Raw genomic sequence first — 72089 nt, 5'->3', positions numbered from 1 at the left:
ATTTCTGCCACAAATGCCTTTAAATTGCCTTTTCTCTGAATCATTTAGAGTGTATAGAGTAGTAGAAAATCAGAAACAAAATGATCATTAGATGTTTCTGCCCTGGGTCATTTTGACATGACACAAAGTAGTACAAATAGTGCAAACACATGTGTGGCAGACGGACGTCCTTCCAACCAGTCCTACTTAATTTCTTTTGAGGAAAGATGTGTATCAGTAAGGGTGTTAACAATTGAAGTGGAAAGAAACGGGCAGAATCCACAGTCATATAAAGAAATCTGCCTTTGATATAATGGACCCTCAACTCCTCTTTAACAGGACAGAAAGAAGGAAAACCCATGAAATGGCCACCTGATAGGGGTGAGTGAACTCAACTCATGTAAGTTTAAGAAAGAATTGGTAAGTGAATTTAGGATGGAAAGATCGGATAAAAGTTAATATTAGATAGAAATTATTTTTGTGAAATGAGAAAATGGCCCAGGAAGTCTAAGAGCCAAGCTGAGATGGGAGACCAGAAATATATGATACTAAAATGTGGGTGGTCAATGCTGACATTAAGAAACTGAAGATGAAGGCAGAATTAGGGGGATGTGACAAAATGGATCTGGATGAATCCCTGGGTAAGAGAATGCTGAAAATCAGTAAAGGTTACAAATAGGTCCACTCTTTAAGAACTTGAGGTTTGAATTTATACTTTAATCCAGACTTCTTAAGTCTAAGAAAATGACATCAGTGTGCTTCAAGGAACACTCCCCCTAACACTGTCAAATGTGTGTAATTGTTAATATGGATTTAGATGGTATTTTTCCATAGTGTTAGTGCATAGTTTTGAGGGCAGTGTTATTTGTGCAGCTTCTCACCAGAAGTTAGAAATAGAGGTCCTCACACACCAGGAAATGCCTGCAGGCCTGAAGACTGCAGCCTTCAAACTGGAGAGAAAACTTGGAAAAACAGTTGTATTGAGATTTGGACACCCAAAAAAAAAAACAAGACTGACGATATCCTACGAAAGGTGTTAATTGAGGCTGAATCTGAAAAATTTAGAAATTCTAGGGTTTTTATTGCTGTTTCCTAGTGTAGTTTAATTATCTTTCTAACAAGTGAAAAATGAGGCCATACCATTATATCTGGGATGATATTATCTTGAATTGAATAAGTGGACTTTACCAGCATAAACCATTTTAGGAGCAAGATTCTAAGTTAAGGAAGGAGGCTTGATTTAAGTTTTCATCTAAGATGACATGGGAAGGACTGGATTTATCCTCCTTTCTTAAACAATTGAAAAAAAAACTATGAAACAATAGTTCTCAAAACAATGGACATCAGGCAAAAAAAGAACACCTAAGACAAGGGAAAACTATATGACCCTATGAATCTCCCAAATTATTGCCTAGAGAGAGTTTCTAAGTTGCAGAACAGATACAGGAGGTAGGGTGGAGACCCCTTGCCTCACCACTGAGAATGGAGAGGAAGTACAGGTTGAGGCTGAGGTTGAAGCAGTTGGTCTCTGCAAGGGAGAGTACTAGAGAAGAAAGTGCTGCACAGAAAGTGTTCCAAAGATGTAAGAGGGCCCTTCTCAAGTCTTCAGCTGAGAACTGCTCAGAGTATGCATGTGATGAAAGAACCCATGGTCACACTAAAAACATAGAGAGGACAATACCCAGAACTTCTTAAGGGCACACGATAGTCCCTCCTCCTAAGGACCAGAGTGGGGAGCTTCATGGATCATGGTATAGTGAATAGAATATGCTATAGAATTTTGTCTCTGTGTTGGAGAAGCATTAGCTATACAGTGTTGTAAACCCACATAACAAGATTAAAAGAACTCCAAAAAGTCAAACTCTTTCCAAGTGTCTTAAATGTAAATAAGAACAAATCTCAAGAATATTTTCAGAAATACAAAAATACCCAGTAACCAGAATCATAAACATCACAATTCCAGGCATCCCATAAATATTGCCAGGATATAAACTGCAAAATGCAACCCCAAATGAAGAAAAAAATACTCAATTGAAACTGATCCAGAAGTAATGTAAGATGATAGAAATAGTAAGCAACAACATCGAAAGAGTTTTTTTAATGGTATTTCATATGTTCAAGTAGCTAGAAGAAAGAATGAGCATATGAAGATATAAAAGATGTAAGTTGAATTTTTAAATATAAAAACTGTCAAGTCTAATATGAAAAATATACTGATAGGATGAAGAGCAGATTAGACATAACCAAAAAGAGAGAATCAATGAACTTGAAGACATAGCAATAGAAACTATACAAACTGAAGTGAAACACAGAAAAAAGACTGAAATAAATGAACATAATATCAGTAAACTGTGCAGCAATTTCAAGTGACTTAATATACATGTAATTGGCGTCACCAAAGGAAGTGGGGGAGAGAAAATATCTGAAGAAATAATTGTTTGATTATTTTTAAATTTAGAATAGTTCTATGGATCCAAGAATTTCACTGAGTCTTAAGGACAAGAAACATGAATAAGAGCACTCCAAAGTACATAATAATAAAATTGCTTAAAACTGGTGAAAAATAGAATTTCTTACACAGCCAGAGAGAAAAAAAAACACTATATAGAAAGACCACAGATAAGCAGACTTATCATAGAAAACCTTGGAAGCTAAACTACAGTAGAACAAGATCTCTAACATAATGAAAGAAAAATATCTGCAAACCTATAAATGTATACACAGTAAAAAAAATATCCTTGAAAAACAAAGGTGAATTAAAGATTTGGGGGAATACACAAAAGCAAGAGGAATCCATCACTAACAAGAGGACATTTACTTAACCAATTTTCAGAGATATTTTAAAGCTACAGTAGTCAAGTCAATTTAGTATAAATGTAGATCTATAACAATGGTACACAACAGAGAATCCAGAAATATATGGTCAATTCATTTCAACTGTATGTATGTAAAGGCAATTCAGTAGAATAATACCACATGGGTAGGTGGCTCATCTTTGCAAGAACTTGAAGATAAATATGTAGCGTATACCTATTATTTTGGTGTACTTCCTCTCATTGTTCTTAAATAAGAACAATAAAAGTCTTACTAAAAAGTTTTAAGTTTGACCTTGCTGTGCTCTGATAAATCACTAGGAAAGCCCTATCTAGAATTTGAGCCTAATTTTCCATGGGTAGAGTAAGAGGCCCTCTCCCACATGTGTGTCAACCGTGAGCTCCAGCAGAGGACATCTGTGCCCAAAGGAGTAACAATTTCTCAAGAAGTAACAGTAGCACAGGTAGCATCCTCTTAGGACAACAGGGAAGCAAATATGATGGATTATGAAACAATTTCAAGGATAGAAGTGAGAAAGCCTTCTAGGAAAGTGGTAGAAATATATATGATGGGATATCATGACAGTGAAATGATTTTTCTTTTTTTTTTTTTAACCATCAGGCTGGTAGAAACTTTGCTATAACAATGTAGTGTATAAAAAGAAAGATAACATTGTTTTGCAGTCACAGCATGGAAAGCAAAGAAGAATGAATTAGCAACAGGAGTAATGCCAACCAGGTGCTCAGTTCCTCAATGAATATGGTTATGTTGGAGTTCAAAATATGACAGTGATGATTCACAGTGAAACACACAGATGGCATGAGACTTGCAGGGGCCAGCAAAATCTCCTTCCATATTTTCACTAAGGCCAAGTGGCAACAGATAAATAAGCTGAATGCTTCCAAAATGAAACAAGGGGAATGAGTAACTTATATTCAAAGAAGCCACAAAGAATTAGTCTCTTCAAGAAAATTCCACTTCCCGGTTAAAGCAAACATTTGAGAACTGAATGGGTACATGTTTGTAGTGGGACTGGAACCATGAAGAGCATATTTATGTTATTATTTATTTTTTAATGATTGTAAATTGATTACTGGTCCAGACATAGTAGGAATTGTTAAAAGAGAAAACAGAAGTAACATGATGGTCTGTGCTAGCAAACATACCAATATTGTGAGTACAAAAGAGACACAGGAATCAAAGAAAGTAAAGGAGTCTACATTTTGCATGATGTCTGAGAAAAATAGAGAGGAGTGGTGAAATTACCTATTTTGTGACTCCCTGAAGGTACTGGCTATGGTAGCTGGTATTGCCAGAGACCTAAAATCATGGGACAGAAATTATTAGCTCTTCACCAAAACCTGTTCTCTTCTTCTTCCATAGTTATAGGGTCATGCACATGCATTTTGTAAATTCCTCTTGCATTTGACCAGGTGGCTTAAATTTTGCCCAGTGGAATGTGAACAGAAATCATGGGTGTGCCATATGGGCCAGGACTTTTAGGAGAGGAGTGTTTCCTCCACACTTTCTTCTTTCTTCCAGCTTGTTCCCTTCACCAATCGAACTGGACAAAAATGTTACGTTCTAAAATTGGACATGTTCAAAAATGACATGTTCTAAAATCTTCAAGATGAAAAGAGCTTGGATCTCTGCATGATCACATAGAGGAGAGTCACCTTACTTAGTTGAACACCTAATGCAAACTGTTGCATGAGCAAGAAATTAACTGATGATGTAAATTAATACATTTAATGTATTTACTACAACACCTTGTGACGATGAATGGTGCTCAAAGAATACTGTTAAGGTCTTATGAACTTGAATAGATTTTTTTTCTTCAAACACTAAGGAGTGAATATCAATGACCTCTACAGACACTTTCTTGCCTGAGCCAACAGTTTTCTGAAATATTTTGAGAGCTCAGTCTGACTGAACCAGAAGCAGCTTCTGTTAACTTGAAGAAACCACCTCCCAAAAAAATCTTTCAGGAGTTGACAATAAGAAAATAATTTACTTCAACAATTTTTCACCTTTTGTTCTGCAGCAAAAGATTTAGCTGTTTTCTCCCTGTGAGGTAGGAATATGAGAAAATATCTTTCCCATCCTTAATCTGGTAATGTTTTTGTTGGTAAGGAATAAAATGTTCATTTTTAAATAGCAGATAAGACCCTAGAGAACTAATATGAATTCACTTATTTATTCAGCAATAACTCTATGTGCTGAGCACTGTACTACATACAAACAGAACACAGATTTCAGCATGGATGAGGGCACATGAACAGATAATTGTAGTGCAGTCTGAAAAGAACTCAGATGGAAAGAACAGAAGCTGAGGGAGCACATAGTTGGGGCACCTCACCTGGATCTGAAGATTCCAAAAGAACTTCTTGGAGGAAGTTTCATTCAAGCTGAGAACAGAAAGACAAGTAGCAATGAGCGGCTTGAAGTCAAGGGAGGAAAAGAATGTTCCAAGAAAAGGGAAGAAGTGCCAAGACTTGAAAGCATAAAAAAATGAGAAAAATCACTGAATCCGAAAAATGATCAGAAAGGATGTCAGGTATTTATTTTAACAAGTGATATATGGAAACATTTTTTGCTAGGAAAATTATATTGAAGTTGTTTTCCTTACTTGAATCTTTTTCTTTAAGTAGGCACACCATATCACTATTAATAAGGAAGAAATGTTATAAAAAATGAAATCCAAACCCCATATTAAATGGATGCATGAAGAAATAAGAGGGGATGTAATGTTAAATAGCTTGGAGGGGAGAGAGGCAGAATCAAGTGGGATTTATGATAGATTTGACTGGATCTTGGAGATTCTGTTTGAAGAATTTTTCTTCTATTGTGCTGTGTATGCCTCTAAGAGCTTCCAAGGAATGAGAGTGATGACTTTGAGATAATCTCAAATTCACACTGCATGGTTCTTGCAAAGGCCAATAGGAAACTAGCAATTTACCTGGGGATGATGGGTGTTGGGGCAGACCCAAAATGGCTATATTTAGGCTCCCTTGAGGGAGATTTGGGCAAGCTATGAATCCAGTATGTTATGGTTAGTGTGTAGTCAAGGTCATAAACACTGATTCAGCATATGTACTCAAAGTCATAAACATTTGCTTGTGACCACGTGCCCACTGATGTAATCTGTTGGCAATGTGCCTTCTTTGTCTGGCCTGCAAATAAAAAAGGCCTATGGAAAGGATACAGGGAGCCAAATGGAACTGACTGGGGACTAAATGGAACAGGCTCAGGGCTGAAACTGAAGCTGAAGGCTGGAGGTTGCTGTCACCTCTGAATAAAGCTTGTCTAACTTCCTAACCGCATCTTGCATCTTCTTCCACCTGATGAGTCCCAAACCTTGTTTTCTGGGTCTGAGCTCCCTGCCTGACAGTGAGGCTCTTGAAGAGTCCACTTCACAACACATATTTATATTCAGTTTAAATTCTCTGGTGATATGATCCTTTAAAACTGCATGCATCACCATCCCTACAGGGTTGACAGAAGTAGCAAGTAAAGACATCTAGTTATATTGCATTTCAGATAAACAGTGAATAATGTGAATAACTTTTAGTATAATTTTGTCTTCAATATCTGGAAGTTCCACCCACTAGGTTTGAGAAATGTCCTGGCAGTGAGTCTGGAAAGTTTCCATAAATTAAGATTTTTGCCCAGTGCTTGATATGTCATGCTTATACTACATTTCATGGTTGTCATGGAAAACACATTCCTTGTTCCTGTATGTTATAGAAATGTCCCAGACAGAGGCAGCTGGGGCTTGGTTCATAAGTTCCAGCTTGTGATTCTGCAACCTGTACACTCAGAATTATGAGAAATTATACCCCATTTGATTCAAATGTATGATATGTCAAGATCATTGTACTGTCATGTGTAACTAATTAAAAAAATAAAATAATAATAATAAAGCCTTATCAAGAGGGAAAGACTGGGCATTCTGATTCACATTTAATTCCTCAGGAGAAAGGAGAGGCACGAAGCTACTTAAAGATGGCTTGCCATGCAAAACTCTCTCTTCATCTTTTGTGGTTTCTTACATGGAAGTCAGTGTGCTAAAGTAATGCTCACAGGACTGTATGTGGGGGGGGGGGTGTTTTCTCTTCCTTTCAGGAGCAAAGCACTGGAACATTTCAACTTGCAGCAAAAACAATGTGAATAATAGTAGCGGTTGTACTGCTTTCACTGTGGGCATGGCCTTACTCTAGACTTAAACACCCATATTAAGTTACTAGGTCTTTACAATCCACAAATGGGAAACCAGATGAGGAAACTAATCACAGAGGCAAACAAGGACCCAATTCACACACTCTTAGTGGCAGGACCAGGTTGAGGACCTAGACCATTTGGCTCCTGTGCCTGTGTTAATTGCACCAGGCCACCTCTGAACCCAAAAGTTCATTTTGGAAGTCGCTCAAATGGACAGAAACTTGTGGAGCTGGAGGAGCCACTTTTGCAGTAGGGGTGGGGACTTGGAAGTATTTAGGACATTCCTGTAATATTTCAGTGATGACAAAATACCAGGATTACTTTCCCGATCACAAAATCAGGAAATCCTAAACATTTGTCATATTACAAGTGACATTTGATACTTTACATACATTATGCATTTAATTCTCATGATCTATCAGAATCACATATCTCTCTTTTAAACGTGAAATTAAGTATTAGAAAAGTTTAAATGAATCATCACGTACTAAGTAAAAACTAGCAATAGAAATCTTAGACTCAATTCGGGACCCACTGCCTCTGGAAAATTGTTCTACAAATATAAGTCATAATTGCATTTACTTGTAGATTTCTTTTAGAACATTTTGTTGCTTAAAAGAGCTATAGATTTTTGAGATTTTACATTCAGTTACTGTACATATTGTGAATCCCTATTTTTGGACATTTGACCCCCAAAATTGAAGAGTCATTTCCTTCTCTAATTAAAGCAGGTGTGCAGTTTGAAAATGAGACTATTTTCTCTGTGATATATTATTTTAGTCATGTCTGACACTTTATTGACTTTGCATAAAGTAGCTTAATTTAATGAGATGAGCACAATTTAAAAGTAACATACATAGATTACCCTTGTTTATTTACATTGCAGTGCACTATGTAACACATAGATTTTCCTAAGTTTTGTTTTAAAAATTTTTTAAAAACTGAATTCTGGTTATCACAAGCATATGCATGTATATACACACATATATAAAATTATATATATAGAACCTGACTGCTCACTCTGCTTAATACTATAAATGTATTCTTAAGAAATCCCAACTCAATAAAAGTCCTCCTATCTAATAATCCTTATAATTTAAAGCTGAGCCAAATGTGAAGGGAAGAAGTTGGAGACTAGGAATGTCAGACTTGCAGAACAAAATTATTTTTTCTACAAGAATTGAACAATATTAGGGAAATTTTTTCAATAAAATGAACACATCTTAAAATCTCCTCACAATATAGACAAAAATAAAATAAACTAAATGTATGTCAATCTCCCTTCTCTCCTTCCCTTGTTCTTCCCTTTTCCAGCTATTACTCTGTCAAGTATCTGGTGTACATTCTTCTAAATATTTTTCCAGGCATCTATATACATAGGCACATTTATCTGATGATCTAACTATTCCATCCCTCAGTATTTATTCAAGAGAAATTAGAATGTGTGGATACAAATACTTAACCACAAATATTTATAGCTATTTTAAAAGTAATAGTCAAAAATTTTTGAAATAACCTAAATTTCCATTAGAAGTTGTTAGATTAAAAAATTGTAGAGTATTTATACTCTGAAACACATCTCAGCAGTAACAAGGAATAAATTGCTGATATACATGACAGTCTATTGAATCTCAAAACAATTACTTGAGCAAAAGAAAACAAAACAAAAAATAGCTACAATATGATCCCATTTATATAAAACTCTAGAAAGTGCAAGCTAATCTAGAGTGTCAGAAGGTAGCAATGCTTGCCTGGAAAAAGGTAAGACATGCCATACAATGTGCATAGGGAGCTGATGTGTATGTATTTTTATATTTTCAAGTAAACAAAATGATTTTATTTAATATTTTGGTCAGACAAGTAAATACAGGCAGCAAAATCAATGAGGAATTTAAAATGAAACAAAGTTTCTTTTTGTTGTCCTTGTATTCAAAGCAGAATGAAGGTTCAACCATGACTTCTGGCATATAAATTCCTAATTTCTTTTAGTTCCCAAACTTTTTGTCATTTATCTATTTAACAACCAAAGCACAACACTTGGACTGATAAGGTTGAGCCTTGGACTCTAGTGTAGCAGAGATCACGGTGGCCTGTGGACAGCTTTTACCATCTGGGTAGAATTTTAACAGAACCTTCATGAAGAAATAGGATTTGGTTAAGATTTGGACATCAGAAAAGTCATATGGTTAGGTTAACTATTATTTCCTTTCTGAATTAAAAGTCAAATTGCCTTCAAGGTGAGGATGGAATGCTTTTTTTTGTTGTTGTTGTTGTTGTTGTTGTTGTTTTATTTTTCACAAATTAGTAGCTAAACTGGTACTGTACAATTCTGGTTCTAACCCATTTTTCCAGCCCAATTCTTAATGATCTACAAAAAAAAAAAAAAAAAAAAAAAAAACCCTACTCTCCAGCTAGATGCATTGTTTTCTACAAATGTCTCACACTTGTTTTAGAAAAAGATTTGAAAATCCTAACATAATTTAAATCACAGCTCAATATTAAAGGGCTCTCATCTGCATTAAACTATACATAGTTTAAAACAATAAAAAAATGAGAAATTGGGCTGGGGATGTGGCTCAAGCGGTAGTGTGCACGCATGGCATGCACAGGGCGCTGGGTTCAATCCTCAGCCCCACATAAAAATAAAATAAAGATGTTGTGTCCACCGAAAACTAAAAAAAAAAATTCATTCGCTCTCTCTCTCTCTCTCTCAAAAAAAAAAATGAGGAATTTTGCAGTTGACATTTCAGAAGGAGAATAATAGGTTAGTTTGACAGAAATACAAAAATATAGATGAGAAATGAGAAGGACAGGGCCCTCTGATACCCCAATGTAATCCAATTGATTACATGACAACATCTGGCCAGTCTCACTTGTTACAGTGTTTAGTTAATAAGAGCTTTCCATCTTTATTCTATATAACATAAACATTTTGTTGTAGTATATGATATTATTTGATCACAATTATTTGTTCTCTTGCCAATTTACTTCTCAGGCCCTAAGGTTAGGGACTTATCAGGAGACAGACTTGCCCATTAAGATGTGAGTGAAAAATTTAAAAAAAGATGTGAGTGGAGTGAATATATCTGTCACATCTGGGTAGAAGCTGCAAATACAACTTCATCATTTGGCTTGGTTATCTTGATTCTCTGCCCTCTGACAAGAAAAAGAACTGTCTCTGATAGAAAGTGCTCCTTCCATCTGGATCCCAGAATGAAAATATTTTGGAGCATAGCCAAACCTGAACTATACAGCTATAACTTAATCCAGCTCAGTGAAACCCATAGTTAACCTAAGCCCTCATGTTATGTGAACAAACCATGAGGTATTGGCTTTGTGTTATTGCAGTTGACACTGACAGTTAAATTTATATTTTGTATTATTTTTGCATTATTTTTTATGGGAAAAAAACTGAGAATGGCTAGATGTTGCTAAAACATAAAAACAAAATAGACGTTTTTACATTTTTTATAGTGAAAAATATTCGAGAGGCATTTGTTCTCATTTAACATTAAAATGATCAATTGAAATTTTTAATTTCTCTTCATTTATTTTATATCATATGCTCATAATTTCTAACAGTCACTGTCTATATATATAATACATATATATGTATATATATACACTTTTTAAAACTAGATTGTGATATGTATATATATATATATATATATACATATATATATACACACACAACACACACAGTTTTTCAAACTAGATTGTGATATATATATATATATATATATAGATAGATATAGATATAGATATAGATATAGATATAGATATAGATATAGATATATTACAATGTTCTTTCTGTTAGTATGCCTCATGTCTGCCCTTTGAGGAACACACTATGCCTTTCTTGCAAAGCTACTTGCTAGACAAACATCCTTGAAAGGAGAGTGTGGGAAAAAAAAGTGTGGTTACTGCCTCTGATGCTACAAAATATGCTTTGGATATTTTTAAGTAGCAAATATAAGAAAAATATATATATGAAATTTTATATAATCTAGTTTGGAAAACTGTGATTTGCTATATTAATGTGTGGAGTTCTAAATGTGAGCAATTTTTCTTTATCTATAAATGTCTGATCCATAATCTACAAAATTAGTATTTTGTTCTTTTGGTTCATTTTTCCAAAAATATTAATTTAGCTATCCTTATTAAGTCTGACCTGTTGCTTAGCTAAGAAAATTTAAGTGGCAATAGGTCCCAAAACTGTGGAACCATATTTTATTAACAAATTCTTTATAAATGCAATCAAATGGATCTCAAAATACTCATTAATTTTTAAAGACCCAACTATTGAACAATAGTCCTTTAATATTTTTCTACAATACTAATATTAATTGACATATTAATAATATAATAATATTAATTGACATTGTATAGAAAGTGCATATTATGTGCTTTCACCACAAAAATTACAATGTGACATAATGAGTATGTTAATTAGCCAGTTTTCTACAATGTATGTATACTTCAAAATATTACATTGTACACAATATAAAACAAGGTATTACCTTCATTATTTTAAGAAGACATTTACACTATCATAAGATTAAAGATACAAATATGCTTTGGATATTTTTTAAGTATATGTAGCAAATATAAGAAAATAATATTGACTTCTTAATATACTTTATCAACTGTTATTTAAAATTAAATATTATCCTTTGTTTGCTGTAGTTTCCTGGATGCTATATTAAAGATAAAGGACTTCATACTCACAGCCCACCAAGGTTTGCGAGCCCTCAAATACTTAGCATCTGCTTCCCTTGCCCTCAAGTACCATATGTAAATAGGCCCACTGGTGTTTGCACACATCATGTTTTGCAATATAGAGGAACCCTGAGATACTCTAGATGTTTTACAATGTTAGTATGCCTCATGCCTGGCCTTTGAGGAACATATCGTGGCTTTCTTGCAAAGCTATTTGCTAGACAAACATCCTTGAAAGGAGAGTGTGGCAAAAACAAGTGTGGTTACTGCCTCTGATGCTAAATGTGCAGAATTATTATGAAGACCCTTTTCTATTTCATGGGATAATTTGAGGAGGATTGGTACTAGTTCTGCTTTGAGGGTCTGGTAGAACTCAACCAAGAATCCATCTAGTCCTGGGCTATTCTTTGTTGGGAGGATTTTGATGGCTGATTCAATTTTATTATTTGATATTGATCTGCTTAAGTTTTCTATATTCTCAGGTTCAATTGGGTAGGTCAGATGTCTCTAGGAATATGTCGATATCTTCAAGGTTTTCTAGTTTATTGGAGTATGAATTTTCAAAATAGTTTCTGATAATCCTCTCAATTTCAGTAGAGTCTGTGGTTATATTTCCTTTTTCATCTCTATTTTTTTTTAATACAAGTCTTCTCTCTCTTTTGGTTACTTTGGCTAAGGGTTTGTCAATCTTGTTTGCCCTTTCAAAGAACCAACTCTTTGTTTTGTTATCTTTTGTATTGTGTTTTATTCTCAATTCCATTGCTGTTGGCTCTGACTTTAATTATTTCCTGTCTTCTACTAATTTGGGGTGTAAGTTTGTTCTTTTTCTAGGCCTTAAGATATAACATTAGATTATTTATTTGTTATCTTTCTATTTTTTAAATATATGAACTCAGTGCTATAAACTTTCCTTTTAGAACTGCCTACCTACTGTCCCAGAGATTTTTATATGTTGTACCATTATTCTCATTTCTTTCTAGGAATGATTTTTGTTTCTCCCTAATTTCTTCTGCTATTCATTCATCATTCGAATGTATTACTTAGTTTCCAGATGTTAGAGTGGTGTCTGTTTTTTATCTTGTCATTGATTTCTAATTTCATTTCATTATGATTGATAGCTTATGAAAGGAATTATCTCTATTTTTTGTGCTTGCTAAGATTTGCTTTGTGACCTAAAAATATAATCTATTTTAGAAAATGTTTCATGCCTGCTGAGAAAAAAGTGAATACAGTCATTGATGAATGACATTCTCTAGATGTCTGTTAGGACCATTTGAATAATACTGTTTTTTAGCTCTGAAGAATCTTAGTTTATGTCGGGATGATTTATCTAATGGTGATCAAGGTGTGTTAAAGTCATTCAATATTATTGTATTTTCTATTTGATTATTAATATTGACGTTTTGCTTTATATGTATACATGCACCATATTTAGGGTATTTACTAATATTATCTCTCCAAACATTCTCAAGTAAATCTAAATAGACTCAAATTAATATGAAGTATCACTGAAAAAAAAAATTCAAAATCAATTTTTTCAAAGTATAAGATTATCTGTTAACTTGGAAGAACTTTTGAAGATGATAAATTTTTTTTCTAAATCACAGCAGAAAGAGTGATGGACTAAACTCCATAAAATTTTAGTATCAGTTGATGCTCATATGTGTACAAAGACAAATAAGAGATTGGGAAAATATTTGCAATGAATACGATAATAAATGATTAATACCTTTGTTATATAAAGAGATCTATTTTTAAAAGTCTCCCTGTACTTAATAATGACCAGAGATGTCACAAAAGAAGTTCAAATTAACTATTAAAATAATTAATTTTCAATAATAATCAAAGAAAGCAATGTTGTTAATCAACAATGAGAGGCTATTGCTTGCCTATCAAATTAATAAGTGCTTTTAAATGACATCATGAAATAAGAATATTCAGACCCTGCTGATGAAAGGTTCAAATGTTATAAATTTTCTAAATATCAGAAGCTTTGTGTATAACTTTTTAAAAATATATATAGCCCATGATTTACTATTTCCTTCTTCTGGAATCCATTTCATAGAAGTTACCAACTGCACAAATGATTTTCCTTTTTTAAGGAAGTTATTATAGAATTATTTCTAAGGGTGGAAAACGGGAATCAATCAAAATTTCTAAAATAGAGAAAGAGCTGAACAAATTCTGTTAAATCTATTAGGAAGAATGGATACACATTATTTGTAATGGCCCAAAATCTTTGAGTCTTTATCAAAATTAAAGTATTTTTTCAGAAATCTCAAGAAAAATGAAAAATTCTAGTATGAGGACTTTAAAGAATACAAATCAAAGTTTTGTGCATTCATTTTTATTTAGGTACATAAGAGAAAAATACATCTCACATAAACAAAAAATCTAAAATAAATTATTCTTATTCTTTGTCTTCTAAATATGTTTATTAAAAATATGAAAACATTTTTCTAATACTGAAAAGTTCAATGCTTTCATGAATTAATGGTATAAATAATTAAAATTGTGAATGCTAATGCAAGCTCTACTTCATAAAACATTTGTTAAGAAAATTGTTGGTTAAAAATTGTGTATAGTAAGATTGATTTTATTTACCAATTTAGTGATAATTAACATGACCACACTTCTTTAGTTACATTAACCTAACCAGTATCAAAAAATTTTCAGTATTAAAAATAAGAATATATCTAAAAGTTTTCCTCCTTGTAAAAATAATAAAATGTGATTTCGAATTAGTAAAACAATTCAGAATTTCACTTTTATGATAAAACCAAATACTTTTGAGTTCTTAATGGCACACCAGAAGTTCCATGATGTAATAACTGAAAAACATAGAATTAAAAAATACGAAGTGTAGCAGCAGATGTTTTGAAAAACATAACTGAAATAATATCAAAAAGGAACACCAAACAGTGTTATCAATAATTTTTAGTATGACCTCATGTTAAAGGAAATGCTTGTTTCCTTGTACATATCTATGATCTTAATTATAAAGAAAAGAAATTTATTTCTCACAGTTCTGGAGACCGGAAAGTCCAGTACCAAGGTGCTGACGGATGTGACATCTGTGAAGCCTTGCTTTCTACTTCCAGCATGGTACCATGTTGCCGTGTCCTCTGGAGGGGGTGAACACTGTGTCTTTACACAGTAAAAGGACAGATGGAGCAGAAGGCGCTCTAAAGTCTTTTTTATGAAGTTATTAATCCCAAATGTGAGTGGAGAGCCCTTGTGACTTAATTATGTCCCCCAAGGCCAACTCTTAATATCACCACAATGGGGATTAAGTTCCAATATGAATTTGGAGGACAGGGGCACAAACATTCAAATTATATCTATCTTTTCAGAATGTTCTACAATAGACAAAATATTATTACTGGGAAATTCTAAAAATTCAAAATGTACCAGCTTCAAATTTTCTATTCTATGCAAAGTATGTTAATAAAGAATCACAGATTGAGAATTGAGAACCACTCTCCACTCCCCACCCCTGCTCAATTTCCTTTCCTGAAAGATTTTATGATGCCTAAATTTTTTCCATTGTTGTTTCTTCAAAATATATAAATACCTATTCAAACATATAATATCTTTAGTTTTATTTAATCAATTAAACTGAGTCATGACAACACACTAGTAATCTCTCTGAAATTTTATTGCAATGAGTAGAATGTAGAGCAGAAGATTCAAATGAAGGAGACAGCACTAGTGCTGAAAGACCCCCAACGATGTGATGATGGACATCAATAGTGAGTATTGCTTCTTCCCAATTTTAACTACAACCATCTCTGACATGCCACTCAATCATATTAAACTCCAGGATAATGAAATAAATGCTTTAGTTGCTATGCCTGCAATCATCTATTCAAAAAGATCTTATAAAAAATTCTCTAAGTCTACATCTATATTAATTACATTAAAAAGCCAAATCATATTTCTTATTCTTTATTTTTATATGATTTATTATACTAACTAAATGCATACTAGTTATCAACTTCTTCAAATGTAGATTTGTTTAATTATATATAGGCATTATTTTTTTTCCTCTTGTGGCTGTAACAAATCATCACAAATTTGGTGGCTTAAAACAACAGAATTTATTATCTTATGTGTCTGGAGATTAGAAGCCAAATTAAGGTCAAAGTGTCCTAAGATTCTAATAAGGTTTTTCCTGAAGCTCTTGGGAAGAATCTGTTCCTTGCCTCTTACAGCTCATGGCCACATCACTACAGCCTCTGCCCCTGTCACAAGGTGATCTTGTCTAAATTTGACCTCTTGTCTTCCTCCTGAAGCACCCTAATAATTACATCTACTCAGATTATACAGGTTTGTCTCCTCATCTCAATATCCTTAATTTAATCACACCTGAAAAGTCCTTTTTTGTTATTTAAGATTAACTGGTTAAAGCATGGGCATCCTTGGGGACCATGAGTATAAATACAACAGTGAAGTATAAGTATTAACAAATCACTTGATAGTATTTTATTTATTAAAAACTGATTATAGCCAGGCACAGTGACACATGCCTATAATTCCAGCAGCTTGGGAGACTGCGGCAGGAGGATCACAAGTTCAAAGCCCCAGCTTCAGCAATTTAGTGAGTCCCTAAGCAACTTAGCAAAACCCTGACTCCAAATAAAATATAAAAGGGCTGAGGATGTGGCTCAGTGGTTGAGCACTCCTAGGTTCAATCTCCATACAAATAATAATAATAATAACAATAATAATAACTATAGATATATAAACAAGATTATAACTTTATAACTGTACTGGCGATTAAGTAAAATCTCATATTCCTTTTCACTAGGTCATTAATCATCAATATTTTTAAATGGCATAAAATTATCATTTGGAAAGATATCCAAACGTTTCTTTAATGAGTTTTTTCCAAATGTGTAAGGGAGTTTTTTCCTTTTTTTTTTTTTAATTGACACATAAAGATTCTACATATTAATGGTTTACCTTTGTGTGTGGGTTTTGTTCCATGTGTGGTTTTGATGTGCATTTACATTGTATAATTTTAATCACGTTAGGCATATCTATCTCCTCAAGTTTTTATCATTCCTTTGCAATGAAAACTGAAAATCTCATCTTCTAGCTTTTTGAAATGTGTAGTCCATTACTGTGGTCTGTAGTCATCCTACTGTTCAATGAGCGTCAGAGCTCCTTGCTCCTATGGAATTGTTACTTAGCACGCATGGCTTTCTTCAGACTTTTTCCTTCTGAGTTTTTAAAAGACAATTTGAAGACTAAATGTCTATGGGTTTCAGTAATTTATTCAGTGAAGGATGTCATTTAATTAAATTGTAACTATTATAGTTGTTGTAACTCTGCCTTCAGGACCCTTTAAAAATAAGAAAAGAATCAAATTGTTTCTTCTGATTAGAAGTAAGGGAATTGCTGGAAGAGAGTGGAAAGTAAGAGAGAAGAAAATAAAGAACTCTGCAAAATTTCTAATGTGCATCTGATTTTTGTTCCTCCTGTTAGTGTCAAGCAGCCTGGGTAACAGAGAGGCCTGGATTAGAAGTTTAAGCTAAATAAAAAGCAGTATGCATACACCCAAACTTTACAATTACCAGAAAACCCAGTGAAATTCAGGCACTGCAGAATGAACATCTCCTTCTATCACTTCTAACAGACATAGGTCAGAAAAAAAGTGAGAACATGTGGTATTTGTCTCTCTGTGCCTGACTTATTTCACTTAACATAGCTTCTTCCAATTCTATCCATGTTGTTGCAAATGACAGAATTTTACTTTTATTATTAGTATTCCATTTTGTATGTGTACTACATGTTCTTTATCCATGCATTAGTTCATGGAAGTTAGGTTGTTTCCATTTTTTGCTATTGTAAATAGTGCTGCATTGAACTTGAGAGTGCAAATGTCTTTTCGACAGGCTGGTTTCATTTCCTTTGGATGTATATCCAGGAGTGGTACTGCTAGATCATATGGTACTTCTATTTCTAGTTTTTTGAGGAACTTCCATACTGTTTTCCATAATTGCTATACTAATTTACATTCCCACCAGCAGTGTGTTGAAGTTTCTCTTTCTCTGCATCCTCTTGCTATTTCATCTAAAAATATTTTACAGCCTGTAATTAGGATATAGTTAGTCAGAAATGCTTCCATTACCCTTATTATATTTATTTTAATTGTTTTGTAGGGTTTGTATAGAGTGGGTTCTCATCTTTCCATGATCTAGGTACTGTGAACATGAGGGAAATAAATAATAACTTATGCCGAAGACTTTAGGACAAAATCTGAGACATTCTCCAAAGCATCTGGAACTTGCACTAGAAACTTAGCAGGTGCATATATATTAAGATATGACATTAAAAAATAAACACATCAGATGAAATACCTGAAGAGAAATAGCAACAGATTTTTCGAACTGTATTCCACACCAGTACTATTAATAACAAACCCTGTCAACACAAGGATTTAGATTTTCTGCTTATGAAAAAGGAATGAACTAATAAGTCTTTTAGAGTACATGGTAACATTGACATGATATTGTCCATATTAGATATGAGAAAATGTTTACAGCTTTCAGTTGGGTTGAGAACTCAAGATCTTGGTTGAGTTTTTGATGGCCACAAAATCTCCTATTGTGCAAACAAGATCACTTCAAAGGATATTATATATATATATATATATATATATATATATATATATATATATTTAATTATATATGTATATTCAATTATATATATATACAATTTTACATATATATATATATATATATTTAATTTAGGATCTGAGTTGGTGGAATAAGATGTAGGGTAAAGAAGAAAACATTACAGCTGAATTTTGAAGGTCCAAAGATCTAGAAAGTTAGAGATATGGATAAAAAATGAAAGTTCAGGTGAAAGGAATACCAAGAGAAGAGGGGCAATGGTGAGAAATACCAAGTGAAAATGGAAATCACAGGGAGTTAGTTTGTTGGGTTATGGCGTATTGAAGGGCAGAGCAGATTGAAAACTGGGGAATGTTGTTCTATAGGCAGCAGTGAGCCACAATTCTTTTTGTACAAATGCTAACAGTATCTGATCTATACTTCAGAAAGATTCATCTGTGGGTAGGCAGAATTAATATCTATGTTATTAATGAAATAATAAACACCAAGAAAAATACTGTGCATATGAGATGTCACCACACAAACATGAAACTCATAGATGCTTAATTTGGTATCCAAGATCTAAAGCAAAAAGCCTTCTACAGAGCTTGGACAGAGATTACCAAGTTACCTCCCCTATGAAGAATGACCAGATATGTGCAGCCCTGGGAGACCCCTACTGGCAACTAGGCTCTTAGATTATTCCTTATTCTACCTAAAACAATGTATGGAGAACTCACCCAATGAAAAGACCTGATTCTTCCAGCCTGGAAGAATCTGTCATTTCACTAATTATAGGAGTCCAATTTGCAGAAACTATTCTTTTTGCATGAACAATAGAAGGCATATTAAACTCTCACCTAACAGCTGCTGTTCAGATATTGAGAAGAATGCCTGGCACCCAGTATATCCTAACATGTCATTGCTCTCGCCCAGTCTCTTAAAAATAGCAGAGAGTCATGAGAAAATGAATCACTGATCTAAACTAAATTTTCTAAAAGTTCTAATTAAATACAGACTACTTACAATAAGCTCCTCCCCATCAACATTATGATGTTATACATTGTAAATTCCCTTCATTATAGAGGTCTACTTGAAGCCTTATTTCCTTTTCTATCTTGGAAACCAATTAATTTCTAGCATTCATTTTGTAGCACTGATTGATACTTGAAGTTGGAAACTCTCACACCATAACCTCCAGCTCATACATGAATTTGACCTCTTCTGTCTTTCTCCCACTAACCATACTCACCTAGAGAACAGATGGCGATGTGTTTCATATGTTTCACATCCCTATTACCAAAGAGGCACTTTGGTCTTTCTCTGCTAATTGTTCTTCTTGTGCTTTTCAATGTCCATTGGTAGTTATCAATGGTGCTTTAAAAATTTGTCACTAATTGTAAATTGCTTATAAAAGGAAAATGTTTTATGAGTCACTTGCAGATCTTGAGAGTATTCTATGGTGGGAGTTATACTAACAAAGCTAGAAATTCTAACTTCCTTGTCCTTTTACTCTAAACTAGACCACAAGGATAGCAGATTAGATGATTTTTCTATCAGCAGACCAAGTGCTGTTTTAATTCTTTTTGCCATTTATAATCATAGGCTTTACAAATGAAGTAAAAGGAATACAGCCAGATTGCTGTTCATATGGACTATTCAGAAGCCTGAATATATTAAAATTGATGTATTGTGTTAAGTAGACATGTTATTTAATAAATTTCTGAGTCAAGTTTTACTTATTATGTTTCCCTATAATTTGAGAAACTTACAGGGGTTTGGAAAAGAGAAAGGAAAATGCAACATAATGAAGCCAAAATCGATCATTGGGGCTATTTTTGCATATCTAAAATGGAGAAATAATAATTCTGTGGATGATGATTATAATACTGCTGATAATTGCAAAGCTTTTTGGATGATTAGCTAGAAGATACTAATGATTTCTAAAAGAAATATTTCAAAATAAAATTTCATTTTTGAGACCATCTACATTTTAAAAGCAATATAATGAGACTAAAATAAAAAAAAAACAACCTTGAAATTTTTGTTTTTCTTAATAGATTGCAATTAAGCTTTATGATTGTTCCAGGCTTGATATGCTTCTGCTTAATTATCCTTCTCTCCTTGTCATCTGCTCTACATGTATTACCACTAAGAAAAAAATTTATATGTACAGTATAAAAATAATGGCAGCCTCTTACTCAATGCCTTCTACATGAAGACTACACAAGGCACCTTACACGTGTCATTTCATAATAACCTTACAAAGCTGTTGCTCTTGGACCCATTTCATCTTAACTAAAAACAAGTTTGTTGAGGTTGCATGATGGTAAGTGGCAACTCCAGGATGCAAATCCAGCTCCAATGGGATTATTAGATTAATTTCTATATACGTAAAAAGATAGATTTATTACTAAATAGTATTAAATTAACACAACCTGTTTCTCATCTTTTCCTACATCTCCTAGTCTTTCTCCCCTTGGGAAGGTGTTTTCCAGCATAACTTCTACTTCTACTTCCCTACACTCTTCTTTCCCCCCTCATCAGCTATGAATAGTACTGTCAGCTGAAGTTCCTGTGGAGCTCTATGGACATTAGCCAGCAGAATTTAACTTAGTAATTATCAGAGCAGTCCTGTTTCTCAATATCTGGCTGCATAACAGATCACTGAAAAGTTATTTTACTAATTGCATGCTTTGGGGAGCCCACCCTCAAGTAATTCTGTTTAGTTAAGCCAAAAAGAGGCCTAAGATTCTGTCTCTGACAGAATTCTCATTTGCAGCAAGTTTGGAAACCACAGGCTAAACCAAAAGCAGACTTAAGAGTCAATATTCCCTAAGGCCAAGACTAGGAATGACTCAGCTGCACACTAGAATCACCTTTTGAGATGTTTTAAATTCTGATACTCAAGACTTTTCCAGATTAATCACATCCAGATGTGTGTGGATGGGACCTGAGATTCAGCATTTTTTAAAGCTCCCCAGGTAACTACAAGGTAGAATCAAGTAGAGACCCACTGCATTAAGGAGTGAAAATACTCAATCTGGCTTTGTTGTTTTGCTTATCTGCTGGTTCACTCTTTATTTTCCCTTGATCCACTCTTGGGAGTCAGTTGTCACCCTGAATGTGATGACATATTTATATAGTCTATAGCTCAAATGTTGCTACAGCAGTAATCAGAGAACTGGGTCTTCTGTCTCTGAGTGGCCTGTCTTCCACTGAACCAAAATATTCAAGTGTCCAAAATTGAAATGTGTAAGAAAAATATTTTTTTAATTTCATTCATTTATCCAACAGATTTTAAGCTGATTATAAGCACTTTCAGTCATTCAAAGAAATGTAGATAATTTCCTATTTCTAATTTACTTACATACATCCACACACAAACTCAGAGATATACATGCACAGAGAGTTGGGTGCCATGGCGCATACCTGTAATCTCAGGCAACTTGAGAAGCTGAAGAGGGAGGATCACCACTTCAGAGCCAACCCCCAAAACTTGGAAAGGCCCTAAGCAACTTAGTAAGACCCTGTCTCAAAATAAAAAAAATAAAAAGGGGGCTGGGGATATAGCTCAGTTGGTAGAGTGCTTACCTTGCATACATAAGATAAACAAATAAATAAAAATAAAAAGGGCTAGGGATGTGGCTCATTGGTAAAGGGTCCCTGGGTTCAATCCCCAGTACCAAAAACAAAAGTGTTTAAAATTTTTTCTTCTTATGCATTTTAGGACTGTGATGAAAAGAAGGCAGAATTGTTAGGAGCGCTAGACACCAAATAACTTTTCCCATTTAGTCTATGTGAGATTAGACATACAGAAGAGAAAATTAAAATCTCAAATATGATTAAAAGTCCACAGTGTTTTTACTGCGTTTTCTTCTTTCCTGATTCCCAAAAGGCAGTAGAGGGTAAAAGCTTTAGGTTGAGTTGGGGGATAACTCAGACTCCTGAGAGAAGACATGAAACCACCACTGACGGTGACAGTGACCCTACAGGGTCAGGCAACCAAATCTGATGAGGTGACAAAGAAATGAAGGACTATGAGCCATCCTAATCCTGCTGGTGTTTTGTGTAACAGTTTTGAATATACTTTTTACCTAAAATGTACCCCTCACTTCTGGTTCCCCCACTTAATGTATCTGAATCTGGTTCAAGGTGCTGTAAAATCATCTCAAGAGTTGGAGAGTCTTTCCTCGGTTTCTGTCATAAGAACATAAAACAGGACAGCAAAAGTGTGACTGGTGATTGGGAAATAGAGAAAAATTGAAAATTATCTCCAGTTTATGTCTAAGTCAATTTAAATCAGGGGATGGGCCCAAACTCAACCAGGACAAGCTCACAGTTTTATGATCCAATTCAAAATGAGTTTTAAAACAAATTTAGAACCTAAGAGGCAATTTAATTCAAAATTCCTCTAGGCAGAAAACCAATGGGACTTTAAAACACAGAAAAATGCAAATAAAAGGGCAGATTCAAGGGTAAAAATATTTTACAAGTTCCAGTGACAGGACAAAAATTCTATTTAAATATAGGAGACTAAGAAACTGACATTGTACAGCATTTTTAAAAAGAAGTACTAAATTGAGAATTAGCAGATCCTTAGAGAGATTTGGCTCTGCCAATAACTAACAGCCTTGGGCAAGTCAGAGAAAAGTTTCTGGGCCTATGCTTTTTCATCCTTAAAAGAAAGGTAAGGAATAATTCGCATCTTTTACATCACCCAAATATTTGGTCCTGTGTCTACTCAGAAAACACATTTTGAATGGTCTGAAAGTCCTAAGCATTTGATTATCATATAGGCTAAACTGCTTTAAAATCAAATTTGATACTTATAATTCCTGCTCTCTTTAATAGACTAAAACCCAACCTGAATTCACCCTATTTAAACAGAAATTTAATAGTGCTCTGCTGAAAAGCAGGAAGTATCCAGACTTGGGAAAATGTTTTAAGGTTGAAAAAATATTTCAAAATTGTTTCTCCTTAATGCCACATGTCTCCCCAAAATCTTTTCATTAAAAAGGACCATGGAACCAAATAACTATCCCTGGAAAGAAGGAATTTTACTCATTGATGAATGGCTTCCTTTGAAGTTTAATGAGCATTCCATCCTCTTTCCTCTTGCAACTTCCTCATTCTCTCTGAATCCCTTTTCCCACCTTCATTTTGCCTCCCAACAACAGAAAGTCTTCTCTTAACCCTCAGTTTCTTCCTAAGTCTGTAGCTCATGAAATTGTTTTTTTCCATTCCTGTAAGCGTGGACTCTTTCCTCTAATTGACTACCCTATTTAATATCATAGAGGCTACGACTTTGCTCTACTAATGAGAAACTCATTAGCTATCTTGAGGCTTATCAGAAATTGTATGCTTATGACTTATTGTCTAATGTTATAATAACTATCCAGTTTTCAAATGAATAAAGACTCCTGATTTACCGTGCAACTCATAGAAGCTGAAAGGTGAATCCTACTGCGAATCTCCATTGATTTAGAATAAAGCGCTGAGAAGCTTACCATGTAATTCTATTGTAAAATACTATTGATTTACTCTATGATATATAGAAGCTCATGGTGTAACTTTATTGTGAGTCTCTTAATCACCATACAATAGCATGAAACTAACTGAGTCACTTTATGGTGAAACTTTCTGATTTAGTATGGATCCCAGAGGATTTTGTTGTCTCTCTCTATGGTAACAAAACTTTGAATTTTACTAATCTCATGTATAACTAATTAAAACAAATTTTTAAAAAAAATTTTAAAGTATTAATCCACTTCGAATTTTATTTAGAAGCCCTTCTGTAACCTGAGCTGTGGCGTTAACTAAACATGGACAGTAGCGAGCACCACTGTTTCTACATGGAAGTCATGAAGAAGGAACCTCAGTAGGGCATCTTCCAGTTTCAGATGTGTGCTACAAATCTTGTTTTTGCAAAAAAGAATGACATATTTCATCCTTATCAAAAATAATTAGTGCCAAAGTACACAGTATAAATATGCCAAATCTGAGAGGGCAAATACCAGTGTGTTTTAGAAATAAATGGAGATTGAGTGTAGATTTGATTAGCCCATATTTTATTTTCTATTTTTAAAGTCTATCATTATTCAAACTATAAAAACTACATAGTACAAAATAAAGTAAATTATTATTCTTGGGATGATTTTTTTTTGCTTTTGGTAAAATAGTACATTATCTTTGGTAAGATTTTCAAATTTCAAAATTACATAAAAATCTGTAACTTATATAAGTTGTATAAGAAGAAGCTATAACTTACCTGTTTCTTGGCATAAATATCATACTAATTTATAATTTTTTCTAAATTTAATCATAGATATTCTTTAGGAAAGAATTTTTGTTTACAAGGTTATCATAAATCTGTTACTCTTAGAATAAGCTTGCTTTCCTTGAAATCTAATAAAATGAGCTCTTTTCAGAAAAAAACCTCAGTGTCAAACATCATTTTTTGTATATGTTAGGTTTTTGTCCTTTGTATAAATTATTAAAATCTGCCTTTCTTTTAACCCTGCATATTTCTCTTATATCTTATCACAAAAAAATGTATTTAGTAGTAATAAAATGAGTGAATAGACCTGCATATCAGTATTTTCTATTGTTCAAGATATTTGTCGTGATATAGTGTGTTAGCAAGATTCCTTTCAACTTTACAGGCAGATGAAAGTCCTGGTATTCCTGGGATTCCTCCAGAAAGTTCCATTTGTGAATGCTGACATCTTTTTACATGTGTATAGAATATAACTGTGAACAATGATATTTACGGACTGCTTGAATCAGATACACCATTATATTTTCTGTCAGTCAAAGATTAAATTCCTTTGAAATCTATTGCAAATAGTAAATTTTTAAAAATCACATTCACTCAAAAAGTCTTCCTTATCCTGTTTAGAGCAATGAAAAATACTGAGAATGCGGAGGAAAACAAATCTAAAATCCAGAAGACACAGAGATAGAATGGCTACACCTAGACCCACTTTTGTTTCTCTATGTACTTCCCACCATAACTGTCCCTAAAAAATTATTCTTTTAAGTTGTAATTCCCAACTGGGAAGGTCTCTAACTGTATAGACAAAAGTAAAGAGAAATTCATGTTGTCTCCATTGTCACAGATATTAATAATTTTTTAGTTCACCCACACATATTGAATGTATGCTTAATGAAAGCCGGGTACTATTTTAGTGGCTTTTCATGCATTTGATAATTTAATCCTCACATTAATAAGTTTTCTGATTTTTGACTGAGAGAGAAGCTAAGCACAGACATTCTTAAAAACCTTCTCAAGGACTCAGTGAGTTGTAGAAGTAGAACATCAACTGAGGCCATCAAATTCCAGAGACTGTTCTATCTGACCCTACAACTAGCCATCTTCAATAGGCGTAATAACCAAGTGCTTCTGCAAACTATAGCCCTGGATTCAATCACAGCATCACACAAAAAAAAAAAAAACAAACAAAAACAAAATAAATTGTACTTTTTGCTTTTATGAGGAGGGTTACATCTATTATGGAAATACACTTTTGCCTGTCTCTCATTTGTGTGTGTGTGTGTGTGTGTGTGTGTGTGAGAGAGAGAGAGAGAGAGAGAGAGAGAGAGAGAGAGAGAGAGAGAGAGAATATCTAAAATTAATAAAGTATTTCAGAATCCTTTACAGGAATGTGGACAAAGGCAATGTGTAAATTATGTTTTCCTGTTATGAGTACATATTCAGACATGGCTGTTTCTGTCTTATGAAAAAACTGAGCTTATTATTAAAGAGAAGCAAGAGGCATTGCCTAACTCTACCCAGTACCAAACAAAAATCACAGAAGCTCTTGATCATGCAAGAATTTTCCCTCCTGGGACAATCAGATAGTGCAATAAGGGTAAATGTACTGCTGACATTCTATTCTTAACAATAACTCAAGCCAAATAAGGTGGAAGGCATTCAATCAGAGACCATTTTTTATAGTCTCTCCCCTTCCTAAAAGGAGTAAGTGATGAAGTGAAGTGAGATCATTCACATGTCAAGAAGCTTTTAACTGTCTTCGCTGCAAACTTGATTAATAGTCATCACAGTACACCTAATAGCGCTGCAGATAACATACTTTTTTGAAGCATGTAAAAGCCTTCCTTGGGTATTAAGAAGATATCCTAGGTGTGAGAACATCTGTTTGGCTTCTGTTGCAGTTTAGAATAACAAACGTTAGCCCCCAGGGGCACAAGAAAGGAGAAGCATGGAAGTCACATCTTGAAAGCAGCAGAAGCCTTTGAGATTTTTTTCCCCCCTTAGATTCCAGGCTTATGAAAATCTCTGTGAACCACTGGATGGGTCTTGATCCTGCAGGACAGTGCTTCTCAAACTTAAGCATGCAGAGAAAATGCCTGGAGCACTAGTGGAATTGCACATTTCTGGGCCTGAGGATTTGCATTTCTACAAATCTCAAAGCTCAGGTGATGCTTCAGTTGCTGCAGGACTTCTCTCTGAGCCACTTTGAACAGGGATGATCTAGGGCATTCTTGCAAACAGTGATTCCTGACATTACCTCACTTTCTCACTATTTTCTCTCACACCAACAAGACAAAGAAAGAAGAGCTCTGGTAAACATGAAAAGTGCAGTAGCAATGATTAACTCCTGATCAAAATGAAACAAGACCATTAGGTCACCGAATAACAGAAAACATCCCAGACTGAATACCTGTGTATCCCTGAATGGAGGATCCATTTTATCCCACCATTTCCATAGATCCCAATGATAACAGGTGAACTTACCAATTAAATCTTTGTTGTCTCATACTATTAAGAGAAGCAAAGAGGAGTTGAAGTAGAGTACACAAGGCATCCAAATCAAATGCTCATGCTTTCTGCAGATTTCAGTCAAGAAATTTCTTTAATCTCCACTTGATTTTATTTAGGCTTCTGTTATTCCAACTTACAGCAAAGTTTTCAGTCAAAGTTTTAATCGAATGATTAAATTATACACTCGTTTAGTGTCACATTTTTAAAGGAATGTCCAAAAGAACTTAACACAATACATTTGTGAAGCTTCTTAGCAACATGATCTAACTTTATGTGTAGTTTTCTTAAATTAAAAAAAAAAAAGAGCCAGGCATTGTGGTGCCTGTAATCCCAGTGGCTTAGAAGGCTGAGGCAGGAGGATCGCAAGTTTAAAGCCACCCTTAGCAATTTAGTGAGGTCCTAAGCAATTTAGCAAGACCCTGTCTCAAAATAAAAACATAAAAAGGGCTGAGGATGTGTCTCAATGATTAAACACTCTGGGTTCAATCCCTTGCATAAAAAAAAAGAAAGAAAGAAAGAAAAGAAGAAAAGAAAAAAGAAAGAAAATAATTATTTTAACAAATTTGCTGCTGTGAATAAGGAAGTCACCCTCATTTAATACATGGGTAAATTGTGGTTCAAAAAAAATAGGTTATTTGTTCAAGATCACATGCCAAGAGCATACAGAGATAGCAGGCCTGCTGTGAGCCTTAATGTGTGGGGCGAAGGCAAGACATAGCTAAAGCTGCCAGTGGGCCACTGAGGCCCTTCCCTAGATAGAGGATATGGCAGAGACTGAGAGGCTTTATGGTGCCAGAAAGAGCCAAAGTGGCACTGGTTCACAGGAGGAGGGATCTAAGGGAGGCCCTGATTATATGACGAGAATAGACCGCATATCCCACCAGCTCTCCTAGGCTGAAACCATTGATAGCTGCAGATGACCTGTGACCAGGCATGAGAAGGAATTTCTCCTAAAGGGAAATCAGTGAAAATTCAAAAAATAGTAGAGGACCAGCAGTAGAGTTTTAGTTCAAAATGCTAAGGAAGAGATTATGAGTTGGACAACTGGATGAGTTGAGATCAAGGTGCCTCTAGAACATTCAAGTGTAAGTGCATTTTGAGAAATTGATTCAGCAGTCATGTGCATGTAGATAAAAATTTAAGGTGTGGGACTTGCCACTGGTGCCCACTGGTTTTTCTTAACATTCCACAAGAATTCCCTCTACCTGGCCCATCCTTATTTTAATGGCCACCAAGTTTGTACAATGTGACTCCTCCCTTCCAGGTGACAGTTAACTGCATAAGGAATAACAAAGCCATCCAAATTGAACGAAGGAATTTGGAGTTAAGACTAAGAGTATCTCAGTTCAGATAGATTTCTTGTTGAACATAAAGGATGCACATTTGGGCTGCTGTTTCATTTTCCACCATGCCAAGAAATAAAGCAAGCCAGTCTACAGCAAGGAAGAAAGCATGATACTAGCATAAACAGAAACACAGAGATAAGAACGAGGAGGAACTATGTTTTGGATTACTTCCAGTTCTTCAGTCCCTAGTCAGAGCCATTCCTAAAACCTGTATCTAAGATGCCAGGGTCCAGAAAACATCCTTTTATCTCTACCAAAAAAAAAAGAAAGAAAGAAAGAAAGAAAGAAAGACTCCTTCTGTTTAATCAAGTTCATTTTGAGTTCTATTACTTCTAACTCAGAGTCTTAAAAAATGAACCATAGGATTCACAATGTATATGATGGTATGAGGACACATTTTAGAACAGGAGGATCAAGCATGGAAGGATCCTGAAAAATGGTCAACAATAAATTCCAGGCAGAAAAGCGTTCACAGGAGATTGTAAGCAATCTGAGAAAGAAGAAAACCTAGAGCCTATAGCATCTTCATTTCAAGAGAAAACCATTCCTACAAAGAGGCAGAAGTGAATGGTGTCAAATCCTGCCTGTCGACTGGTCGTGAAACATAAAGAATGAGACATGGCCCCTGGATTTAACAGGAGGCCGTTTCCTGTTAACCTTGGTGAGAGCAATTGGAGTGTATTAGTGGAGGAAGAAACTAGAATGTTTAAGGCAGAGGTGAGAAGCTGTGAGGAGTAAATAGTAAGAAGTCTGATGAGGATACATAACACAACAATGAATCTGATTTTTAAAAGGAGAGAAGTGAGAAAGGCACATGAGATTAATATTTTTTCTCTTGGTGTGTGTGTGTGTGTTATGGATCTGTGTCTGTGTGTGCTACACACATTAGATATGTCATCATGTTTAACTTCTGATGGAAAAGAAACATACTAGAGATACAGTAGAAAAGAGGTACCTGAAAAGGCCACAGGGCTGAGCTCTTGAGAGTACTGAGGACTCCTCTTGCATTGCAAGCGGAAGAAAAGAAGAAAAGCGATGAAGCTGAAGTAAGATGCCCTTTCGCTGACGGAGAATTAAGGAAGCAGGACTGCCTGACACAGGCTGTTAGTGTTAGCTTTCTTTTCTTCTTCTTAGCCACGCTTTTTTTCCTTTTCCAAGTCCTGGAGGCATGGGATCTGATGACTCCCATTATCTGGGGGGAATGTAGTTAGAGCTGAAGAACTCTGTGGTTCAGCCAAGGCCTTGGTATTATTTGATCATGTCACCTCCCTCTATGCTGTTTTGTTCTTCTCCTCAACACACAGATTCTGTGTTATATTCACAAACACTTACAAATATGAGCTGGAAGCTCATCATGGGAGGCAAACATGTTGTCTAGTTTTGCATCCATTTACCTCCTCAATAATTTACACAAGAATGGCTCCTAAAAATAATTATTTAATAGCTAGAATAGAAATGCTACTTGTTATCTAACTGAAAAACAATTCAGTACCGATAGTTCTTTTTCATTTCAGACATTGTCATAATTTATATCAACATTTTATAAAAAGTGGGCTGATGTATGTTTTTGGTGATCAGAGGAAGAACCTAGCACTTCATATAATTCGTTCAACTTGGAAATGTTTCAGAGGTTTGTTTTAATAATCTGATTCACTTAAATGACCTGCAAACAAGTAGCATAATATATATTCTTCCAGCATTCTTTTCACAGGTTAAAATTTAAAATTAACCACTTTATATTTAAACAACCATTTTGGTAGGGTAAAATTTAAAAAGACCTTTTTTAGATTTCTTCAGACCTGTTTATTCCAAATCCAATGTAAAGCCATCCAGAATTTAGGAACCCTGGACTCATTTCAGGCATCACATAAAGCAGCTGATGTTTCCACGGTTTCACATTCCTAATGTCTCCTGAACACACCCTTCAATGTCAGTCATATTATATCTTTCTTATGGTCTGTCTCCTCTCCTCTCTGATATTAAGCCTGTATTTAATATCTGTTAACCTAAATATACTCACATACAAGTCATATGATTGGAAATGTCTGTATGATGTTAGTCTTCCTAATACATCTTCTCAATTTTCATTCATTTACGATCTGGTTATTTTCATGTTTAATAGTAGACTTTGTGATGAACATTGAGCCACCATGTGATAACTGTTCAATGGTGCACTGCTGCCCTCTAGCTTACAATTCAAAGGTTCTCTAAAGTCTGAGAATTTATTCAGAAAATCTTTTGTACATGCATGATAAATTGATGGTCATTACTTTTATGTGAATCTTAAGTTAGCAGTGCTATGAAAATTATATTTATAGAGTTATTAATTTCTTCCCTTTCTAGGTGAAATTAATATGGTCAACTGAACAATATAAATTTAGAAAAAAAAATCCTGTTTCAGCTCTTCTCATGTTACCTGTAATTACAGGTTTACATGACATTTCCTAATAAGGATATGAGTTCCAAGAATAAAGGTCACAGGTCTTACTTATGTTTGCATTTATAATTCTTATTCTTTGCAGGTGTTCCAGAATTCAGAAAATGTCAGTCAGTCAATGCATATGGTATGAGCATAATTCAGTGCTATGTTTCTACAATATAATACACACACATTCATATACCTGGACACAGTGAGAGATAGAGATGAATACTCAATCAATGATTTATGGTTTTTATTGACCCTCAAATTTCTGCTTTTAAATGAACTTCTTTAAATTTTCTGCTTCTAGAAACCCTTGACGAAACACAATTTGTTAAGCTTGATGAGAATCATAGAAAACAGAAAAGAGGAAAATAAAGGGAATCGGGGGGGACAGAGAGGGGTGGGCGGGCAGGGAAATGGAAGGTAATGGGGAAGGAAATTGACCAAATTATGTTATGCACATGTATGAATATGTCACAATGAACCTCTCTCTTATTTATTATGATAATGTATCAATAACATTTATCAAATCAAAAAGGAAAAAAAAGCAGAAGACAGGGTAGAATAGTATAATTTTAATTATGTAGAACCTTTCAACAATTTTCTTATGCTTATGGAATTCCTCCCCCCTTTGGACTCTTGTCCCAAAAGTAGAAATTAGAGCCTCACCTTTCTAGTTTCTCTTACACCCAGGTGTAAAGCCTCTGCTAATTAGATGCAGTCATTAAACCATGTGGGCTCCACTCTGGTCAATAACACTCCAAGGTCACAGTGTTGGCCTCCTGGGAAGGTGTGTTAGGACTGTCCTAGTAGTGCTGTTGTCCATCAGCAATGGCTGAAGATCTCTCAGGAGAAGTCAAGCATAGTTTTAAAAACTGAATTTCTAGCCTTACCAGTTTCTGTGAAATATGTATTTTTAATAAATTTCTTTCTGCTTAAAGTAGCTAAAATTTGCAAAAGCTAACTGAAAAATACTACATAAAAGGATGTGCAAAGAAAAAGAACTCTTTCAAAAGGAGAAGGGAGAAAGGCAAAGAATGCCCCTAATCAAATTACTAGGAACAATTTAATGCTTATATTAGGTTTAGATTAAACAAAGGTTTATTAAGCTCCTTGAATATAGCATACATCTTGTGAGGAGAGCTTTCTCATTTATTGCATTATTTGATGTTCTCTATAATTTTCTGAGAAAGCTATGTGTGTTTTATGAAAAGAGATTTAAGACTCGGAGAAGCAAAGTGTTGAAAGAATTGGAATCAAACACAGGTTGACACTCTTTCAGTATTACGGTCTCTGTGCTGTTCAAAATGCCATCACTACAGAGCCCCAGCAGTTTATTACATACTTAAAATCATGATCCATCCACCCTGATTTCTGAGGTTTTCTTTTTTCCTTTTTTTTTTTTTACTTCACTAAAGTGGATTCTTTGTAATATATTCATATAGGCACTTAAAATCATGATCAGTCCACCCTGATTTCTGAGGTTTTCTTTTTTTCCATTTTTTTTTACTTCACTAAAGTGGGATTCTTTGTAATATATTCATATAGGCACACAGTATAATTTGGTCAATTTCCTTCCCCAATACTTTCCATTTCCCTCCATCCTTTCCCATCCCCTGTTGCCCTGCCTTTTCCCTCTTTCTGTTTTCCATGACCCTGACCAAACTTATCAAATTGTGTTTCCTCAAGAGTTTGAAGAAACAGAGAACCTTTAGGATCAATAAAAACTACAAACCATTGTCATGCTATGTTTATCTCTGTCTCTCAGTATCTCTGGTATATGAATGTGTGTGTGTGTGTGTGTGTGTGTGTGTGTGTGTGTGTGTTATACTCTAGAAGCACAGCAGTGAATTATGCTTACACCATTTGCATTGATTGATTGGTTTTTCCCGATTTCTAAAACACCTGCAAAAAATAAGAGGTATCAACACAAATATAAGTAAGACTTGTGACCTTTATTCTTGGAACTCACATCCTTATGAGGAAATGTCATGTAAACTTGTAATTATAGGTAACAAGAGAAGAGCACTAACAGAAAGTTATTATACACATAGGTAAAATCTGGAGATAAAAGTTCTAATACCTATAATAGGAAACCCAAGACTAAAGGTATTGTCCAATAATACCTATATCATAAACATTTTGGTAAATCAGCTTTGTTAACAGCTGAATGGAGATATGTCAATAGACTGCTCTGTTTTGCTGATAAGTGCAGGCTTTACCACATGGTTTTGATTTTTATTCATATTAAAATTTTTTAGATCTCTCATTGCCTTCAAAATCATCATTCAGCTTTTATTGTTATTCAGACACTATAAAATGAAATTTTATATTATAAAATGTCCTTGAAAACAGCAACTTCTTACTATGACACTAATGTTTTAGTTTCTAGTCTTAAAACATTATCGTTTTTAATTTACATTTCTTATGTATACTCATTTAATAAACAACTTTAAATTCAGTAATCACATTTTCCCCTAAGCTTTGATTAGAACAATTATGGTAAATGAAAATAAGAAAGTAATTTCTGTAAAGAGATTCGAAAAGCATCCTTTTCAAGCCATAAAGCAGCGTTTCAAATAGTTTGTTCAGTATTAGGCCTACAAAAATATACATTTTGTTCTGTGTAAGAAACACAGATCTAAAACTTTTTCTTGTCTGCTTATTGTCTTTGTTTTGGTCTCCCCTAGGATTGTAGCCAAGGATTAGCATACAAAAGGTGCTCAATAAATGCTATTGAATGAATGTTCCTTAGACCTCAATGACAGGCAGCTTGTGAACAGATAAGAGAAATAGAAAACCAGTTAACTGAACTTTTACGTCTACCTAACCCACTTTTTCTTTGACCCTAACCTCTCTTATGACAATCCTTACTTTTGGCTTGCTTTAGAGAACAAGAACATACATCAACACACACCTACCTGAAATCAATGAAGACAGCCACACCCACTTTTTCTATAAACTGATTTGTAATATATAACTGAACATTTTCTACTCACTACCAAACACTCAATAGAGATGTAGTATTCCCAATTATGTGATTTCCTCACACTGGCATCCTGAGTAATTGTGTTTTCAGAGTTATACTAATAATGTATAAGGAAAGGGAAATAAAGGCTACAAATGCTGTAATTAACAGAGTTTTTTATAGCATCTTTTATTCATGGAGGCAAAAACAAGCCAAAGCACTAGACAGGTTTCTTAAAGGCCTATAAACTATGAAGCAGTCTATATAGCTCTATTATGGTGAGAGATAATAAAATATTTTTGCATGAGTGGATCCCTCTGATTAACTCAAATTCTCCTCTCCAGGAGTAGAAAGATTGTAGAAACAATCTTTCATGGTTCTTATATCTTTATTCTTTCATCTCCAAATCCCTCAAATATGCTATGCATACACATGTACACACTCATTCACACAAGCAAGAAAAAGGCATTTACTTTCAAGGAACAAAAAACCAACAATTAAAAAGATAAATAAATCAATAAATCCACAATTCCAGTCAAAAGAAGAAGAGGAAGAGAAAGAAGGAGGAGGAGGAGGAGAAGAAGATAAAGAAGAAGAAAGGAAGAGGAAGGAAGAAAGAAGAAGGGAAAAGAAGAAGAGGAAGAAAGGAGAAGAAACAAAAGAGGAAGAGGAAGAAAAAGAAGAAGAGGAGCAGGAGAAGGAGGAAGGAGAAAGGGAAGGGAAAGGGGAAGGGAAGGAGGAGGAATCACTGCATCTTAAAGGAGATAGAATTTTGTTCCTCTTTCAGGTAAAAATCAGGTAAGTCAAACTCAGCTCCAGCAAGCAGAGCTTCCACCTCATTACTCCACCTTCTGGAGGGAATCACTCAGTCACACCATCTGCAGGCAAATCAATGAAAAGGGTAAAGACAAAGAAGGAAAGGCAAGGTACACCACATCTGTCCTTCAAGGACATTTCCTGGAGCTTCCAAACAACACTTCCACCTACATCTCTGGCTTAAACCTGATAATATGACCACATTCAGCCTCAGTAAAAGCTCAAAAACATCATTTTATTTTCATAATGTCTTCCCAACTGACATACTGAAGTTTTATTGAGAACAGAAGGAAAATGAAAATTGACTGACAACGAGGAAGCTGCCATGAGGTATCTCCTTAAACCTCCCAAGAAGAATTGTGTGCAATTTCATGCTCAGAGATTTCAGGACCGATGCCTTTTCTTCTGCACACAACCTACATTACCTTTCTCACTACTTCATCCATCCATGAACTTTATTCTTGTATTTCCAAATATTCTTGTGCCTCAAAGGAAAAGAGAGGTGAGCAATTAGTGAAGGACAGACCCAACTTTCACTATTTAAGCTACTAAGAATTTTAATAGGAGGAACTGAGCCAAATTCTAGTGCTCTGCTTGTGTGTTTCCCATCTAAATTGAGACCACAGTCAGCTTTAATTGAACATAAAAATCTCCTGTTTAATCCAAAGCAGTGAAGAGTGTTTTCATTTGGTAGTAAATAAATTTTGGACTTTTTCCCAAAAGATGCTAAACTTTAGTGATAGTTGCAAAACCATCACATTCAAAGGCCTGGAACATTTAATATTCTCTGGAGAAATATCAGTCACTATGGAAAACAGAATTGGTAATTTAAATATAAACTTAAGCTGCAAACATAGCCCTGGTTAGCTAGGCAGTTGTTCTCACACTCCATAGAGCACAAGAAGTTTCAGAGAATTATAGAGTTTCCAAAAATGAAGCAGGGCTAGAGATGTAGCTCAGCAGCTAAGCATGTCCAGCATGTATGAGGCCCTGGGTTCAATCTGAGCACTAAAGAAAAAAAAAAAAAAAAAGAAGAAACAAAGCAGGCAGATCATAAACACACACACACACACACACACACACACAATCTTTTATGGATTGGGCTTCTTTATGAGACATTGTTTAAAGAAAGGCTTTGGTCATTTTTAAAATCTGACCTCATGATTCCCAGCCCTAATTCTATTTCTTCTGGATTTGATTCCTGGGATCATCATAACCTTGAGATCTCTAAACCTTTCAAGACCTAGTGGATCAAGTTGAAAAGAAAAGAGACATGTAAAAACTTCTACTGACTTGTCATCATGACATATTTTGCCATATTTATTTAATGTATTTAGAAAACATATAATGATGCTTACAACTATATCCTTAATATGTCTTGATTAGTAAGATTATATTAACATATTTTTCTCCCTGGCAGTCACAACCCAAGTGTAGAATTGAAATTATTCCCTTATTTTTTTAGTCATTTAAATTGTTTCCTATTGTTTACGTCTTTTTTTTTTCAACGTGTAAATGTATTTATTGTCCCCAAACTGAATATGCCTTTGTAGGTCAGCATAACACAGAGGAAATGATGACTAACTGACAAGAGCTGGTTCAATTTGCATCTTGGAGTTTCACTGCAACTTTATTGCTTCTATGTTATCAGAATCCTCTCAGCAGTATCATCTATCAAATATTCCATGGGGACAAAAAAGAGTGAATGCATTTGTAGTCTTGTTAATTACAAAAGCTCAATCTTTTCTTCTAGATAGATCAACTACTTAAGTCATGATATCATCTCTAAAGCTCAATAGTTCTATTCTAAATAAAATACTCTAAGAATTTATTTCTCTCAGCATCTGTTTCTTCATTTTCCAACTCGTATTTCTTCATGGCAACAAAATAGCGAATAAAAGTTTCCCCTAGAGCTTCTCTCAGACATTGATCTTCCTCCAGTGCCACAAGGGCATCTTCCAGTTTCAAAGGGATCTCTGAAGGTTTTAACTGAGAAAGGTCTGTGCCCTCATCTGGACCAACCAAAGCGCCATCACTGTTCTGCAGTCCATCCAAGCCTGCAGCTATCGTCGCAGCCAGCACCAGGTAAGGGTTTGCTGTTGCTGAGCCTAGTTTATTTTCTATCCGGGTGCCTTTCTCGCCATGGCACTTGATATTAAAGGCACAGCTGTTATCGTTGTAGCCCCATGTCGCAGGCACACTCTCCTTCGGGTCTTTACTCTCCTTGGAATAACGCTTTCGGCAGCTAACAGCAGGCGCCATCAGGCAGCTGAGAGCAGCAGAATGCTTCAGAAGACCTGCCAACCATTTTTTCCCAGTGACCGTGAGCTGTTCAGTTCCAGAATTGTTGCAGAACATGTTTTTCTTCCCATCAATGTCCCAGACACTATGAGACAAGATTCCCGAATTGCAGAATCCAGTCTCAATGAAAAAGCTGGCGATGTAATTATACTTCCTTGCCACTTCTTTGACACCTGTTCTGAGGGTAAATGCATTATCAGCTGAACTAATGCCAAATTCTGGCAGAAAACAGATTTCCATGTGACCAGGTCTAGTAGAAGAGGAAAAGCTCTCAACATTGGCCCCAGTATGATATAAGCCATCCACGAGTTCCTGCATGAAGGGCTGGTCATGATTATTTAGAAATGTTGAAGCAGGGAAAGATATGGTCTTTGAATTGATAACTTCGGGCACACCAAAAATGCAAAAATCATAGATGAAGGCAGAGAGCAGGGAAAAACCGGAGTCCTGCAGCTGCTGCAGCTGCCTCTTTGCGATATACCTTGGAGAGGTCAGCAGAGGTTCCCCAGTCACAGTGAAGGTGTCACATATCACTCGCGCAGTTCTTTCTGCCCATGGCAAAACTCGAAAGGTTGATAACTCCGGCATCAGGACTATGTCACTATTAAAACAGGTGGCTCTTATGTGATTCACTTCATTGTCCTTCAGATTCGGCATCAATTCAAGATAACCTCGGGGCATGAAAACACCATGGGTCACTTTTTCCTAAAAAAGGAAGAGGATAAATTAACTCGGTTTTGAAACTAGAACACAAACAAAAAGTCTGAGAAAGAGCTATGCTAATGATAAATATGCACATATATTTACCATATTTATATATAGTATACACACACATATATGTTTAACATCTGCTTACACTAACTCAATATCATCAGATACATTTTAAATATTTCAGAATACATCCCCCAAAGGCACTTTTATAAGTAATTCTTAATATTTTAAGACTTGAAGGTTTTATATGCTTGCTCATGGATGGGAAAACAGTGGTTATAAATGCTATAAACATTTATAAATAAATGGTGTTATGATAAAGAAAATCTCTTTATAGGAAAAGACAAAGATAAAAGCCTATGGAAATATTTTAAATTATCATAATCAAAAGTACTCTGTAAAGAACTTTTTATTTTATAGTACAGTTTGCTAAAACCTCAGAAAAGGCTTTATTTTGATTTATTTATTCTATATATTAATTTATATATAATTTAATTTAGATAAAATTTAATATAATTATATAATATATAATATATTATAATTTAATTTATATATAATTAATTAATGTTTTAATTGGATATACTTAGGGTATACAGTGTGATAACTCCACATATGTGTAAATGTGTCCTAATAAAACTAGGGTAATTAATGTTTCTATCTCCTTAGCATTACTTTATGTTTGGAACCTTCAAGCATGTCTCTTCTAATTATTCACAAAACATAAAAGGTTATTATGAACTATAATCACCTTACTATGCTGTACAACTATAAAACTTTTGATTCCTGTCTGTTTTGTTATCCATTATCCAACCTCTATCCGCACTCCCTCCACTTTTCCCAGTCTGTAGTAAACATTATTCTAGGGAGTGCAGATATAGAACAACTTTTTTTCAGTATCCACATATAGAGAGAACATGTGGTATTTGTCTTTTTTGTTTGTTTGTTTGACTTACTTCACTTAATATAATGTCCTCCAGTTCCATCCATTTTGCAGCAAATGACAGGATAGAATTCGTTTTATGGCTGAATAGTACTCCATTGGTATCTATATTACTTTTATTTATCCATTCATCAATTTTGTGGAATCTAGGTTAATTCCATATCTTAGCTATTATGAATTATGCAACAATAAATAGGTCAACCACATAATCCAGCTATCTCACTTCAGCATATATATCCAAAGAAAATATTCTCACATCGAAGAGATACCTGCATTGCCATGTTTATGGCTTATTCTATTATAATCCCCTGAGTTAACTATTCTCAAAATTCTACAGTAAAGGTCCTCAACCTTTGTCATAGAACTGAACATAGTCAGACCTACAGCACACAGGACAGTTGTCTAATACAGAGGAGCCAAATCATCTGACAGTTTCACTCCTCTCTTTATTCATTTTTACAACCCACTTAAGAATTAACTACCTCACTGTCTCAGAGAATCCCAGAAACCCTATCAGTTACTATGAACCTATATCTCCAAAGTTATAGTTGCCAAAATGTTGTAGCCTTCTAATCAGTATGAACTAGGTGTCAGCAGATCTGGCCTCTGGCCATAGCTTTTTTATTAATTACTGATGTGAAACTAGGTAACTTAGTGGACTATGTGCTTCAGCTTCCCTGTCTATAAAACATAAGTGTTCAACTGGATGATTGCTAAGGCACTTCTAGCCATATATCTCTGGGATTCAGTGGTTTTCACCATTTAACTTTTGCTCTGTGCCAGTCAACATGGAAGTGGTGAGGTTATAAAGTTGAACAGACATATAAAACAATTTCTGGAAATTGTGTAGAAATTCCAACAATTCTTCATGTGCTGATAATTACATCAATGGGTAGAGAATAGTTCCTGGCTATAAAATATGATTTTCATGAAATAATGAGCATCACGAGGTTATTAAAACATGCTACTATTCTGCAAGGGAGACCATTTCCTTATGTTATTCCCAAATCTCAAAAAGCATGCCTACCAAGGAGGGCTGGTGCTAGCAGCAGTAATCTACTGGTCCACTTTTATCCCAGTACCAAGCACATGGCAAATTCTCCAAAAAATACGGCACCATTTTATCCTAGGTTCCCCTTTTGGCCTTTTAAAAACTATTTAACAGTGTTTTTTCTTTATTTTTAAGAGATGATTTGTTTTTCTAAAAAAAAATCAATATTTTTATTTAATAAAAAAAGTAGTGAGTTCAAATGAAGAATAAAAGGATATTTTAAAGCTGAGCTGGAGGCAGTAGGTGCATGGGGAAAAAAGAACTGAGCTGGAAGTGCAGACTCACATACTGTGACCCTGAGCCACTGCCTCCTTCACCCTCCACTGTCTCTGCACATACTTTCAAATGCCAACTGACTTGGCTGATCCAAATGTGCTTTTATCAGCAATGAAGTTGAGTGAACTAAGCATCTTTGGTGCCTATTTAACTTTGCAAATTACTCAAGAACATATACACATTAATATTGTGTGCACATGCGCACACCCCCGCCCACACACACACATATGCACACAAACATTATGGAATCTTAGAACGCTCCCATATGGACTCCTCAATTTAAATTTGCACTGCAAGAAATAATGTTATTTCCCTGCTTGTCTACTTTTTTAGTTTGAACATCTTATATTAGTTCTGTGTATCTAAAATGAGGGATAATGAATTTTATTCATGAAACTTCTAAGATTTGTTGCAATTTAAATTTGTGTTTGTACTCATTTCACTGTGAACAGTGGAGAAAAGTTGATTACCACTTCATTCCAACAGTCCTTCACAAACATGTGGAACAGTAAAAAGTCACATATTCTTCAGGCTATTTAATCTGTATTTTTCTGAACACTCTTCTAGCACTCTCATTTTTTTATTCTTTTTTGAATATGCTGAATTTAAATTCTTTCCCATCTTTTCTGGGAAATATGTAAATACACATGAATGTATCTTGTTCATGATAATAAATTATCTTAAGTTTTGTTTAGAGATATAAAAAAGATTTTTTATAAAGCATGGGGACAACTTCACAGTTCAATATAGATCACTCTGAACTCAAAAAAAAATTCTTGTAGAATAATTCAAAACCCTGTGGCAATCAAAATTTGGACCACAATGAAGGTCACCCATTGAAATAAACCAAGAATTAGTTCTAGGGCAGTATGTTCTATTTTGATTAGATCAAAGATAGAACGAACCACCATAATTTTAATTAAAAAAAAAAAACAAAGATAGTATGAACTGGTTGTAAGGTTAAAATGTGCTTATGCTTGTAAAACAGTTATCCCAGTACCAAGCACATGGCAAATTCTCCAAAAAATATAGACACCATTTTATCCTTGATTCCCCTTTTGACCTTTTAAAAACTATTTAACAGTTTGGGGTTTTTTCCTTCATTCTTACGAGATGATTTGTTTTTCTCAAAAAAATCAATATTTTTATTTAATAAAAAAATACTGAGCTCAAATGAAGAATAAAAGGACATTTTAAAGCTGAGCTGGAGGCAGTAGATGCATGGGGAAAAAAAGAATTGAGCTGGAAGTGCAGACTCACATACTAACATCCTCACTCTTTTGCTGCCTGTCTGCCTAATTTTTAGAAAGATTTTCTTAACTTTTCTGGGCCTCATTTTCTTCGTCTATACATAAAAAATGGATTATATTATCTTTCTACACTTTCCTAGTCTAATAATTTTCAAATTGATATTTTTTTTGTCCACAAATAGGAAAGATGTTTTAAAATTACTTTTCTAAAGAGCTAAATTACTTTTTACTAAGCCCTGAGCAGACTCAAATTATTGACACCACACTTGATCTAATCAGTTTCCCATGCATAATTGTGTGGGAAATATTGTTTAGATCAGCTTGCATAAATGAATCTGTTTCTAATGTCTATTCCTTAATAAATTTTCCAAAACAAATTATCTTAAATTACAAATATTCATGATATAAATATTCATTATGATTTATATCTTTGAAAGTTCCAAAATGAATGTCAGATGTTTTCTAAAAAATGTGTGTATACTCTGATTGTTAAGTGAGAATAAAATAATAAAAACTAGATAATGAAATAAGAAAGTGAATTATTAGGAAATGAAGAAAAAATCTATTAATTGAGAAGCTGTATTATGAGTTATACCAAAATTCCCATGACAAACAGACTTTTTCCTAGCTGAACTCCATTAAAAAAGTGATTGTGATATGTGGACATAGAACAAAAAATTGGAAATATTTTCCATAGTAGTTTGAAAAACAAGAGGTCAATTTATTTTTATGTCCAGCACATCAGTCTTCAGCAAATGTAAACAGCATGTTGAGTTATATTGTGTAAATGTGTTCCATTGAAAAACTGAAGTAATATTCTAAATATGTAGCTTGTCATTAATTGAATAAATGATTAGAATTTGACCCCCCAAAAAAAGCTGAATAGCAAACAGTTTTATACTGAGGTCTGGCAAGTGGCTGAAGTACCAGTTTCAGTTTCTTATTGATTGAAAGAGATTCATATGCATCATCTTCTGGACCTGCCTATGGCAAATTTCACATTTTGTTATCAAAATTAACTAGCAGGTGTCCTTAACTGAATAAAGAAGAAAAAATATTTGCAGTCAAATAAGTACAAAGAATTTCTTGAGAAACAAATGTTTTGTTTGTTTGTTTGCAATATATGGATAGAACACAGGGGTTCTCTACCACTCAGTTACCTCCCCAACCCTTTTTATTTTTTGAGACAGGGTCTTGCTAACTTGCTGAAGCTGGCTTCAAACTTGTAATCCTCCTGCCTCAGCCTTCAGAGTTGGTGGTATTGTAGGCTTGCTCTGATGGGTTCTTAAGAAACAATTTTGAGCCTGTTGGAATCTTTCAAACTGGATTTTTAAGATATACCAATTTTCTTAACATAAGCAAAATATGAAAAATCATAATTTAATATTAAAATAATAAAAATATGACATACTTAAAATACTTAAACTTGGAGAATACTTAACTCTATACTTTCTTAAATACTATTGAATGATACCCCTTCCTAAGAAACATAATGAAATATTACAACAAATCAATCATTAAAATAGACATATGAGCCAGGCACAGTGGCACCTCTCTGTGATCAGCAACAGGAAGATAGTAAATTTGAAGCCTGTCTGAACATCTTAGTTAGACTCTGTCTCAAAAAAAAAAATTAAATGGCTGAGAATGTGGCTCAGCAGTAGAGTACCCCTGGGTTCACTCCCCAGTACAGAAAAAAAAAATTTTTTTTTTAAAATCTAGGGATGAAGTTCAGTGTGAAAGCATCCCTGGGTTCAATCCCCAGAACAGAAAAATAAATAAACCAACAAGCATATGGAATAAACTAACCATTAAAAAAACTTAGAAAGTTTCGAAATATATCCCCAAATGCAATGTTTCTTGATATCACTATTTTCAAGAACTTAATATACATTAAGTCATCCAATAACAATGGGGTATTTTCTTATCAGAGTTAGAGCTAAAAGGGATATTCCTTTTATCTAGCAAATTCTTTCTATTTAATCATTTTTCCCTTTCATATTTGCTCTTGGGTCTTCTGTTGCAATTTTCTCATGTCAAATAAAATATAATCTTTATAATTGCAGTAAGAAGAGAAAAGATAATTCTGTGGAGGGAAATTATTCCAGGCAGAAGGACTAAAATTGCCAGTCTTAATTAGTTTTGTGCTTCTATTGGATAAAAGGAATTGTTGTTCGAAAGCTGAGAGTATATGTTCAGCTCCTTGGGGGACAATAACGTGTTTGGATAGAGATAAGGAAAAGCAAAATAAATTATTGGTTTTCAGCTTGAATTGCTGTGTGGGTTACAAGAAAATAAAGACAAGTAATAAGGACCATTTGCTTGTTAATGGTCATGAAATTACATTTAATCCTAATTTTGTGTAAAACTCACTTGGAAAAAGTGTGCAGGGATACTCTTAGATCTGGACACACCATGCAGGTCTGTTGCTTCAAATCTCACAAACTGGAGGTGATTTTTGGCCATCTCTTGTTTAATGTGTTTGATTCTAGAAGAAAGCTGAGGTGTAGTCAAAATTTGAGTGTTGTCCCTGTTGCGATCTGTAAAAATAAAGAAGGCTCTAAGTCATTCCATCATGATAAACTGAGAAGCTAACTAGAGACAAAAGAACAAGGAACTAGTTATTATGAGGGTTAGCAAAATGTAACCATCATGTGAGTCCTGTCTTAACCTTTCTTACCCTGCCTTTTGCCATGCTCCCAAGAACCTTGTGTCTAAACAGCATTTTAAAAATGATTTACCAGTTAGGACTAGGTTAAGTGAACATAAAGTCTGCATAAGGATATAGCATTATCATATGTAGGTACTTACTGAAAATTTCTTTGCTTATGGAAATTAGAACATATTTGCATAACTGGATAGCATTGGCACCATAAAAGTCTGTATATCATTGAACAATGTGGGGTCTTCCAGAGTTACCTGATATTACCTAAATTAAAAGTTCCTGTATGATCTAAGATAAAATTATTGTTTGTTTAAATTTATTTCCTGTGGCTTTGTTTGTTTGGTCAGTTTTTTTGTTTTGTCTGTATTGTTTTTTTTCACCTGAATTCATATCTCTGTCAAGTCTAAAATTTGTTTAAATAAGCAACAAAAGCTTTTTAAGAATGAGAGTATAAATGAAAAATCTAAATTGCATACTTAGTTTTAAAATTAAAAACATAATAAAATATTCTTTTCAAAGCTATTAAGATAGTCTGCAAATTCTAAAACTTCAGAGCTACAGAAGGCTGGAGATAAATCCTCTAACCTGACCAATTCATCATCTTGAGTCCCAGAGGGGCACAATGAGATCCCCAAGTCACATTTTCAGTTCATTGCCAAGATGAAAACTAGAATCTGGGCTTCTTGACTCCTCACGGGGGGCTCATTACCACAAAATGAATGAATATGTCTACAGCACATAATACACATTATAAATGTTAGTTACTGGCAGAACTTGTGGGAGGCATCACAGAGTATATTGGTTCAGCCCATCTGCCTCCTTTCAAATCCTGCCTTTGCCTGGCAACTTTCTTATCCTCTCTGTGCCTCTGCTTTCTCATAGATAAAATATTACCTACTTCATAAGCTTGTTATGAGGATTAAACAAGTTACTTAACAGTTACTGGCAGACCGTAAGCACCATGTAAGTGCTACTTAAACGCATAAAGTGAGCACAATTACTCCAACCCTAGTAAATGACACTGTGATCATGCCTGCATTTGAACACCCGTCAATCTGTCACATGGCTGACATTGAACAGCAATAATTTTACAGTGATACCTGAGTATCCTTTTCAAGATATAATTAGGCTTTAAAAATAAGCATAAAATTGACAGTTTAAAAACAGATTAAGTAGATTTTAAATACATGAAGCATGAGGAAAACAAATTACTGGTTCCACCTATGCAAATATATCAGAGATAATGTCCTGTCACTGATATGTTTGGCTACTCTGAGACTCCTGAGGCTTTATAACTACCTTCCATTTAACACAAACAATTAAGTTGTAGCAATTACAATGTTTCATGCTAAATTAACAATTGCTGTGTTCCCAGCTTATTCTGAAATTTTGGGTGAGTAGCCCAAGTTGAATAATGCTTCTTAAATAAAATTTATAAGCATTTTTAGAATGCAGAAATTTCCAAATGCTCAGTGTTCTAAACATAATAAACAATTATATATAAGCTATAAAGAAGGCATCTTTAAAGGAAAAAGGTAATTTACAGGTTCTCCAGTAATAGGATGATAGGTAATCTTATTAGTTATTTGCCTTACCTATATCTTCTAAATTTTCTACAACAACTAAGAATATTTTAAAATAAGAAAAATATTCAGCCACTAAGATGGATTTTTTTTTTTAAATCACCACATAGTTTTCATACTGGATTTCATACCGGATATGTATATCTAGGAAGCATCCAGAAAAAGTCCTCATAAAATGTTAAATTACCTAACATTGGCAACAATAGGCAATAAACATGCCAGCACGTCTAAGTGAGAAGATTTTGTAATCTGAAAGAGCTAAAATAAAAATCAACTGAGTTATTAATTCTGTGAGCCTTGATCAAAATGTAGATAGCAACTTCCAATTCACTTTAATGCTCCAAGTTGCCCTCAGGCTGGTCAGTGAGTGTATGTATTAGTTTGCTAGAGCTGCACAGCAAATATTTCTGATCATATGACAGAAGTTTGATTTTTCATAATTCTGGAGGGTAGAAGTTGAAGATCAAAGTTATCAGTGGAGCTACATCTTCTGAGGCCTTTCTCTTCGGCTTATGGATGATCATCGTCTTCCAATATCTTCACATGACATTCCCTCTGTGCAAGTCTGTTTCCTTTTCTCCACTTATGAAGACACCAGCCAATACTGGAATAGAACCCATCTGACTTACTTACTTTAACCTTAGTTACCTATTTAAAGACACTGTCTCCGGATTCTGTCACATTCTTAGGTACTGAGGAACAGCTTTAACACAAGAATTTTTAAAAGACACAATTTAGCTGATGGTAGTATTTTATCCCTTTCCATTTTCTTCAGAGAACTCACTGCCTCCTACCATCAGACATTCCTCCTTCGCCCATGAGCCCCATGAGAGCAGGGGCCCAATTTTACTTGCTGGTGCATCCTCAATACCTGCAGCAGTGCTAGTATATGGTAGGCACTCAGTGACCACTCCTCTAACAAGTAAGTAGTTGGATGAGTGAATGAATGAATGAATCTATACTTGATTTGACCTTGTCAAATTAATAAGTAAAAATTGTATCTCATGCCCATCAATAGATGAGTGGATTAAGAAAATGTGGTTTAATTACACAATGAGTTTTACTCAACCATAGAGAATGAAATTATGGAATTTGCTGGCAAAGGAATAGAAATGGAGAACATCATGCAAAGTGAAATAAGCCAGACTCAGAAAGTTAAGGGACAAATGTTTTCTGTGGAAGCTAGAGTATAATAAGGGAAAGCAGGAGGAGAGGATCAGGTGTCATAAGATTTAGAAATCATCACCAACGTAGAAAAAGGAGATTGAGAGGGAGGGAGGAGAGATGAGAAATGTGGAATAAATTCAACAAAATCACATTATGTGCATATACAAATATACCACAAGGAATTTCATCTTTATGAATAAGTAGAAAGAACCAATCAAAAATAAATAAATGAGCAAAAGAAAGAGTAGAGAAAAGAAGATAGGGGCAGGGAGGAGTAGAGGGGAAAGTGGGGGAATAGGGACTGAAATTAAATTTCACACACGTATGATTTTGTCAAAACAAACCCAATTATTATGTATAACTATAATGCTCTAGTAAAAATTGTTTAAAATTTTAAAAAATTGACATCACATATTTTAGTATGTATCTTTAGTACTAAATTTTTCATTTACCAATTCAACTCTTTCACTAAATATGAAAGCCCTATCCAATCTAGTTTCATTTTCAAGGCATCAACTAATCTTGCTGCATCATTGTCTGAATTTCTTTTCTTCAAATAAATCATACTTGTTACTTACAATTAAGTGTTTTGGTCAGCCTTTCCCAGCTGCACATGATGAATAGCAGGCAGATAATTGCCAGTTCAGGGGCTCATTTGTTTTTCTTACAGTGTGATTCCTGGGAGGTGCTCTCCTATCCTATCCCCTCAGAGGACTAATAAATTAAATCAATGTGTTTTTGTACAGGAAGTTTTACTGCTGTGAATGTTTAGGGAAAAAAATAAGAAATTTTTTTAAAAACCCACAAAACTCTAGAAGGCACTGGAGAAATGTTGTCTGTGTTCAGTGACAATGAAGTCGTATTTCAGTTACAGAGAACAAGCCGTGGTCACTTATAAAAGGCAGATTGAGTAGGCAGTTGGGCTTTCAGAAATACCAATTCAAAAAAGGGTAAAAGTGCATTTGAGAACACACTCTGTAATCCATTCAGCTTATTGAACGCCTGGGATGCCACAGTCCTTTCCAAGGGCCCATCATCCTTTACACACATTTCTACAGGGAGACCACCCTGTTACTTCAAAGGTGCCCCCACCCTCTGGCCACATCACATCAGCTTAGACAGAGTCAGAAAGTCCAGTTGGCATTATGACCAGGCCCAAACCATGAAAGAAAAAAATGAGAGGAATAAGGGCTTATCTTCGAAAAAGTACATAAGTTTTTGGAAAAACCCAAATTAGTTATCACAAAGAAGAATATACCTCGTCAAAATTTCTTATACTCATGTTGGGGCTTGGTATTTATATTCATTTTCAAATGGTATATTAGTGGTTTGGGAATTGTAAACTGGTATTTAGAAACTGTAGAGAACTTAATTCAGCCTGGACCAAAGTAGGAGCTTCCAAATTGATTGAGTAAGTAATATACCCATCCCCTATTTGTGGTCGATGGAGCAAAGAGAGATGACGGCACAAATTTTTCCCCACACTTTTTAGTTACAACTAATATATGGTAAATCCCAACACTCTTTTGTAACTGAAACTAGAATATATAAAACAAAAATCACACACTGCATATGGAGGAGTCAATACAGGCAGCAGATGTTTTCTGATCAATCTTCCAGGTGTTTAGAAACCTTTTTGAATTAGTTAACAACAGCTGATTATTTGAAATATTCATGTAAAAATTTTTCTTGTAAGATTTTTGAAACTGAATCTGGTAACTTGCTGCATATTTCTTCATAGTAGTAATTGGCTGGAGTTCTGAGGTAGCCTGGTTGAGGTATGCATCTGCTAGCTCATAAGGTAGCAAACATTTTCTGTAAAGGATCACATAGTAAATATTTGCAACTTTGTAGGCCACATGGTATCTTTTACAGCTACTTGACTCTGCCATTTTGCATGAGAGCAACCATACACCTACACAAATGTGTGTGTGTGTGTGTGTGTTGCTTTTTTAAACAAAAACTGATCAACCAGTTCAATTTGGCCCTTGGGCCACAGTTATTTTGAACTCTGCTGTAATTTCTCATGACCAGGTCCACTCATTTCCCTACATCAGCCCATCGCTCTCATTTTTATTACCTCTGTGGTACCTGTGGACATTTGTATTGACAGCTCCTGATATTTAGAGGCTGTCAATGCTCATGTTCTTCCCATCATGGCGAAAGCACAGAGAATATCAGAGATGAGAGGTCATATGGTAAGCCGAACACCTGCTCAAGATTTTACCATGTCCTAATCCCTGGAATCTATAAATGGCATGGCAAAAGAGATATTCCGGGTAAAATTGGAGTTATAGACCTTAAAATTAGGAGTTTATCTTACATTATCCAGTAATGAGCCCTTAAAAACAGAGAACTTTCTCCAGCTGGAAGCAGAAAAAAAGAGAAAAAGAGGAATTCAAAGAGACTCCTAACATGAGAAGCATTTGGGCATCAGTGCTGTCTTTCTGATGCAGAACAAGGAAGGGTTTTTAGAGTAAAGTGCCACCTCCAATTGACAGCTGACAAGGAAACAGGAATCTCAGTCCTACAACAAGAAGGAACTGAATTCTCCCCACATATTGAATGAACTTGGAAGTATGTTATTTCCAAGTCTTTAGATGACAATAGCTTGATTTCAGTCTCACAAAATCTAAAGGAAAGAAACCAACTAAGTCAACCTAGACTTCTTTATTTTGTGTTTTTTATAGTGCTAACTTTGTGACCATTTGTTATGGTAGCCATAGAAGACTAATACATGTGGAGTCTGTTAGTGTCCATTTCCCACTCTCCAGTCCCTGGTCAGGCACTGTATGTAGGAAAGAATGTAATCTTTCCAAAGAAGAGGTTTGCCCTTGATCGCAAGTGATCATTTCTAAGCCCTTGGAATGATCTGTCTGAAAAGAACATCTGTGCACCTAGGAGCTCTGGGCAATGCCAGAAAGTCTAACAATGTCATTTATGGAGGAGAATTGAATTACACAGTATCAGCTTGACCCACAAAAGGACTGGAGACTGAGCCCAGTTACATGACCAGTTAATCATTGACTCCAAATAAAGATCCTGGATACCAAATTCAACTGTTTCCCAAGTTGGCAAAAATTCTACTGCATTTATCCATTGGGAGAGGACAAGTGTACACTCTGTGCTTAGTACTTTCCTGACTTTGTCCCATGGCTGATTTTAATCTGCATCCTTTTGTTTTAGTAAACTGTGACCTTAGTATGATGGCTTCTCCAAGTCCTACCAAGTTTTCAAAACTAAGCTTAGCCTTGTGGAACTCCAAAACTTGTAATTGGTTTCAGAAGTGAGAGTAACAGCATAGCCACTATTCCTGTCACTTCACAACCCACTATATTTCCACTTTTCCAAACCCTGATTGTTCAAGTCTTTCTTTAGATGCCTTCACAGAATAAATACCTCTTTTTAACTAGTTTCTGCCACTTGTATCCAATACACTGATGTACCAAAATAGCTGTTTATCAGTAACTCAGAAACCTAAAAATAACAGAATTTCATTTTTAGAAAAGACTTGAAGGATTTTTCAGTTATAAGCCCTACAATTTCCAGATAAGGAACAAACAGGCTTAAGAAAACTGCAAATTACTATACAAGTAATAGAGGTACAAATTTTCTTGTGTTGTGATTCTAAGGCTAGCATCCCTCAACTAACATCACATTACCTCCAATTCAAATATAAACCTAGAATTAGTAGTTAGAACCATAAGCTCATTTATTCCAGAATCTTTATCAATAAATCCTTACCAGAGTTTGAGTTATATTCACCACCAGGAGCATTGGAAGACATCTTGAAGGGTGACTGTTTTATCATTGTTGTTTGATCCTGAGAGTCCTTGTCGTTGTGGGACAGATGAGACTCAACATAGCCAAGTCTCACAACTGGTTTGTTCGAAACCCCCATTTTGTGGCATGTCATTTGGTTTCTGATCCTCTCTGTAGTAATAAGGGAAAATATTGAACATGTCACCATTGTTCCATTGTCTTTTGATACAATGTGAAGAGGGGATAGAGGGTACACCTCAGTGGTACAGCAGTTACATATATGCATAAGACCCTGGGTTTGATCCCCAGCACCACAAAGAAAAAAAAGAAAAAAGAAATAAATATATATATATATATATATATATATATATATATATATATCTATCCTTAAAAACGTAGTGTATTCCTAGACAGTGACCAAAGGAAAGAACAGGAGTAGTCCCCCCTAGTTGCAGGCCTTATCGAAGTGTGTGATATGTAGAGAATTTTAAAGCAGTACTAAAATCTTCAAAACATCTGGCTGAATTTTACTACTACCATGTGCAGGCAATTTCTTGTGCACCTGCCTTGGAACACCACTGTTCCTGGTTTGTTGTCCAAATTAACTCTTCGTTTCAACACTGTTTCAGATCTATTGGAATCTAGTTAGAATTCCAACATGTGGTATGAAAACTTGTTCTACATCTTTCTTGTGGTCTCTCAAATCTTCAGTAAAGTTCTTTACATTTGCTTTCAGTGCAGAAAGGTATGACTCTTCCTACTTTGTTTTGTTCTTCTGTTTCTTTCTCTTTTATCCCACTACAGTCATCCTAGTTCTAACCCTCTTTAAATTGTGACTATTTTGATTCTTTTTTATAAATCTACATTGTAAGCTTATATCTGCCATCTTTTATGTGACTTACGTAGCAATAAATTTCACTTTATTGTTTGTTTACTTTTCCCAAAGAGGAAAAAAAAGGAAATGTTTTATGAAAAAGAACACCAAATAGAGATTATCATGGACCACAGCATCCTTGACAGTTCATAGTAGTTAGATACCATTGGAACTGGCTGCATTCGTTTCTCCCACTTCCATTGAACAGAGATGTGATTTGGTGGCTTTCTTCCTTGTTCTTCTCAATTTACTCATCCTGCTGGCTTCAGTCTCATTACCTTCATCCTTTGTTGTGTCCTGTAATTATTAGAAAACAAAAATCCAAATAATAATGTCATGCAAATTATTAAATTAAGATATCAAAAACATGACAATTAGAGAGCTGGGTTTTAAAATGTGTTTAGGAGATTTTTTATAAGAAAGGGGAAAAAATTGTCCCTTCCTCATCCGTTGGAATAACTCAAACAGGTTGGATTTTCTGTATCACCTTTTACTTATGAGGTAGAAAATTTCATTAAGTAAATTAAAATCTTGTGTAACCAGGTTGCTTGGCTTTGGTTGTTGTTTTTGTTTGTTTGTTTGTTTTGTTTTGTTTTGTTTTGTTTTACTTTGAGATAGTTTGTATTATGTGTTAATAAATAATTTCATAAACCCCTGTCATTTAAATAGTTTTCTTTTATAATTTCTGTGTTTTTTAGAATCTGCAATCTGTTGGAGTGAAGGTATAAGCAGAATTGGATTCTCTTCTCTCTTTTTACTTATCTTCCCTCATCCATCTTGCATCAGTATTTACTTTGCTCTGAAAAGTACTTTCATTTATAAAGTGCTGTTTTGTGACTGTGTAAAGCAAATGTCTGACTCAAACTATTTTATAATTTGAGAAAAAATAAGAAGTTTATTTAAAATAAAATACCCTAACTTTAGCAATCCAATCATAATCATTAACAAGATGTTTCCAGCAGAGAATTGGTCAGTGAGGCAGAGGCTGGTTCTGAGGAGCTCAGGTGGTTCAGTACCAATAGTGGGGAGAAAAAAAAAATCATCCCTATGGTTCTGGAACTCAACAGCTGACACTGAAAATAAAAATTGTTTTGTAAAGCTGATATTGATGTTTTTAAAGTTGCAAACCTCTCATTGTCATTCAAGGGGAGAGGAGTGTGATAGGGTCAGGATTAAAAACTGTACTCCAGGTGTTTTGAGCTATTGTCTTTTTAAAGATCAGGTTCTGAGAGTTTCTATATCTGGGGATAAGTTTTACAAATATATAACCAGCATAGATGCTGGGGAAGAGCTGTACCAATTTATAAATAAAACCAATTCAGCCTCTAAAGGATAAATGAGGGGGGAAAAAAGGACACTTTTTCTGTGGTTATATGTAATTCTAATCACTGTTATTATTTTTATTATACTAACAAATACATATTTCATAGAACAAAAACTTTTGTAATTTTATAACTTTACTTATTAGAAAATTGTAGATGAACTCCAGATAATTTTATATTTGAATTATTCGGTACTAATCATGTAATAAAGTAATTTTTATAGTATTTGAAGATTTTGTGCATACATTTGCAAATTTTGTCCCAATACATTTTTGATGGGATCTGACAGTGATAAATAATCTTATTAAACATATTCCTTATTTCTAAAATTGCATTGCTAGAAATCCACATTAATTTTATTCCTATTTTGCAAATACATGTCTCTGATTAAAAAAAAAAAAAAAAAAAAAAAAAAAAAAAAAAGCTTAGCTCCTGGCTTGTCATTCTTGTTTAGAAAATGAAAGTTTTAGCCAGATACATAAATATCAAAGGAATCTGGGCCAATAACAATTGTCTTGATTTCGCCTGTTAGGGAGTCCCCTTTTAAGTTCAAGGAATCAGATAAGATAAACTAAGATCCCTCCATGAATAAACAATAGAATAACAATATGCTAAAATGAAGCACATTGCCAGGCACATTTCCTCAGCATAACCCTAGAGGTAAGAATATCTTACAAATAAGAAAAGTGAGATCAAGAGTAACTTGCCCAAGGCCCCAATAGTGAATGGAAGATGCAGTTTCCATAATGGTCTTCTGATTTTCAAAATGTCATTCTGTTTTCTAAAAGCCAGAGGACCAAACCCAGAGAACATTCACTTAGAAACATTTTTCTGTTCTCATATAAAAGAGAAAAAAAAGAAAAATTTCTTAAGACAGAAACAAAGGCAATTTACCTGGGTATTAACCTGAAATTTTCACCAATAAAAACCCCAAAAAAATGAAGTTGCAGTCTATGCCTCTTATTCTATACAAACGCTTTTTAAAAGTTTTTTTTTCCAAATGAAGAATGTACATCATTTAATCTTTTGATTTTCTTTTCATATGCCAGGATGATCATGAAACAAGGACCATAATGGGAACAGAAGATGGAAAAACCCACCCAAGGCTTAGCTCCTGGCTTGTCATTCCTTAAAACTGGTGTGCATTTCTTTCTTTCTTTTCTTTTCTCCTTCTCAGCCGCATTTTTTAGCAATCTTATTGCAAGTTAGATGCACCATAAAAACCAGAATATTGGTGCCACAATGTCTCCAATAGTGAATAACTATGATCTGTACCTTCCACAAGGAAGATATTTCTTGAAAAGAAATACCACACTCCCAACCAAAAGGGAATTACCAGTCCCTGTCCCACCCCAACAACTCAATAAAAAACTGGCCCATTTCTTCATTTGGGGAACAGCCTGACTCTCTACAGTACTGCCTCCCTTTCCTTGAGATAAAACCCTCCCAATAAAGTTTGGCCCATGTGCTCATACGCCTTTATTTCTATTGACACAGGGTCAGAAGTTCCAGTCTCTGGCAGCAATCAGAGCATGGATATTGCTATAATATCTGAAACAAATTTACTGGATTTCTGGTGTATCCTACCTCCAGCAGACTATTCTAAATTTCTAGACTTTCAATTGCCCTTAAATACAATATAAATGATGTTTTAGTGGGGAAAAGAACTAACCTACTAACCAAGATACATAAGGTTTGGACTCTAATTCTCTTTTCTACTAAGTAGCAAGTTTTTCTGGAGTCCTGTTCTCTCTTCTGTAAATACTAAAATATAACTATGAACCTCAAATATATTAACATTTTAAAAGCATTTTTATAGCCAAACAACATTTTATATTTCATTTAATACTTACTATATCACTGGGGGAATATTTATTCTTACCTACATTTTTGCCAAAACAACAAAAGAAGCCCATAATGATTAGGTAATTTGTTCAAGATCAAATGACTAGCAAAGAAGAATAATAATTCAAATCTAAGGCATTCATTTGCAGTTCTTCATGCGTCATTATAACCTGACAGTTGACATAAATAGAATTCCATCTCTAATATATAAGGTTGTCTACATAACTCATAAGACTTGACTTCCTCAATTATACATTTTCTTTCAATTATTTTTTTCATAATTCTTTCCTGTATAAGGGCAAAAATCATCTTAACTCATGTCTCAAGAATCTTGACTTCCTCAGTCCAAAGAATGAGGACGTAACCTACTATGTATAAGCCAAAGTCAAAGACATAAAAATAAATAAAACATGATTCACAAAGAATCATATAATCTAGTATGAGCAATAAAGTATTTTTATGGAAGTAAAGGCATTCATGATATAAAGAAAGAGTGATGCTTAGGTTACCCTAATTCAAGGATAGCAAACTCAATAAGAAGCAGATTACAAAGATGCAGTGAGCCAGCTGATGAACAGAAGAGTCAATACTAGTCAATTCCAGGAAGGAATCAGCTCTTAGCTCTATCCAGTCACTATCATGTCAAAACATGGCCCCAGAACTGCTAGTTCTAAAAATTTCCAAGTAATTCCAGAAACTTGGATTTTCACTTAAAATTTCATGATGTTTAAACATTTCCAAATAATTCAGAATTAAATATGGGGAGTGAAAAAGACAAGAAAATTTTCTCGGCTATCCACAACCAGGTATCATACAACTGGAATGCAGTTCAGAATGTGCAGCTACTTTAGAGGATCCCAGGGCACATCAGGTTACCCTGTTTTCCACAAGGTAGAATGTGTGTCAACAGTGACTACCCATATTTTCCCCTCAGTGGTATATAGGGTGACACTGAAAAGTGAATGATGGTCAAAATAATTTGCTATTAGTACAGCTCATAAAAATAAAAAATTCTTCGTATGCCTACTATGTGTCAGTTGTCTTCTAAATGTACTACATTATTATGAAATCATTTGATCTCAAACCAAACTCCAGGGAGAAAAAAATACATTACCATCCCTGTTTTAGAGATGAGGACACCTGAGTCAACAGAAGACCAAAATATTACATCTTATAAGAAGTGGAATTAGGATTTGAACCCAGCCAGTTGGTTCCAGTATACCGAGCACTGAACTTATCCTTAATGAACACTACATTGAGAATGCTCCCTCACCATGTTGTGGTGCAGGGATGCTGAAAAGCTGGGGCAAGGTCCTGGAGGTTGGTGAGGAGCATTTACCAGCTTAGAGAGTTCCCACTAGCCAGGCTCTAATCTCCTACATATGCATCTGTAGATTCTGAACACAATAAGCTACAGTCCTCATAGAGATGAAAACAGGTAAAGAAGTTCTGAAGAGTCTAAGGGATTGCAATATGACCAACATACTCTTGTATGCAGTACTCAACATTTATGCTATTATTAAATAGGTGTAATATTTTATAGGTTAAGTCTTGGTATACCTGGGGGAACTAGGCTAAACTTAAATAGAAGAGATGACATTCTAGCTGAAGACAGAGAAGATGTGAGACTAACCAGGTTGGAAGAACCATGAGCATAATAAGCACAGGTATGTAATTTTATGTTGATACATAATATAAATATGCAAATATAATTCAACCTAAGTTAGACAATCCCAAACCTCTACTACAATAGTTTGATTTGATCTCAATATTTCCACCAGAGCAGCTTTTCCCATCCCATCATTCCATCAGATGGCTGCTTTGCCTTATACACTTGAATGGCCATAAAGAGTGTTTTGAATAAAAGATATTTTCATAATTTGTACTTTTATGATCATAGTGCTTCACTTCTGAAGGTTGTTTATGAGGCTTAATATAACTTAGTCATTTTGCATTTCAACTCAATGGCTCCATCAAATTAACCAAAAGAGGCTAAACCTAAAGGAGTTCTGTCAAGCATTAAATTTAGACCCTAATTTGACCTAATAAATTTCCTTCCAATATAATAACCAGTGTTATTTACATTCTAAATATCACTGATTTCATTCATTTACTTCTAATTTTCCCTTACAGTTACCTTTCAATGTCAATACTTTAGAAACCTTTGTTTTGAATTCTGTATAATAGGGATAGTTTGAGGTACAATCATCAATGCATTTATTTACCAAATACTTGTATTTTAACAAAATAGTAAGTAATCAAAATAAATGAATGAGTGAATAATAAACAGTCATCAAGTTTTAACCTTTGTTAGTGATAAAATGGATCAGAGGGGTTTTTCGGGATAGTGGAATAGAGGAGGTTGCTTTCCTGGTTGCTCTATGGTGTGAAACCAAGAAAGCAGACAGGCAGCTTCTCAGCAAGGTGGATGAATCAAACAAATAAGGAGAGAGGGACTTTACTAGAATTTAAAACTGGAAATTTAAAGTAGATCATGGACTCAGGAGGTTGGATATATTAAAAGGAAGAAATCCCCAGTGATGTAGCCACTGCAGCAGCTGAGCTTGAAGCACCAGACAGAGTGGTCCCTCCATGATCAAACTGGAGGGATAAGGGAATTAAAGAATCTACATTTTCAGGAGACCTGAGGAGTGTCTGCATACAGGGCATTTAGAGATTAAGGACATTGCCCGACTGAACTGAAAGACATGCTGCACAATATCCTTCCGAGGAAAAGAAGCTGACATCTCTCCAGGCAGCATGCAGAGGACAAAAGAAGGAACAATTTCCAGCCATGCCATTGGAGCCAGCAACTGAGGGAGCCAATTCCTGCAAACCCAAGTTTGGCCCAAAATACAGGCCCAGTAAACACACATTGCACTCCATAGAGTACTCAAGTGACCAGGAGAAAGTCAAATGTGGAGAGAGGTTCACAAGGGGAACAACTGGTCGTGGAAACACACCCAGCTAGCTCTATCCTTCCCCCTCAATCTGGCTGCTTGCAGGACAGGATAGGAAAAATGTGTCTGGCCTGGAATTTGAAAGGGCAGGGGTGGGAAAGATTGTTTGGAGACTGAACCCGAGACCAGGAAATGACATAGGGGACTAAGAATTGGGTCCCCCACCACACAAGTGAAACCTAGGGGAGATTCCTAGGGCACAGTCTTCCAGCATGGACCAGCAAGTACTGGGCACAGGAGGTGCATTGATTCAAAATCTCCAGACCAATTGGCATTCAGCAAAGAGCATGGAGCCCATCTAAGCCTAAACCCTGCTCTAGGAATTCCATCCATGAGATTACCACTCTCACTCCAGCAATCCAGAGGGTGGAGCACCATGCTCCATATGAGCCCACCTAAAACTGTTGAGAAGAGAAGCTGACAATCTTTTGAACTCCAACAGAAAGAATATTTTAAGTTTTCTTTTTTTATTTTATTTTTTTTACTTTTTCCTTTTTTTCTTTTCTCTGTTAAATTGTGGTCTTAATGGTGTGTGAACATTTATACACACTCATATTTGTTTTCTTCTCATTTCTAGCATTTTTGAAGTCAGTTATTTCTCATGGATCAGCTTTTTTTGAGGGCTAGAATGTTTGATTAGTATATTTTAGTTTTCTTTTGTATTCTTTTATCTTTATTTTTAAGATTATTTCTTAATATATATATATTTTTTTCCTTTACTTTTTTCCCTTGATTCTCTTTCTCTTTTCTTCCACCAACAGTCAATCTCTATTGTTCTCTCTTTCACTCTTCCTTAAATTTTTTACTTCTATCTTTTATCCTCCTCCCTCATAATCATTACATCCTATATCACTTCTATTATCTCCCTATCCACCATTTGAAATTATAAAACCTTTTGCAAATTTGCTATTTTTACTGCATGCAATACAATACAATCATATTATTTCTGTTTATTGTGATAATTAACATTGTAGACATTATAGCAGGAACTATTAGGTTTAATGCGGTACATTGTTTGCATTGCTTGTTATTATTTGTCTCTCTCTAAATGGTGAAGTACTAGAAACCTTCAGGGACACAACAAGTCCACAGCATAGAAACTTTACTACCTCAGATCCATACTGATACATGGGTGGACACACAAACAACATGAAAAAGCAAGGGAACAAATCACCTGAGACAAACCAAGATCCTTCAATAACAGAATCCAATGACACCATGGTGAAAGAAATGTCAGAGAAGGAATTTATAATGGACATAGTCAAACTAATCTGCAAAGTAAAGGATGATATAAGTAGTAAAATCAGAAAGAAAATAAAGATATAGAGACTCTGAAAAAAATCAAGCAGAAATCCTTGAAATGAAGAAATCAATAAACCAAATTAAGAATTCAGTAGGCAGCATCACCTACATCACTTGCAAGACAGAACCTCGGGCAATGAAGGCAAAATATACAATCTTGAAAACAAAATTGACCATGGAGAAAAGATGTTAAAAGACCATGAACAGAACTTCCAAGAAATTTGGAATAGCCTGAAGAGAATAAATTTAAGATTTATCTGGATAGATAAAGGTTTGGAGATACAAACCAAAAGAATGCACAATCTTTTCAATGAAATAATATCAGAAAATTTCTGAAACCTAAAAGATGAAATGGAAAATCAAATACAAGAGGCTTACAGGACCCCAACTATACAAAATTAGAACAAACCCACACCAAGTCACATTATTATGAAAATGCCTAACATTCAGAATAAGAATAAAATTTTAAAAGCTGCCAGAAGAAAAAAGGCAAGTTACAGGAAAACCACCCCAGATCTCAGCTGATTTCTTAATCCAGACCCTCAGAGCTAGAAGGTCTTAGAATAATACATTCCAAGCTCTGAAAGAAAATGGATGCCAGGCTAGAATGCTATACACATCAACATTAAGCTTTAGAATTGATGATGAAAGAAAAACCTTCCATGATAAACAAAAGTTAAAAGAATTCACAGCTATAAATCATGCACTTCGAAACATTCTCAATAAAATATTTCTTGAAGAAGAAATGAAAAACAGAAGTGAAAACCAGCCATGAGAGGAATGACACTAGAAGAATAGCCAATCAAAGGAGAAACTAATTCAAAGTAAAACCCAGAAGTAAATCAAAATGCAAGGGAATAAAAATAATTTCTCAATAATAACATTGAATGTAAATGGACTAAACCCATCAATCAAAACATAGACTGGCAGACTGGATTAAAAAACTAAGACCCAACAATATGCTGTCTTCATGAGATTGACCTCACAGGCAAAGACATCCACAGACAGAAGGTAAAAGGATGAGCAAAAAACATCATTCACATGGATCTCATAAACAAACAGGAGTTTCTATCCTTATATCAGATAAAGTTGACTTCAAGCCAAAGTTAATCAGAAGAGAAAGAAGAATACTTCATACTGCTTAAGGGAATTACACATCAACGAGACATAAGATCATAAATATTTATGCCTCTAACAATGGAGCCTCTATGTATATCAAACAAACCCTTCTCAGTTTCAAGAATCAAATAGATCACAACACAATAATACTGGGTAGCTTTAACATGCCTCTATTACCACTGGAGAGATCCTCCAAACAAAACTAAATAAAGAAACTATAGAACTAAAAAATACATGATAATTTATACTTTTCAGACATATATAAAATATTTCATCCATCAATGACTGAATACATATTCATCTCAGCAGCACATAGATCCTTGTGTTCTTGCTTTTTTCTTGATTAGAGTTATTTGATTTTTATCAACTTTTAGCTGTATTATTTCTTCTCTATTTCATTTATTTCTGCTCCTACTCTTATTTTTCCTTCCTACTACCTAATTTGAAAATAATTGTGATTGTTAATCTAGCTTCTTTCTAATATAGTACTTTAAATTATAAATGTTCATCTGAGTACTGTTTCATCCAAGAGATTCTGATATTTTAAGCTTTTACTATCACTTTGTTCAAAGCACTTTTTATTTAGTTTTCTTGAGCTTTCTTCCTCTATCTGTGAGCCACTTAATTTTGAATTAGCTGACATGTGGGAGTGAGGTTCTATATATCTTAAGGTAATTGATTTCTAATGTGATATTCATGCAGGAAATATAGCCTGCATGATTTCAAATTTTAAAAAAAGTAACGGAAATCCTTTTTATATTGATTGTATTGGTTGCATATGTGTCAAAACATGTCAAAACTGATCAAATTGCATACTTCAAATATGTGCATTTTATTGTACTTCAATTTTACCTCAATATAGCTATGAAAAAAAGAAAGGAAAAAGATCAATGTTTATCAAATTTGTAAGAATATGTCAATGAGAGAAGACTATGTCTTCAATAACCTTAAAGTGTATTCTTTAAAAAAAGAAAGGAGAAAATGAGTTAAAATATTTACAGCATAAACATTCAAACTAGCACATAAAAACTTGCATCAAATAACCTAAAAATATTCATACCTATTAACCCAATCTTCCTACCATTGGCAATGTAGTCTAATAATCCCAAATGTATAAAATTGTGAATGTGTACTGCCACCTTTATTATAATAGTGAATATCTGAAAGCAGCCTGGAGCTAAATAGGAAAAGTTAAACGCTTTGTGGTAATTCTTTTCAGTGGGTTCACTATTTACAAATGAGTGCTTCCATTTCCTTTCTTGTCACCGGGATTACTACTCTCTTTACCCTACTGCTCTCTGGCATCCAGAGTTGCCCTTCTCCTGCCTGCCCTTATACCACTGCCATGGTGTTTCTCTAAATCACAGTTTTGTTCTTGATATTTCTCACTGAGCATATTCCCACAATTTCCCTCAACCTTCAGGAAAATTTTAAATTAATATTCTCTGAGCCCTTGAATAATCCAGCTCTACCAATTTCTTTAGTTTCTATATCATACCATTTTCACACAAAAACACTGTCTCCATCTATTCCAACTATTTTTATCATTCCTCAGATCCACATTTCCTTCTTGTGTAGGCTCCTATTGATTTTCTGGCTTATCTCAGGGAGAGCATTATCTACTTTTCCAGACACAACTAAAAAATTAACCCTGTGGGTAATTTGCTATAGCCATCCCACTCAAAGATGATTAATGTTTTATTTGGGAGGAGGAGAGTGATAAATAAATCTTTTTTCTTTATTCAATTTTTACTTATTTTAATTAACAGGTAAAAAATCATGTTTATTGAGTACAAGTAATTTTTTGACATATGTATACATTGAGAAATGGTTAAATAAAGCTGTTTAATATATGGCAAGTTGCTTCACATATTTATTCTGTGGTGAGGATACTTAAAATCTCCTTTCTTAGCAAATACAAATTGTTTTTTATTAACTGTAGACACCATGATGTACAATAGATCTCTTGAACTTACTCCTCTTATCTAACTAAAATTTTGTGTCGTTTGATTAACATCTTCCAAGTCCTTCTACTTTTCAGCTTCTAATAACCTCCATTTTGCTCTCTGTTTCTATGAGTTCAAATTTTCTACTTTCCAGATGTAGTAAGAAGTAGTATTTGTTTTTCTGTAAAAAATAAAGTTCACTTTTTAAGTGGCAGAATCTGAATTTAAACCTAATTTTAAACCCTTGATCTTTCTTCTCCAATAAGGTGAGAGTTGTAAAGCTTCTGATTTTCTCTCGAAGGATGGGGGTTGCTCTAGTCAGCTCTTTCATTGCTGTAACCAAAAGATCTGTCAAGAACAACTGGCAGGAAAAGTTTATCTGGGGGCTCAAGGTATCAGTCTTTGGTACGTAGTCATCTGTCTCCATAGCTCTGGGCCTGAGATGAGGCAGGACATTATGGTTTAAAGAGTGGCAGAGGGAACATGGTTCAGGACAAGGTAACAAGAAAGCAGAGAGAGCTCTGCTTGCCAAAGACAAAATATAAACCCAAAGGCACAACCCCAGTGACCTGTTTCCTCCAGGTGCATCCTATCTGCCACCCAGTTAATAGCTATCAGTGAATTAATCCACTGGTTAAGTTATATGTTTCATAATCTAATCATTTCACCTCTGATCTTGGATTGTTTCATGAATGAGCTTGTGGGTGACAACTCATATGTAAACCAACACAAGGGTGCTCAACTGAGTAAAGATATCCAAGACTAAAGGTCTAAGGAGACGTAGGTACAGCAGACAATGATAAAGGACCTATTCAGGAAACAAAAGTGTAACAGTAGAAGGTAGTATTTTAGATGTATACTTGTGTATAACATTGACTACATGAAATAGGAATCAAGTAAATGTTTTCTAGTCAATGGATGAATAAATGACTGAATGACAACCAGGCTCACAATTTTGAAATATGAAGCTAGAAAGCACATTTGACTCAGATCTATCCTTCATTAAACTTTCTAAATAAGATTGTATTGAATGTCTGGCAGGACCTGATGGCAACTTAAGAGATTAATGTAATCAAAACAACTTTATTTTGGATAAACTATTACATGAACTCTTTCAAAGTGTTCTCTGGAAAAGCTTAGAGAAAGAGTCTCGAACTTACCCCACTTCATAGTTAGGAAACAGCAGATTTCAAATCTGTGGGGTTTAAACTGTCCTTTTACTTATTTCTTCATACTACTTGCAAACTTAATAGGGAAAAAAATGCTGAAAATGAAAGATGTTGCCTTTTGATTAATACTAAATGCTAAACACTCTTATTAAAAAGGCAGCAAGAAATTCATCACTTTTTAAACTTCACATTTCAAGTGAGAGTTCAATAGCATCTCTGTCCTTTGAGGTGAAGCAAAGCACAAAAGGAAAATCCAAGCAAGCATCTTGGATATTACAGAAATCAGAATTCTACTTAATACAAGGGGCTCAAAATTGGCTGCCCTATCTGTGCAAGTGTCCAGGTTCTCATCCCAAGCACAGCTGTAGAGGGATTAGGCAGTCAAATGTCATGGGAAACCTGGATAATTTCTAGTTCTACTTCCAACTTTCCAACTTTTCAGTCTTCATCACTTTTGCAATAAAATATCCAATCTGACAGATTTTCACATCTATTCAAAAAATATAGAGCAATTATCATTAATAAGGGCCTCTGTGTGAAAGAAATGCCCAGATGTGAATGATGTAGTTGCTCCCACGTGAAGAGCTGTGGATCTCACTTTCATTCCCAACAAGCTGTCAAATGGGCAGGAACAGCACCCCTGGGAACAAGGCCAGGCAAAACCTTCAGGAGGAAATTTCATTCAAGGAAAGTATATCTAACCAACAGTTTCAGAGAAAGCAAAAACAATTTTATAAAAATCTAATACCAAGTAATTTTCATAATAGGAAGCTAAAGTTAAAGGAAGGTGAAATAATAAAGGAAGCAAAAAAAGTTTGATCATTTCTTTGGGTCTGGTGCTTGGGCTGGTTTTACTCAATGTTTTCATAAGTGAACTGAAATTTTTCAAAGAAATTAAAATTTTATAGCTAAAAATATATGTATTTGAGTATGTGAAATCAGTGTAATTTGTGAAGGCTTTGTAGATGGGAGGAAAAGTACTTCAAAGGCAAGAAAAGATATGTAGGAGAAAATTAAGTATACATATAGTATGTAATATGCATTTATGATAATGGGCTCTGTAATACAGTGTGGAAAAGATTTAACACATTATAGAACCATCAGTGAAGATATTAACTAATGAGATGTTGCATATAAAAATACTAGGCCTCATCAAAAGTAATATTTTTAATAGGAGAGGAGAAAGTGTTCTATCCTATTAAAAAATATAATGTGCATATAACTCAAGTATTAAATATAGTTCTAAACATTGTACCTAAGGAAAGCCTTACTGGGCTAGAAATTTAGATAGATTTGTTTATTTATATAATCATTTACCACACATAATTATTAGCAGAGGCAAATAAAATTCTATCATGTAAAGAAAAAGTGTAAACCTAATTTTGCAAAACTGAACACTTAGTGGGGATATTACTGGTCAGTATAACCGAATAAAGCATTTATGAGGAATGGCTCCTTTTCAATTGGTGTTCAGTATTCCAAGCATTGTTCTAAGCCCTTAACTGTATTAATTAAGTCTCTTCCAATACTATTAATATTCCAATGAAACACAGAGAAGTATGAAAATTTGCCCCACATCACACAGCTAGTAATCAGTGGAACCAAGATTAAAACAAACCTATTTGAGTTCAAGGAATGTGTGCTTAACTACCACATATGAAACGCAAATATAATTTTTAGCATTAAGAGTTCTTAAACAGAGTCCTCCTGAACTGCAAGTAGGTAACAGAGTTAAATAAAAATAAATATAAAATTAACTATAAACCTTGAAATCAGAAAAGCAAAAATTCTAAATCCTAAGTGACAAAACTCATTGAAATATAAATATAGAATCAGAAAGTCTCTGTAGAGACACACAGATAATAGCATAAAGCAGGGAAAGGGGTAGGTTGAGGTAAGTAATTCTCTAGCCTGCAGTCTGCCCTCTAGCAGGTCAACCAGAGCTTTCCACAGGGCTACACTCAGTGCCCTATGAGACCCAGGCAGCAAGCAGGATGCACCTCTGATCTCACTCCAGATGGTGCCATTTCTTCTGCCGTGTAGAAACACGAGTCCTTAGTGCCTACTTATCCTGGGGTTTTCTGTGTTGAGTTACAAATACCTGCAAGGCAGAGAACCAACCAATCTCATTCAACTCACCTAGTGCAATATCGCACACAAAGCTCTGGATACATAGATTTTAATTAGTATGGTTTGCTACCATTTCCCTCAATTTCACAACTTAAACATCCTTGAGGTCATGCTTAGAGAAATAAAAATGTGTTTTCAATGTATTTTATTCTGTTTACCACTTCTAAGAATTTGGTTGAATGCCTGACTTTATGACATAGTTAGAAAGAGGGAATCTCACTAAAATATTCTTTAGAGAAGCACCAAGTCTAAGATTACTACCTGTTCATTATACTGAAGCTTCTGACCCAGAGTTTCTTTGGGTTAGGGAGGCAACCATCCTGAGGGACTTTATTGACATTACCATCTGCCCTTCTTCATCCAGGGAGCATTTGTTCAGCTGCCATGTTTTTGCAGTTAACTTCATGCTGCTGTTTCTCGCAGTGCCAGAGCATCTGGTGTGGCACTCGGGCACTGTCCTTTTCTAAACACTGTTCAACTGGAAAGAAAATATCATACATCCTCTCTCCTCCACTTCCCATTTTCTTTCTCCTCCTGAAATTATAGCCTTGTACAAGAGAGTATGAAGGGAGCTATTCCATGGAGAATTGATTCAAAGGGCCTGCCTGAGCTTGCCTTTAAAATTACATCTATTAAATACAATGTTCTGTTCCAGTTATTCAGAACTTTTTCCAAAAGGTAGAGCATGTCTCTTGCTGTGAAAATTGTGTACATTAAAATCATATTGTTGAATTTTATATGCTTATAAGATTGAACAATCAACTTTTTGTCTAGACTGGTCTTGGGGAGGGTGTGGCTCTTAAGGACTTTCAAAGAAGATGGACTACCTGAAATCCTAGGCTAACACAGAGCAAGTGGGGGAAGAAAACACAGCTCTTCGATAGGCTCAGGACTAGTACATAAAACCTAATCCAAGAAGTTAAATAATAGAAATTAAAATCTCAAAAAGCTAAAGATGTTCACACTAATCACACTCAGTTTCTTTCTCTAAACTATTATTTGCAGTTATAAATTGACCTTCATTCATGAATATGTCCACAACATGTGACAACGACATGACACTACAAGACAAGCCACAGCTTCTCCTTAGTGAGTCCCTTCTTCGCACAGCCTCACCCAGTGTTCAGGTGGAAAGTGTATTCATTCCCAGCTCCATCCCAAGTAAATGGCTTACACGTATTATGTGTATTCAATGACTCCATATATATTAGATGTCAGCTATCATCTCCACTTAACACAGAAGTAGCAAGAGCGGTTCTCTACATGTTACTTCTGTACATGGTGCCCTGATTGACAATGTCATTTTATACATAGTGGGAATGCTTTTTGCATTATATTTTCCTCACTTCATCTAAAGAAAAAAATCTTCATCCTCCCAGATATAACCACACTTTGCATCTGAGTCCAAATTTTAGTCCTTCATAATGGTCTTTGGATAATACAAGAGTAGAAGTTATTTACATACAAATTTAGAACTGATAAGAAATGTTATATGTTGACAAATCATCATCTGAATACAGTCCAGATCCAATAAGTGGTTATTATTATCTAATATTTCATATATTCCAAATATAATTTGAACAGGTTTTCACCTTTAGTCATTTAATCTTGAAGTACTTTTATTAGACTGAGACAAAATCTTTGAGAAAAGCAAATATTTTTCTTTCAATAACAACATAGAAATAAAAATGCTATTGTATACTGGTGCTTCTAAAACTCAGTGTCTAACAAAGTTATTTTAAATGATTATTCAAACTAAGTAAGCTTTCCTATATGAAAATTCTGAACTATTTAGTTTTTATTACATTTATAAACTCAATATATAATAAAGAAGTGTTTCTTCACAAACCTCTCCAAAGCAGACATATAACGAATATAATCATGCTATCCTTATTCCTACTGGTCCTCAAATAGTTGACACAGAATAATAAAGAGGTTTGCTGTCAGCATTTTGATAAATAACATTTTAATTATTAGCTTCATACCTCCTGCAGAAGGTCCCCTTCATCATTCATCTCAACACTTTTTTATTTAAGCTAGCTTTGGAAACCACAATATTTGCAACAAATGTTTTCAACATGTATTTATATGTATACCTCTAACAAAGCCTGCAGATGATGAATTCCACAGAGGCTCTTTCCAGAGGGATCTAGCAGGTAATAAAAGATAAAAAAACATCAGACTCTGATGTGTCATGCCCTAGGCACGTATGCTAGAAAGGCTCTAGAAGAGTCAAATGACAAATGCTCATTTATGCCTGACTCCCTGCAAACAAAGGACATACAAAGCTTAAATTTGTGTTGACTGACTTTTTACCTCCAACATACTGAATTTTGTTATGCAACAATTGTATTCTGGAATGAAATCTATTATTGTACTCAGATGATGAAACATTTGTTAGGCAACCATTCTATCAAAGCCCACAGACAAAAATACAAGTGGAAAAATACGCTATAAGTGACCCAGATTCTTTACCAAGGGCAAACATCTACTCATTTGTAATTTCCAATTTTCATTTGTGGGTCCCTCCAGCCTCAAAATTAATTCTGGTCCTTCAGTCTATAAATGTAGCCATCTTTCTTTCGATTGTTCTCCAAATGTCAGTCTCCGACAAATCCCAGCCCACCCCAGCAGGTTCAGAATGAACAGGGGCTCATCTACAAGCTGTCCTATAGAATTCTGAACACAATTCTAACTCAGAGGAAATAGGGAATGCTTCCTCTTCACTAGTAAAGGGAGTTTGAAATGGTACTTCTGCTCCCTCAACTGTGACTACAAGTACAATTGGGGGAAGGGAGCAAGGACAAGAACTTTCTTCTGAATCAAACCCAATGCCCTCTAAGCATTTTCCATGAATGAGTGTCCAGTCTCCATGGCTGACACTTCTATCCAGGTCTTCTGGGTCTCAAGAGGTCCAGGCCCACACTCCAACCAGTCAGTACTAACTCTCTTGGCCCATTGCAAAAGCTCCATTTCCTAAGGGCAGAGAAAGTTGTTCTCATTTCCTTCATGTTGGCTCTGTGGTCTGCCTTGGGTTTAGGCCTAGTTCTGATGCTGATGCACACTTGGAACTGCATTCTTAACAATAGCTGTTGCGGACTCTCAGACCTCCCCAAGAAAAGGACCGTATCAAACATCACAGTGTTTGACACACTCTGACTGCTTTTCTGCAGCTCTCAGGGTGTCTAATTTTCACAATGCCCTGTACCCGAACCTCACCTGGGTTTTTGTCAGTCCTCTTCCGAGAACTGTGTGCCTCCACTCTTCAAACTATTTCCACATGCAAAATAGATACAACTGTTCTATGGAAAAAGAAACCATTTTGTAAAGAATTCTGAAATGCTTCTCTGTGTCAGAGCAATGCTCAGGGTAAGTTACATAAGGACATGTTAAGAACAAAATCCAGCCAGGTGCAGTGGCACATGCCTCTTATCCCAGGGGCTCTGGAGACCTAAGGCAGGAGATTTATGAGTTCAAAGCTAGCCTCAGCAAAAACAAGGTGTTAAGCAATTCAGTGAGACCCTATTTCTAAATAAAATACGAAATAGGGCTGGGGATGTGGCTCAGTGGTACAGTGTTCCTGAGTTCAATCCCTGATACCCCCCGCCCCAATAAAGAGATCAATATCCTTTCTTTATAGCATCACCTCAGATTTTTTTCCTCTGGGAATTTTATTTTTAGCTTGTTTCATTGTTCTTCCTTGCCTTATTTTGATAATCTCATCTTATCAATGTGTATCCATGAGCTTCTCCTATTTCTTGGGGCCATGGTCTTGTATCAATGTATTGATACAACTTATGGTTGTATTTTTGTTTAAAACAAAATGTATCCTGCTTGTGTTAGATTTGCATCACTGTGACCAAAATACCTGACAAGAACAACTTAGAGGAGGAAAGTTTATTTTGGTTTACAATTTTAGAGATTAAGTTCATTGTCAGCCAACTCCAATGCCCTGCCCCAAAGTGAGGCACCACATTATGGCAAAAGGGCATGGTAGAAGAGCACTAGTTGGTTCATGGCATCCAGGAAGCAAAGAGAGGGGGGAAGGGGTTGAAGGGAAGATGAACCCTTCAACAGCTTGCCCCCAATGACTCACCTCCTCCATCCATGTCCCACTTGCTTATAGTTATCATCCAGCTCATTCAAACGAGGATGGACTGATTAAGTTACATCTATCACAGTCCAATCATTTCATTTCCAAACAGTCTTGCATTAATCTGGGAAGTTTGAGGGGACATTTTATATCCAAATATCCATAATATCCCTTCAAACAAATTTGCATGTAGCATTTTAAGAAAACCCAACATAGGGTTTTGTTCCTTGAAAATATTTTCTTCTACAATTGCACCGTCATTATTTTATCGTTTTCTTCCAGTCTTTGTCTTTCTAGTCATTTATCTTTGTTTCTCTTTTGACTTAATGAATTTCAATGTCTTCTCAGTTTACCCTGTATGTCTCTTTCTTTTCTTTCTTTATTCCTTTTTGTGATGCTGTGTCTCTTTCTAATCAAATCACAATAGAGAATTCAAATATACTTTAGAACAGTTGCTGTATTACTAATGAATTTTATTCTCTATTCTTAGTTTCAAAACTAGATATTTGAAAAGTTTTCCCTTTTTTTCTTAGAACTTTAAGTACTAAATTATACTTATTTACCCTTGACATAGTTGGATTTTTCAAATTTCATTCAAATTCAAGTACCAATTCTCTTCATAATTTTTAATGACATGACTCATCTATTTATGTTATAAAATAAAGATGAAAAAAGTCATATCTGATGTTTCCAGATAATCATTGTTATTTATATAACACATGATAATTTAAATAATGCTATTTGCATCCATAACGACACCCTCTTTCTTTAGCCTTCCATAAAATAATTAGACCTAATTCTAACATTCAAGATAATAGAAGTATCATAAAACATGGAGATTTCATGTTTAAATATTTCACATTTATGTCAAGGAAATCAGATAAACAATTAGATCTTAGTAAATTGTTAGAACTTATTTATTCCTTATTTGTAAGAGTTTTCACATCGCACACAAAGCAGTCTTAGCCTCACAATAATGCCATAAGATACATGTTACAAGTTAGAAATTTTAATACAGAGATTCTCATTCCCAATGATAACTTCCTCACTGATCATCTTTCCAATTCTTTTATACTCAATGGATCTCCACCCTAACATTTAACCTGGTGAGTTGTATTCAGTTCCTTCCTCATCATAGTCAGACTCTGTTTTCACTTTAAACCTCAAGATTAGCTATCTTAATCAACACCCAACTTACACTTCTTTCACTAGTGTGGTTGTATAATTTTCAACAGCAAGTTGTATTTATTATCAAAATTGTTTATCCTAGATTCACTGGTTATTGAAAATGTGCCATTTAATTAAATATTATGTAAGCCAATATGAAGAAATATCTATAATATTTCTTTGAAACTGAGCTGAACATCTTAGACTTGAAAATAGTACATAGCTAAAACCTGTTTTTAATATAGTTTGGGATATAGAACTATAAAAAAATTGAAGAAAATTTATTGAAGTTAATAATTTTCTTTCAAGTTTTATTACAATATTTTTAAGATATTGCTTCACAGAAAGGGAAATCTTTTGTTATGCTTTTATCATGTACTAAATAATTACTTATACAAGGAAGACAACATGGGCTTCAAATCGGTGGGTATCTATACATTAACTAATAGCATGACCCCAGCATCCATACCCTAAACCACTATGAACTCAGTTTTTTGAAAATGCAGTACCTAGAAAGCAAAAACATATGCATAAATATAAAGTGAGAGAATTCCATTAATTCTTGTGCTTTTACATTAACAAAAGTCTATCAGGTGGCACACAGATTAAAGAAAGCTGTTGGTATACTTTGTGGACTACACTTGTCTGATCTGAGTGGGGAATCTATTTAAGTACTTGTAGCAAATTCAAATATGTCAGTCCCTATTAAGAGGGCACAGGTGATTTTGAGTTTTTAGGGTTTATGTTTGATATCATATATTGAGCATCCTAAATACCAAAACATCAGTTTGTGTCAGTCTGCAAGGGAGATTATATGGTTCTTTAGTCCATAGAAAGTGAGCGATAGTTGAAGGTTTGAAGAAGAGGAAAACCTTCAGAATGGCATTTATATAAAATTAGACCAAGATGTATTTCACATATTTTTGCCACACCTTTTTCAAACATTGGTAATTTGATGTTTTTCTTAATTTTTTCAATGAGGGAGGACAATTCTTGAAGGTAAAAATATTCTTAAAATAAACCATTAAAAGAATAAACTCGAATTTTTAAGTAAGAATGAACTTTATCTGTAAAACCCAATTTTTAAAAGTACATATTTTAAGCTTTGCAGAGCACACAATCTCTATTTCATGTGCTTACCTCTGCCACGGTAGGATGAGAGCAACTATAGACCGTATACAACAAATGACAATGTTTTATTGATATTTTATTTATGAAAGCATTGAAGTCTAGCCAGTGACCAGTTTGATAATCCTGAAAAAGAAAATTTGGTTCACAGTATATACATTTACAATCTGTGATCTTCATCTAGAGATATTAGTTTGGGTTTTTGTCTTTTCTTCTTTCGGTTTGTTTGCGGGGTGGGGGTGGGGCACATGCTGTGCACTTGTGCATGTTTTCTGCTGTGCTGGGATTGAACCCAGGGCCATGTGCATAGTAGTCAAGCACTCCCACACTGAACTACATTCCTAACCCTTTTTATTGTTTCATTTGAGACAGAGTCTTGCTTAATTGCCCAGGTTGACCTCGAAATTGAGATCCTCTGGCCTCAGCCTCTGCTAGGATGACAGGCACATGCCACTGCACCTAGCTATGATCTGTTTTTTAAAATATTGATTGAAAATATGATACTTAAGATCCAAGGAATCCAATTAATCATCTAGAACATTGTAACTTTAACTGTGAATTTTCATTATACAAGAATTAAAGCCTAGCATGTTAGTACACACCTGTGATCCCAGCTACCTGAGAGGGTAAAGCAG

At 34.7% G+C, this 72089-nt stretch overlaps 1 protein-coding gene across 1 annotated transcript; it reads right to left on the bottom strand.

The window, feature by feature from the left end:
• Positions 1 to 36499: 36499 nt before the first annotated feature.
• On the bottom strand, positions 36500 to 65472 carry Lgsn (lengsin, lens protein with glutamine synthetase domain). Its single transcript, XM_026396813.2, has 5 exons — positions 65410 to 65472; positions 51438 to 51570; positions 50382 to 50570; positions 43596 to 43762; positions 36500 to 37699 (listed from the first exon to the last, which is right to left on the bottom strand). The coding sequence occupies exons 1-5, from the start codon at positions 65470 to 65472 to the stop codon at positions 36500 to 36502; spliced, it is 1752 nt and encodes a 583-aa protein (XP_026252598.1).
• Positions 65473 to 72089: the final 6617 nt, after the last annotated feature.

Source organism: Urocitellus parryii, chromosome 8 (genome assembly GCF_045843805.1).
Source record: "Urocitellus parryii isolate mUroPar1 chromosome 8, mUroPar1.hap1, whole genome shotgun sequence".
Classification (NCBI taxonomy): domain Eukaryota; kingdom Metazoa; phylum Chordata; class Mammalia; order Rodentia; family Sciuridae; genus Urocitellus; species Urocitellus parryii.
This window is presented reverse-complemented; position numbering and strand designations above follow the sequence as displayed.

Excerpts from the sequence above, each read along its gene's own strand:
- Lgsn (XM_026396813.2), bottom strand. The coding sequence starts at position 65,472 with ATGAAGTTAACTGCAAAAACATGGCAGCTGAACAAATGCTCCCTGGAT. Across the intron at positions 43,763-50,381 it reads TGAATATAACTCAAACTCTG|ATCGCAACAGGGACAACACT; the intron begins GTAAGGATTTAT and ends TTATTTTTACAG. Across the intron at positions 37,700-43,595 it reads TCCCTGCACACTTTTTCCAA|GAAAAAGTGACCCATGGTGT; the intron begins GTGAGTTTTACA and ends TTCCTTTTTTAG.